The sequence below is a fragment of the Epinephelus lanceolatus genome, chromosome 16, assembly GCF_041903045.1.
Source record: "Epinephelus lanceolatus isolate andai-2023 chromosome 16, ASM4190304v1, whole genome shotgun sequence".
NCBI lineage: Eukaryota > Metazoa > Chordata > Actinopteri > Perciformes > Serranidae > Epinephelus > Epinephelus lanceolatus.
Window position 1 is genome coordinate 14,748,366 of NC_135749.1, and position 70,369 is coordinate 14,818,734.

The 70,369-nt window shown below is 40.9% G+C and overlaps 5 protein-coding genes and 1 long non-coding RNA gene across 11 annotated transcripts in view; 2 read left to right on the plus strand and 4 right to left on the minus strand.

The window, feature by feature from the left end:
- Window positions 1-7,920: 7,920 nt before the first annotated feature.
- pals2b (protein associated with LIN7 2, MAGUK p55 family member b) lies at window positions 7,921-32,304 on the minus strand. 3 transcript variants are annotated; one of them, XM_033637209.2, is made up of 14 exons: window positions 32,172-32,304; window positions 25,302-25,364; window positions 21,979-22,233; window positions 17,206-17,306; window positions 16,427-16,579; window positions 13,481-13,633; window positions 12,979-13,206; window positions 12,016-12,147; window positions 11,827-11,923; window positions 10,762-10,830; window positions 10,509-10,670; window positions 10,196-10,398; window positions 9,886-10,014; window positions 7,921-9,127 (listed from the first exon to the last, which is right to left on the minus strand). In XM_033637209.2, the coding sequence occupies exons 3-14, from the start codon at window positions 22,106-22,108 to the stop codon at window positions 8,951-8,953; spliced, it is 1,734 nt and encodes a 577-aa protein (XP_033493100.2). In that variant the 5' UTR covers window positions 22,109-22,233; window positions 25,302-25,364; window positions 32,172-32,304; the 3' UTR covers window positions 7,921-8,950. The 3 variants fall into 3 exon arrangements, with proteins under 3 accessions (XP_033493100.2, XP_078031693.1, XP_078031694.1); XM_078175567.1 differs by lacking the exon at window positions 21,979-22,233; XM_078175568.1 differs by lacking the exons at window positions 16,427-16,579; window positions 17,206-17,306; window positions 21,979-22,233; window positions 25,302-25,364; window positions 32,172-32,304 and adding an exon at window positions 14,509-14,595.
- Window positions 32,305-34,236: 1,932 nt separating this feature from the next.
- On the minus strand, window positions 34,237-36,514 carry npy (neuropeptide Y). The gene is made up of 4 exons (XM_033637210.2): window positions 36,355-36,514; window positions 35,872-36,059; window positions 34,666-34,755; window positions 34,237-34,576 (listed from the first exon to the last, which is right to left on the minus strand). Exons 2-4 carry the CDS (start codon window positions 36,057-36,059, stop codon window positions 34,555-34,557), a joined length of 300 nt encoding a protein of 99 aa, XP_033493101.1. The 5' UTR covers window positions 36,355-36,514; the 3' UTR covers window positions 34,237-34,554.
- Window positions 36,515-47,199: 10,685 nt separating this feature from the next.
- Window positions 47,200-51,207, minus strand: fam221a (family with sequence similarity 221 member A). The gene is made up of 7 exons (XM_033637566.2): window positions 51,007-51,207; window positions 49,807-49,980; window positions 49,505-49,695; window positions 49,321-49,394; window positions 49,054-49,186; window positions 47,916-48,002; window positions 47,200-47,748 (listed from the first exon to the last, which is right to left on the minus strand). Exons 1-7 carry the CDS (start codon window positions 51,069-51,071, stop codon window positions 47,720-47,722), a joined length of 753 nt encoding a protein of 250 aa, XP_033493457.2. The 5' UTR covers window positions 51,072-51,207; the 3' UTR covers window positions 47,200-47,719.
- Window positions 51,208-51,345: 138 nt separating this feature from the next.
- Window positions 51,346-56,432, plus strand: ccdc126 (coiled-coil domain containing 126). 2 transcript variants are annotated; one of them, XM_033637567.2, is made up of 3 exons: window positions 51,346-51,721; window positions 53,883-54,607; window positions 54,785-56,432. In XM_033637567.2, exons 2-3 carry the CDS (start codon window positions 54,370-54,372, stop codon window positions 55,039-55,041), a joined length of 495 nt encoding a protein of 164 aa, XP_033493458.1. In that variant the 5' UTR covers window positions 51,346-51,721; window positions 53,883-54,369; the 3' UTR covers window positions 55,042-56,432. The 2 variants fall into 2 exon arrangements, with proteins under 2 accessions (XP_033493458.1, XP_033493459.1); XM_033637568.2 differs by having other exon boundaries at window positions 51,347-51,696.
- A 3,198-nt stretch (window positions 56,433-59,630) lies between these two features.
- On the plus strand, window positions 59,631-67,083 carry tra2a (transformer 2 alpha homolog). 3 transcript variants are annotated; one of them, XM_033637171.2, is made up of 9 exons: window positions 59,631-59,789; window positions 61,295-61,428; window positions 61,625-61,790; window positions 62,904-62,957; window positions 64,008-64,196; window positions 65,667-65,782; window positions 66,066-66,176; window positions 66,261-66,331; window positions 66,445-67,083. In XM_033637171.2, exons 1-9 carry the CDS (start codon window positions 59,754-59,756, stop codon window positions 66,453-66,455), a joined length of 888 nt encoding a protein of 295 aa, XP_033493062.1. In that variant the 5' UTR covers window positions 59,631-59,753; the 3' UTR covers window positions 66,456-67,083. The 3 variants fall into 3 exon arrangements, with proteins under 3 accessions (XP_033493062.1, XP_033493063.1, XP_033493065.1); XM_033637172.2 differs by having other exon boundaries at window positions 66,066-66,170; XM_033637174.2 differs by having other exon boundaries at window positions 59,632-59,789; window positions 60,602-61,428.
- A 1,734-nt stretch (window positions 67,084-68,817) lies between these two features.
- The window catches only part of LOC117263612 (uncharacterized), a 2,266-nt gene continuing 714 nt past the window's right edge, over window positions 68,818-70,369 (minus strand). Inside the window, exon 2 of the long non-coding RNA XR_004502194.2 lies at window positions 68,818-70,369. This exon is cut by the window's right edge and continues 128 nt beyond it. This is a non-coding gene — a long non-coding RNA (uncharacterized LOC117263612).

The following is a 70,369-nucleotide window of genomic DNA, read 5'->3' on the forward strand; positions in this document are numbered from 1 at the left end:
ATACCTGGTGTTAACGTGTATTTCAGTGGTCCGAACACAAGGGGACAAGTGAGATCGGATTTCATCACTGCCTACATCACTTGCACTTTAAGTTCAAAAGGCCCTGCAGACAGTTATTGCATCCAAACTCTTGCTGGCGCGCTTTCTAGCATGCTCGCTAGCCACATTAGCAGTTGTGTTGGTACACGTTCAGATGCCAGTGTCAGCAGAATTCAACACGTCTCCTTCCATAGGGCAAAATGATGGGTGGTCACACAATAGTTGTGCAACTTGTTGTAAAATGGGCAAGTTATAGAGCATTAACACGCTGTCGCCAAAACAACAACAACCACGTCCTGCATTTATCATGTATACCTAGGATGCATTAGCATTTATGCCACAGGAGATAGGTGGTCTAGGCTTTGGCAATTTCTATTTTCTCATACCTTCCTGAAATTTCCCTGGGGTATACGGTACACGACGGTATTAGTGTACGGAAATACCCCCGTAACATTATCTTCACCACTGACTGTCAGCTCAGCTGCCTGTTGCACCAGATTGACCTCTGGTGGTGCATGATGTGGACTACATACAATACATCCTCATTACAGCCTCTCCAGTGTGAGGTCAATAGAAAGATGACCGATGTAGTCTGAATTTCTAGATAGCCTACTATGCCATCGTACTGCCTAAGCTTAGTTTGAGTTTGTGTAATCAGATCACAATGAGTCTTTACATCTTTAGCGCTGTCCTCTTATGATTGGATCACCTGAGACACACGTTAATACCAGGTATAAAACACTCAGACTATACATATCAAGATTCAGAAGAGGTGGTTTCTTTTTACGTAAATCTGCTTGATCATACTGAGCTAAATCAAGAATGTGTATGGATCAAACAAGTGAATACACCAGCCTGGATGAATGTGGCGCTAGTGTGCTTAGTTTGGCATTGAGTACCCCTGCAGTGGTAACCTTAATGACATCACTTCACCTCAGTTCGGCCATTTTTTTTTTTTTAAGCATTTTTTCGTGTGTCCAAAACTCGGACAAAGCAGGTTGTAGAAATGGCTGGTTTGTAAACTACATGGCATATCATAAGCTAATTTAATTGATCTGTTATATACCATTTTTTTTGTTTTGTAAGCATGTTTAAATGTAAGGTTTAAAGAGGCTGAGATAAAATTCCTCCACATGTAACGATCAGCCTGTTTACTTTTCAATGGTCTAAGCCCGACTTCCAGAGAAGCAACAGCCTATACATCAGTTTATTCCAAACCATGACCCTCTGTATAGCAACGTCTCTCCTCTCTGCCTCTCATCCGTCTCTTGTAGAGAAACTATTGCTGACATAAAGAAACCTCTTGTAGAGTAGAACCTATTTTCCTAACTCCAAATAATAACAATGAATGTACTTAGAGCCTGCGTGGTTTGTAATGTTGTATAGGCCATCCATCCAGTACATTTATACTCATGTTTGCTTCTTGTGTACAGCCTTTTCGTTTTTCTTTTTGGTGTTTTTTTCCTCTTATTTATAGGCTTTAATAATTGCAGAAAGTATTATTTTTTCTTTAATAGATTATTGGTTTAGATATCACCCGCATCACAGCTGATATCAATCTTTTCACTGATTAACAGACAAGTCTACAGTGGAGATGTCTTTCTCTGGATGTTTGCTACTGTAGTTTAGGAGACAAAACGTTTCACACTGTTGCAAAGAGTCTTTTCTGTTTCTCGCGTCATACTCGTGTGAGGTGCTGTAACATAAGAGCTGTGTGTGTGTGTTGGTTTGTGTGTGTATATATATGATGGTTGCTTTGGTGTGTGATCTTGTTTGCTGTTTGATTTTTTTTTTTATGGCTTCTACTTCAGCCCTCAGTCTGATATATTCCTGTCCTGTAAACTCCTAAAATCCTTCCCGTGTTCAGCTTACTAACTCATTAGCGCAGTGCCACTTGGAAGCAAAGAAGCTGAGGTTTTTGTTGGAGTGTTGCTTGTGTTCAGTGCTTTTGGTGATTGTATTACTACACGGCTGTTTTTCCAGATTTTGTAAAGTACAGTTTATGATTTATATGGCACTCCGTTAGCTTCAGCGTGCATAATTTTCCTCTTCCTGTACGTAGACAAACCTTTCTGAAGCATCACTTTGACAGTCAGTCTTTATCATGCCAATGTCCACCCAGTTACCTGCAGCCATGTGACACTGGTGTGGTGCCCACAAGGTCTTTGCAGTTAAAGTTTGCCTATATTATTGTTCTTAGCTACAAGTCTGAATTATTGAGCACAAATTCAAATGGGGTACCTGCAAGAGCCATTATACCTGATGTCCACTGGATGCAGCTACATTGCATTTTGCTAGTCATGTCTGGTTGTAGTCTTGGTTTCATTGTACCCTGGAGTCCTTCAGCTTCCATATTTTCATTGTTGTTTAAACGACATTCTTACCCATGCTAGCTCAGCTGTACCAATAACGTGGTCAGTTGAAACAAAAATCCTTGGCAGTCCTCCCAATAGCTGAGACATTCCCGGTCCCAGGAGAATGATCACTATTGACTTATGCCCTTACTTTTCCTCAAGCGTGGCTGCAGGTTTTTGTTCTGACCAAGCAGGAGCACACCTGATAACAACAAATCAACTGTGTTATAACAGGTCAGTTGATTGAATGAGTCGAGTCAGATGTGCTCCTGCTTGGCAGGAACAAACACCTGCAGCCACAGATCAGTTTGAGACCCCTGCTCTGGCAAATATCTCAACATCTGGTCGATGGAACGGGACAGAATCTTGTAAAAACAAGAACTGTTCCCAGACAATAAATCCTGATCATTTAGGGAGCCCTTAACTTTTCATCTGGTGCCACCATCGGGTCAAATTTGTCCAACACACAGCCTCAGCTGCACTTTGTACTAAGCGCAAAATAGCAAATGTTAGCATGTTAACATGCTACACTTGGATGATGACATTGGTGAACATTATGTCTGGTAAACACGAGCATGTTAGCTTTGTCATTTGAGTCTATTAGCATGCTAACATTAGCATTTAGCTACAGTAAGTACAACTGTGCTTGAGGCGTCTTCCGTGTTTATCAAATGTATTGAAATCATGTTTGCAGCTCATTCAGAGACACAAGCTTGATCCAAAAGTGGAAACAGACAACTTTTCCCCTCGTAGTGTTGTGTTCTGGCAGACAAAATTACATTGTAGGAGTAAGACTTGTAGGGAACCAGTCTAAACGCTGATGGTGGCATTATTTTATAACCATTATATTATGCAATTAGCATTTAGTTAATAATGATACTTTAAAGCAAAGAAATGGGACCGATAATCTCTGGCAGCCGTGACTGAGCCAGAATGCATTGTAACCGCGTCCAGTGGACACTCAGGGTTCAGCTCGGGGCTGTAGTAAATCTGACCTCGACTGAGTAGAGCTGTCAGCGAGCTTCACCAAACCAATACCATCCAGCTGTCCTACATGTATCCAGTCATGCAAGACTCACGTGGGTATTTTTGTATCTTGAAAGCATTTTTCTAGTCTTCAGAATGACTTGGCTTTTTATTTACCAACTTGGAAAAGAAACTACCTCAGAGCAGTGTCAGGTGCTAGCTAATATTAGCCCTCATTTTTAATAATGGTAACAAAATCAAAAAATCCTTGTGACCAAACCAATACAAGCCAATATCATGTGAGAGCACTGTTCTTTCCTTTAACCTTAATAAATGGAAAACCAAGTAATCATGTATGACTGGTTGGTTGCTTTAGTTGGTTACATTTTAGGGGACCAAATTTTTGTAATTGGGAGTCTCATTGTTTCATGCAAGTCCTTCATTTTTCAAAAAGATGGCGACAAAAACTACCCAGCACAACCTAGGACTCAGTCATGTGGTGACGTAAACTGTAATCTTGAGCATTTGTAGATGAATGTGCCATCATAAAGTAATTGCTATTCACTATCACAATGTGTTGATATTCCAGCAAAAATGTTGGCGATATTGAGGAATGTTTGTAGCGGCGGAAAAGGTTTGTTGGATAGATGTATGTACAGCAATAATGTGGGTGTGTGGGCTGTGGATCGTTGGTAATTAGTTTGTCTTTACACCAGTCTGTCCTCTTTACGCAGTTCAAATAAACGCTCAATAAACATTTTCGACTTTTAGTTAGCAGGACAATAGTTTGCAAATGGGTAGATTTGTTTGTCTCGACATTTGGAACCAGCTTTTTTTCTGTTTTTTGTTTTACCAGAATGTTTAAGGTTTCATACTGGATAGAGCCACTCCACGTGATCAAATGCCTACACCTCTCTGCCGTGTTAACCCAGTACTGCAATAAAATCAGGGTGGATGTCCCTGTCTCCTACTCAGTTCATTTCTCCTACGATTAGCCAGACTCGACGCCATTTTTGTCAAGGGTATAAAGGTGTAGTTTTTGCATGCGACAACTTACAAAGGGAATATACACATTTGAACATACTTTACAATGTAGCAGAACATTGTAAACTACAACGAAAGGTACATACGAGGCTGCACGGCAGCCAACTACAGTTTGTTGTAATTTAGTCTAAACTGAAAACATCCAGCGTGTTTGTAGTCGTTTTATGTGTGCCTTTTGTCGGATCTCTCTCTTCTCCATCTGCCCCAAACATTGGGTTTGTGAGTCCTTTCAACATAAAAGGTTTGACGAAATCTGCTGCGCCACATAAAAAAAAAAAAAACATAACCATTTTTAATTATCATGCACACTTGCGTGTAGATGCTGCATAGAACGATCAGTATTTGTGTTTTGCACTTTCAAAGCAGTCTCAAAATGAAATTGCCCACATGAGGTTGGGCAGAAAGTTAAAAGAAATAACTGACGAGGTATTTTATGCTATCAATAGGAATTATAAGGAATAATATGACTTTGAAGAGCTTTTCTAAAAAGGTTGATATATCTATATATATTCATGAAGTACCTCATAAGCCTGATATATGCTGCATTGACTTTTTTTTCTGTAGTGTACTTCATATTGTCCAATAAAATTTTTAATTTTCCCCTTTGTTGGGAGGTTTGAATGTCACTCCAGGCTGTGCACACGCCACAACCGGTAAATCTGATAGAGTTCTGTTGTAACAAGGGAGTACGTTACACCTTGTGGCCAAATGATAATGTGTCATTTATGCAATTTCTACGCAAATCTCATCAGAATATTTCTCACTTGTAGCCACATCGTATGTCTGTGCTGTCTTTTTTTTTTTTGCTCATTCTCTGTGTCTGTGTAGCCAAAAAATATTGGGTTTAGTTGGCAAAGAGTTGACGTGCACCACTCAACCTGTGAGGCTCTGTGGTGTAACACGACTGTTGACTCAGGTATTGTCGTGAAAGGGCTGTATCTGCTTACTGTGTCCCAAACCCTCCCCTTCCTTCCCCGGCTCCTGCACCTTTGTCTTAAAATAGCCTTAGATCTACACATGAGGTTCCTATTTGGCCTTAAAAGTTGAACAAATTATGCACTACAATTTCACAGACTTGACAGAGAGCTCGATTCCCGTTCAGACACATTTCTTGAAGAGTTCGTCGCGTCATTGCCGTGTTATCTACCTCCTATGAATGTAGGGGCTGTCCTGGAGTTGTAGTCGGCTGCAAAACTTTTAGTTGTCTCGCTCATTTAAGGAAAACAGACAATCATTTGTAGTTTCTTGAAAAATAAATATATTCCCCTATTCATTCATACATAGATTCCAGGACACTCCATTTTCTTGTTTTTTTTCCCCTCATTGGCCGATTCATTGTGCTTTTTTTTTTTTTTTTTTTTTTTCCCGTTGTAAGCCATGATGGAGAAGCAAAGTGACCAAAGTCTCTTGGCAAAGGCGGCCCTGCACAGCCGCGTGAATTCAAACCTCCCTTCATTTGTGTCATTTTGAGCTCAGTTTTTGAGTTGTTGTTTATTTCTCTTTCTCTTCTCCCTTATTTAAACCACGACATGCCAAAACTGAATTTGCTGTCATTCCTGTTCTGGTGAGGGTCTTTATGTTGCTGATTTTTAATTTGTTCACATCCACTGCTAAGCTCCTTGTTTCTTGTTGTTGTAAAGGTGTAAGCTTTGATTCTATTTTACATTTCCTTTTTTTTTTTTTTTTTGTTAACAAGTATGCTTACAGAACACAAGATATGCTGTAAACCCTGTTAGGACATAATGTGAATACGTATCACTTAATATAGTTCACTCTTTGGCTTGACTGTAAGTTGCATTAATTAATAAAAATGTTTAAAAAGTTTTCCTGCTGTGTCTTTTCTGTTTAATTTATTGTTTTCATGCTCTGATTTAATAGTTTCATGATTCATAATTGAAAGTGTTTGTACAATAGTCCTTTGCCACAGGAACAATATACAGTTCCTTGTTTTATCATTTGTAGTCAATAATTAATCGATTAGTTGTCCAAATTATCTGATTCCAGCTTCTGAAATGTGAATATTTTCTTGTTTCTTTACTCCTATCTGACAGCAAACTGATTATCTTTGGGATGTGGAAAAAAAGCAAGGCATTTGAGGACATCATCTTGGGGTTTTGGAAGTACTGATGGACTTTTTTTACAATTTTCTGACATTTTATGGACTGAACAACCGATTGATAAGTTGATTAATAGACAGATCCATCAACAACGAAAATAATGGTTAGTTGCAGCCCTATTATAGTCGAGAGATTAGATTTGCATCAGTCCAATACAAAGGTAAATCATACTAAAAATTCAAATAACTGTCACCTTACAATATTATTGTAATTATTATAATTAAAAATGCATTTGAGGAGGGGCTTGACTGCGTTAACGAATAGGCAGTGGTTCTGAACTGACCACCTCAGTCTATCAGATAATGCGTAACCCTCTTTCTAGCATCAGAAATAAATTTAGGCAAGATGTTATGCTTTTTAAATACAATCACACAATTGCGATTAAGCTCAAAGCAATTAAACAGTTCACCAAGAACACACATTTTCTCACTAACCTCTAGAGGTCTTTAGTCATGCAAATAGTTTTGGCTTCATTTGCTCAGGTGTTTGGTGTTGCTTGGATTCTTTGATTTCTCTAGGCAGATTGTGAGAGATTATACTGAGAAGAAAATTCATACAGTAATTTATTAAGGTTTAAAATGTATTTTCCTGAAGCTCACGACCAGTTTGAGAACTAATTTGAAATGGACACTAATCAAACAACCTCACCTTAATGGCTCTTTTATGCCTTATGCATCATGTTTTCAGTTTGCCCATTCGTAAATCCCATTTTTGTCAACGCAGATTTGACACACATGTCGACCTAACCATGAACTGATGAAATTTTTGAAGTTCAAAAGGTCAAGGTCACTGTGACCTTGTGTCTGTCTCATTCTGTGAATGCAGCATCTCAAGAATCTCCTCGAATTTGCCATAAACATTCACTTTGGATGAAGAATGAACTGATGAGGTGGCCAAAGGTCAAACTCACTGTGACCTCACAAACGTTTTTGGCCATAACTCAAGAATTCATATGCTAATTGTGATAAAACTGCACACAACTGTACAATAGGATAAAATTATGAAGTGATGCCATGTTATATCCAAAAGGTCAAAGGTCAACTTCACTATGACATCATAATGTTCTGCAAAAACTTTTCTGGCTATTTTTCAGCGCCATATCTTAGAAAGAGAAGTGGACATATTTGATTAGATGCTGAGTTAATGTGTGTGAAGCATTCAAGTATTCACAGACATGAATGTAAACTGTAACTGGTAAGTGGAGGCATATGACCTCGAGGCTGTAATTTCCTTTTGGATGTATTTTTTACTTAATTTGAGAAAGATTTAACAGGTTAAGACAAGCAGTAGTTTTAGTTTTACCCTTTGGCTTTGCTAGATGAACTTACCATCCAAAGCTATATGGCGACTTGTACCTTTACAAAGCCAGTTGTTGAAATACCAATCAAATTTAGTAACAGTGAATTTCAAACTTTATTTGGAGTATGAACAGGGCTTTGGCATACTGCAACACTTAAGAGAAGGACCATAAGGAGGGAGTGGTTTGTGCCACATTCACATATATAAAACACTTGAACAAATTGGCGTATGTAGACAGCAAAGATGACGGTCAACAATGTAGATGGTCACACTCCAGACAGACAGACAGACAGACAGGCTGATCACAGGGTAATTAAAAACAAATCAATGGACCAAATGTGACAAAACACTACACCCTACACGTATAAATCACCACACTGATGAAAAACTAGCATAAGAAAACAAAACTAAAAATTACCAGACACAGTGTTTGATCTTGAAAAAGTACATTATAAAGTTTTTCTTTTACATATCGAAGGAGTTGTGCGAAAACAGGCCTTTTTTTAACCTCTTTATTTCTGCCCAGTTGATCCCGCTGAGGACACTGATAAAAGAGTTTAGGGCCGGCTACATTAAAAACACTAAAGGATTAAGTTGGACGTGAAAATAAAACTGCTACAGGTTGCTCAGGCATGGCAATGATGTGCGACACTGACATGTTTCTTGGACAATGACCGCTCAAAGATCCTCTAATCCATCTCCCCCTCTTCGTCCTCATATTAGAGCTCAGATGGTGACCATAAATCCTTGATGTCCACAAAGACAGAAATGAAATCAAGGGAAACGACTACAAAGAAAGACGAGTAACTACAACAATAAATTAATGCAAAAATATGGCCCAAGTACGTGACCAGATTTTTTTGTTTCATTCTTCCACCTTGAATAGAAAGATCTTTTCATAAAAAGTTATAAAATAAATAAGCACTCTTTCCCTTTGAGTTTTGAGTAGAAAAAAAGTTGCACAGCGTGCAGGCCCAAGAGGAGAAAGAGCTATTTGATTTTTTGTTTTATTATTATTTATGTTATTTCGCAAAGTATCTCTGCCCTCTTCTCCTCTTCTTTGGCCTTTGTGGTCACAGACATTCTGGTGGGTCAGCGTGACCCGCTCAGACTGGTCACTGTAGCCGGTCCTCAGTACACCCAGTTCACTGGGACCCACTGGGGTTCACTGCACAGTTTGTCCACAGCGGCCTGTAACGTCTCGAAGGCCTTGTCCAGGTTGTCGTTGACGATGGTCAGGTCGAAGTAGTGGCTGTAAGCCCTCTGGATCCGGGCACTCTCATCCACCGTCTTCCTCAGGTCCACATCCTGCAAACACACAGAGGACATGTGAGACGTGGAAACATATGCAAGCGACATACCCTGCATGTGTCAGAGTTACTGCTCAGAGGAATGGCAGGTGAGCAAATAAATGGTGACTGAATAAATGATTGGTTGTTGAGGATATGATTTGTTAGTCTCCAGTGGTATTTTGCATCTCAAGAAGTATCAAAAAAAACAGCAGGGAACCGTCTCTTATTTTGTCTCAGGAGGTCAATGCGTAATGAGACATTCTGGATGTCTGATCATGACACTATTTATCTGTCTAGACTGAATTCCTGAGGGTTGTAGATATCGGCCACAGAGATGTCTGCCTTCTCTCAAATATAATGGAACTAGATGGCACTCAGCTTGTGGTGCTTATAGCGCCAAAAACTACATTTTAAAAATTCAACAGCAATGTCTCTTTCCAGAAATCATGACCGGGTTACTTAAGATAATCCACAGACCTTGTTGTGAGCAGTTTCATGTAGGAACTATTTTCTTTCTAATGAATTATACCCACCTACCTTATCACCACGCAGAAGGAAGAGCACTACTAATGCTAGTTTTACTTAAAAAAAAACTTTCACTAAATGTTAACAGTGTTGTATTGCTAACTTTAAAGTTCATTTGATTAGGCTGTATCTGTTGCCGTCCCATGAGGGTGTGTATACAGATGTGTGAATGTATTACTTCACAGGTCTGACTTGCTTATTTGAGCGTGTCCCATTGTGTGTATTGTAAATGATGATGTATTAACCTACCGTGAGTTGCTTAGTGGTGATGCCTGCGTCCACCACAGCTTTGTGCATGGCCTTGAGAGTATCAAAGTCTGGTGCCGCAATGAACACCACGTAAGGCATGAACTCTGCTGTTTTCAGTACCTTCAGAGCCTGAGGAGAGACACAGAAATAAATTTATATCTATAAAAATATTTCTCATTCTCCAATCAGTCTCTCGTGTTTGTAAAAAGTCCCTTCTTTATATTCCAGTGTTTATACCTGACAATGCTACCAGCTGTCTCTGAAAGGACACTTAACTCAACACAGTTTTTCTTTTTTTACTTCCTCTTACCTGTGGGTTGACATCCAGGATGCAGGTGCGTCCTGTACCCACCACCTCATGGATGGACTCGATCTTGGTGCCGTACAGATTCCCATCGTACTCGCCGTGCTCCAGGAAGCGGCCAGCCTTCACGTCCACTTCCATCTCTGTCCTTGTGGTGAAGTGGTAGGAGTTACCGTCCAGCTCATCATCACGGGGCCGCCGTGAAGTGTCTAAGGAAACACTCAGTTAAATGTTTGTATAGATCAAAACATTTTTTTTGTGTGTGTGTGTGTGTTGGGGTGTGGAGGCATTGAGAGACACAGACAAAAATATGATGTACATGGTATAGTGGTGCCGAAGCGTGTGGGTTGGAGGACCATCAGCCGGTTCTTCAGGCTGCGTCGGCCCACGCCCTGAGCACCGATCAGAACCAGGGTCTTTCTCTGGAAAGGCGGCACCTTTGCCACTTCCTCATAGATCTGCAGCTCATGTCTGTCAAACTCTGTTCAAACACATGCACAGTTATTAGTCAATGAGAGAAAAAGATACCAAAGATGTGAGATAAATATCAACAGCATGGAAAGTCTTCTGACCTGCATTCTTGGCTGTCAGGTACATCATCTTCTTCTTCTTTTTTCCAGCTATGGTTCCACAAAGAATTCCTGCAAAACAAGCAACATTTATGTCTGTGCTATTACAGCATTTGGCCAGATGGGGGCAGGCGTGGACCATTTTCTGTTTGAAACATTGGCTGGCCCTCTAAATCAGTTTTCAGTGATGGAGAAATGACACAGGTCTAATTGACAGACTTTAGACCAGTCCATCTTTTCAACCTTATGACTGCTACAGAGAGAAACAGGAAACTTTGGGACGTTTTAGCCTAATTACAGCACCAGTCACAGGGCTTATTCAAAGGTCAGATATCAACATCCCACACACACTAACGCAGGCTGTCTACAGGTATCAGACAGTTAAATATAAGGCTTTTTAAAACCTTTTCAAGATCATTTTTACACACATTTAAGATTTAGATGTTTTAGTTGAATCATCTTTTCCTTATTCAAGCATTATAGGTGAGTATAAAAGTAAGTAGTATATGCAGTATATGCTATATACTAAGACATTTTAATACTTTTTAAAGGTATTCTATGCAGGATTGTCTGTTACTGTTAAGAAACACGCTCGCCAGTGAAAATAAAAGGAAACGCCAACCCCAGATACACTGTTGTTTGGCATTTCACCTCATTATATTTGCATTTTTTTGGTGCTGTGTCTCTCGGATGCCTGCTGACTATGATCTGGCACCTGGTTACTACCTTTTTATAAAGCTCCACTCTCATTTGAGCACTATGGGGGCACACAACCATAAAGGTCTCAAGCACAAAAACGAAGACTAAAATATGAAAATACAGGCTGAGGGCAGAATCTCTGCAGATATATACCCTGCCAGACACGACAGATACCAAGTTCTGACTAGTTCTTGGGACCCTAAATTGCTTGTTTTACTCACGTTTGCTGTACCATGTTGTAATGTTAAACGATAAAATGCTTTCAACCAGGCTGCTGTATGCTATTTCAAGTATGTGTTTGATTGCTTCTGTATGAGCAAAATCCTGCACAGAATATCTTTAAGGACCTGCAGACACCCTGTAACATACCTGATCCATCAAAGTCTCGAGGGACGAAAGCTTTTCTCTTCTCCTCCAGGAACTGACTGGGTATCAATCCCGTAGCCCCGCCGACCACATGGCACGCCTAGCACAAATGACACATCAGTTCACAGTTCTTTATGAGCCTATCATTTTAAATGTTGCACACTCAAAGGAAATAAATGGAGGAAAGCTCACCTGCCACCAATTGGGATCCTCTCTGTTGACAATCTGAAGGATGTCGCCTTTCGCAAAGGCCATCCCCGCCTCCCGGCATGGAATCAGGTTGTCATTTGTGGGGTTGTAGTCAAAGTACGGTCGCACATACACCTGTGATGAACACAAGCACAGTTTTAATTCCTATTCACAGGCTCGCTTAAAATAAAAATATGATTTGATGACAATTTTGGATGAAGTACACACACATATATCAAAATAAACAAAAACAAAGAGACTCATGCTGAGCACACTGTCTCACACACTGACACAGTAACAGTGTCTCATTCACACCCATTACGTCCGACGTCCCACACTGCACCCGACACAGCTGTTCACGCTGCGCCAACAGTAGAGGGCTTTTGCCAGGAAGGGTAAGTGCTCTGGCTGATGTATTCGATTAAACAAGCAGCGAGAGGAAGCAATAAAACAAGCCAATAAAATATACTGTGCAGGCCGCCCTGAGCCGCGGAGCAGAATGTGATTTTGCATTACGTCTAATTCAGTTTTACTGCTCTTCATTCAATGTAGCCCTTCTATGCATTTCCAAGCCTATGTCTCATTTGTTCAGGATGCAAAATATCTTTTCTTTTTGTTACTCAGGAGCCTTGACAAAAAAATGTGTGGTGCACGCATGAGGGAAAATATCTAAAAATATCATATATTACTGTACTTTCCATGTGAGCGAGCATGAGATTACAGAGAGTATGTGTGTGTGTTTGGAGTGTGTGCAAGAGACAGAAACAACTAGTGTGACCTAGATAGCATGTGGAGTGTTATTAATAGGGCTCCCAGGGTTCACATTCCTGCGCAGGGGATTGTGGGAGGGCCGCAGGACACATCACCAGCCCTGTACCACTGCCCAACATCTGCCACTCATTACATAAGTGTGCGTGCTTATGTTTACATGATCATCTCACATGAGATTCCTGTGTGTGTGTTTACCTGCGGAGGTGCGGGAGCGTCTCGGTAGCTCGGGAGTATTTTCAGCGTGATCCCTCCGCTGCAGTCTTTGAGCATCTCCTGCAGCTCAGTGGGGTTGTTGCCCACGTCCTTCCCGTTCACTTCCTTGATGATGTCGCCCACATGGAGCAGACCCTGCCTGTCGATCATGCCACCGTGAAGGATTCTAGCGATGACGAGGTCATCCTTCTCCACACGAAATGTCACGCCCTGAAAGGGGGAGAAGAGAGCAGGGTGATGTTTATTTGCGGATATCTGATTGTAGCATGCACACACACACACACACACACACACACACACACTGATTCACTCACCTTCACCCATAACCCATCTACTCACACCCTTAGTGATTCACTTGGTCATATGTCTAGTCAACCACTCCCCTCCAGCAATAGCCACACACACACACACACACACACACACACACACACACACACACACACTCTAATATGCAGACACACTCAGGCTGTCCCTCTCTGCTCACCAGTGGCTCTCCGGCCTTCTTTCGGATGCCAATCATGCGCACAGCATCAGCCTGCATCAGAGCGCTGTTCACTGCCGCATCATTGGCAGTCTCAGTTGGGGGCGGGACCTCGTAGCACTTAGAGGCCACCATGTCGTGTGCCTCCAAAAGAGACTGAAAGGAGAGGAGGACAAATTAAGAGGGAGGGAGTAATGACGAAATAAAAAAAAAAGAAGCACATTCTTCCTCTTACAAATGAAACGTTGAATTCATGTGCAATAAAACACACACACGTTCAAGTCAATACACTCTGTGGTGTTGCTGTCAGAGCATGACTTGGTCTGGTATGACCTGTAGCTTATGGTGGTTAATGTTAGCAAGCTTTAGAGAGTAATTACTGTCTTAGTACAGAGTCAGTTTGCTGACTTTATGACTGTTGCACAGTGTTTTAGCATTTAGCGTTACCCTGCAATTGTAACCTGTGGCCATGGTGAATAGTGTTTAGCAAAAGTCACATGGGCTTGTTGTAAATGATGTAAACAAACATGCAACTTGATTTTACGAAGCAAAATTTTGATAACAGCTCTAAAAGGTAGAGTGTGAGGACAGATGGTAGAATGGTAGCGTAGGATAACTGCAGAGTCAACTCAAGGGCAGACGGCACAGCAGACGCTTTTACCAACACTTCGCTGTCTAATTTGCAATCCTGTGGCATCTGTTACAGTTTATTTATCATGTGTCTTCTGGGTTTGATTTGAAAAATAAATAAATAAATAAATAAAATGTGAACACCAAGCTGTTTAAACACCAAACTAGAAGTTGTGGATGTGCCTAAATTGTGGCAGAAACAAACAAACAAAAACTAATCATCTAATGGCTCAAATCCCAAATATGGATTAGCACCAAAATCTAATCAATTAATTCTTGGTTTGCAACTTTCATCCGAGCCTGTTTTTTCAGATGCCACTGGCACTACTTTCTAAAATATCTTCCCAACAATTAGACAAACAGACAAGTTTGTGTTTCAGAAAAAAACTCTGTAAACTCACACTCAATGTTTCAGCGCGATATCCGTTTCCCTCTCTCTTTTCTTCCAAACCCGCCACTCCCTCCCTCCACGTCTCTCTACTCTCAGTAGGTCAACAGGGTCTTATCCTTCAGCTTACAGCACAAAGGGCTCTGATTTGTTCAGAGGCCTCGCTGGGCTCAGAAGTCTAACTCCTATTGGTGGAGCCTGTGTAAAGCCCCTGGTAGGTCCAAGGATAAAGGTTAATGTTCTATTGATGCATGAGGACGGGATCCAAAACATCAGCTCTGTGCTACTGTAACTACAGTCAAAACATTACAACTGCAGTCTGAGCTTAACGTTTACTGTGCTATAAACTTTTGGACGAAAAAATATCAAGACTAATCTCATAAACATGCATATAGTGACGTATTACAGTATTCCTGCAATAATTTAGCTTGTTGAGGTTGCTAAACGTTAAAGTACAGCGAGCAGAAAAACATATTTATTTACAGTGTCAATCAGTGGTGTTAAAAAGTTGCAAAAATACTGAATAAAAAGCCGTCAAAAAATGTGTCACTTGCCACCTGTCCATTATTTCAATATTCAATCCAATAGCCAGGGCGTTAATGTAGAGGGGCTGGTTGCACACCTTAAGTTAAGATTTTCCTTTAGGTCCTAGTTAAAGTTTCCTCAAAACAAAACTGGTTACACAAAATACCTTTAAGTCTTCTCCTTAAGGTTAAAATTAAGCATTTATGGTTTTCGCCTCGTCTTGGTCTTATAATTAAGGAATCCCTAGACTGTTGCACAAAGGACCATAGCAACCAAAGCACAAAAAAAACCCTTGAGGTATCTCTGACTCTACCTTACCTCCAACATGACAGAGTTTAAGGTGATAAATAATAAAAAAAAACAATCACACCCCGAGGAGAGGAGAACCCAATAAATATGTTTTTGATTTCACACTGTAGATTTGACTGAATTCATTTCCGCTGCAATTTCTTCCTGTAATCACTTTCTGTTTTCTGGTATTTGGGGATCAAATGTACTTTGTAGTTTGTGCCTTCTATGATTGCATTCCTCCAGAAGTATAATCTTTTCCTCCTCTGACCAACATGGTTTTCTTGTCTTCTTTTCTTCTGTCATTTTTTCCCACTATCTAACCATAAACCAACTTTGTGAGACAATAACAGGCATCACAAGCGTGAGTTCAAGCAAACCATACGCTGTAAAATCTCTTTCAACGCAGTAAGTGAGTTAACATTTTTCCTTAACTAAGGACACCTTTTAAGGGATTCTATGCAACTGTGAAAATCCCTCAGCTAAGGAGAAATTGAGCTTTAGGTGTCATTCTTAAGGAGAAAACTTGTCTGTTTTACCTTTACCTGTGTGCAGTAGTGCCCCTAAGAAAGGGGCTGAAGGGGGAAAATAAGTGGAGGCCGACATTACTGAGGCCGCGGAGCGCTCATTTAAGATTGTGGTATCTTGTGAAACTGGACAACCTAAGGCATCCATTAATAACAACCATGTTGGCATAGATTGTCGAGGAAGGGGCTAAAAACCCTCCACAGTAAGGCTAACTTTTGGTAAGGGAACAACTAGCCACCCCTTGAACTCGACAAACCATGTAAATTTTTTCAAATTAAAGCTGTATATTTGACTTTTTAAGGAAAAGGACAACCAGTTTATTTGAAGAAAAATGAATCCCCTAACACATGTACGCACAGATACTTAACACACTAAAACAGGATTGTTGTGGAACTCTAAATGTTAACTGCACTAGTAATAGTCTGTGCACATCAGATAGTAATATGATCAGTAATATTGACTTTAAAATAGGAAACCAAAGTGTATCAGCCTATATGTTATGCTACAACAGCATAATCAAAAAATTCCTGAAATCCAGTTATGGCTTTTTGTTTTGGTGTGTATGCCACTGAGTGTTTGCTCCACCTCACCTGGAAATGCGGCTCCTGGAGAATCCTGGAGAGTTCGGCGGCGCTGTCGTCTTTCACCTTGAGATTGCTGATGTCTCCCAGGATATCCGTCACCAGCTCCACATTGTTGTCCTGCACCGCCTCCAGCTTCACTTCCTCCAGCTGCTCGTGGGCCTGGGGGAGACAGAGAGGCTCAGGGAGGGCAGATGTGGAGAGGTGGTAGTCGTGTTTTTTGCTCTGTTATAACTGTTTGTGTATGTTAGTATTCATTTGGATGTGTGAGTTTTGTAGTTTAGTTGTGATTGCTTGCATTAGATTGGATTCTAAATACAGGTGCCTTGTGTTAAAAGTTAAAAGTGTTTGTTTATGGTAAGTCATAAGTTGAATGGTGGAAAACGACAACAGCCTGTTTTAAAAGAACTGTAGCTGTCTTCTAAATGAACTCACTCAACACTAGATTTGCTACAGCAGTGAAGATGTGTGTGCGAGCAAACTGATTGTGTAGAGAGGTGTTGCTATGCATGCACTGTCTATAATAACAGGCACAGCAGTGTAAAGCTGCATCACTCGGTCACCGCCAGTTCGTTTGCATGTGTGTGAGTCATCTGTGTGCAGACGCAGTGACTGTCAGTCAAAGCCTTACTTCAGCACCTCAGCCACAGCGAGCAAAGCACTGCTGGGAGCAGACTAAGTGCGGCGTGGGGTGGGTGGGTGCTCGGAGGTGGCTAGCGGTTCGTTAGTCTGCTCACTGCCGCTCACCCCGAGCTATGTGTGTGTGCTACCTTAGCCAGGGAGCGTACAATTGGACTTTCCATGATGCCGCGCAGGAAGAGCAGGTCAATGTCTTTGGCGCCCGTGGAGGTGGGCAGGTCACCCAGATTATCTAACACCTGCTGCATGGCTGGATGGACGGGTCGAGATAGGAAAGACACAGACAAACACAGAGAGACAAAGATAAGGAGTGAGCAGGGCGTGAAAGTCATACAAAGCATAAACACACACCCAAGATCAGTTAAGATAATGCAGCAACTGAGAGATAGAGAAGGACAAACTGGCCTCTGAATGTCAGGATCAACCTCAAACTTTCATGGTACTCAATTACTGCAAAATTAGGCCTCGATTTAAGAGACATGTATAAATATTACATAATGATGCTGAGACCTTGAACAGCTGAGTCTGAAGCCCATATTACTCACTTAATACAGAGTTCTGTACAGCCACACATCCTGCCGCCAAAAATATCACATCAAAGCTACGTCTGTATATACAGCAAGTCCCCACATACGCATTTAACATGCCGGAGCAGAAGGAATCATAGAAAGAATCATAACAAATGAACTCTGTTGAGTCTTGTATTCTGTGCACACAAGCCGAGAGAGGGAGAGGTGTGGACCGTAGGTATCAGCCGACTAACACCCTAATGCTGGGGTCGCAAAGCCAACATAAGCCCATTTAAGACACTTAAAGCCATGGGAACGTGCGTGCGTATGTGTGCCTCTCTGTGTCATCACACCCGTATGTGGGGAGTAAATATGTCCAGTCAGCACGTGTGTACAGTTGATTCACTCTCTGATTATCGTCTTCAACCTTGACTCATGTCCCATGTCATGAAGTCAAGTTACACTCTCCTATTTAGAAAAATGGGGCACATGTCTGCTACCTTAACAAATACAAATTATGAAATTCCATATTTTAGAACCTTGTTTTAAATTCTGTTATGCACAAGAAGTGCAATAAACGCCACTTCAGTTTATCTATACCTTGACAGTGTCATTTTTTATCACTCATCATTCATTCATCATGCATACAAAAGTTGCACGGCCATATGATTAAGAAGGAAGAGAGGGAGATGGGAGAAGAAGACCTCACTATGGCTTGAAAACCATGGAGCACAGACAGGCTGCATAAACAGAAGGCTCCATGCAAAAACAAACCTTAAATATTTATGATCCTCTTAAAGAAGGACAGAGGAGGGAGGTTAAAAACTGCACTGCAGACTGTTAAACCTGTGTATCCGTAAAGCAATATCTCCGCTGCATGACGACACAGGAGCACAATCTAATTCAGATACATAATATGTGTGTGAAGGATACTCAGTTCCTGCAGGGACCCCACACTTTGTTTCGCAAGCTAGAGTAAATACAAAGTTTCAGAGCAGAGCTGTAACTGTAGTAAACACATCCACACACACTAACAAGCATTAAGCCACCACCTTGATTGCAACACAGTCACGGTTACAATAAGTCACGGAACCTCCTGAAATTACAAGAATACTGTGTTTACCAATTTTCCAATGACTCATCCGACTGACCTCACTAACATACTTGAACAAATCTGACTACAGAACCTCAAAAATACACCAACAAAAAACACAGCTGGACGCAGAGTTTTGTGCTCTGTGATGACCTTTACCCACTCGGTCAGCTCATTGTGTCACCGCGTCCTCGGCCACAGGAATGTTTGCTCATCCCAGCCCTTCCACAGCCCCCCTGCCACGTGTACTTGTGTGTACATTTCTCATCCTAACAAGCAACCCTGAGATGTTTTTCTATCCTGTGAGAGATTGGAGATGAACTAAAGCCTCCTACCTAAAGTCTCCATAATCCCATGAAATATGGCATGGAGATACAACCACCTACGAGCCTCTTGCTAAGCCTGGCCTGAAGAAGTTGTAAAAGCTACGAGATAACAGCAACTGGACAGCTACAGTAGAGTGGTTTTTATTCCCCCAGTTGGTTCATCATCCATACATAATGAATCATCCTGCTTACCTGCTCTTAATTCCTCCCTCTGTGCCACTGTGGTCTGCCTGCAGTCTCTCTAACCATCTAACCACCGCCTCTGTATGTAGGCTACACCTACCAGCACTGTGTGTGGTGAATGCCAATGTCGAACCTCCCCGCTTAAGGATTCCTATCTCTGTTTCTCAAGGAATGTGAGACAAGATGGAGATCAGAGGAGGACAACAGCATCAACACCCCAAACAAATTATATTCCCGTGTTTTTTCTCTCAGTGGTGCAGGTTTAGAACCGAACTGCCTCCAGGGAAAATAACCAACCAGGGGTACTTGTGCCCCAGGAGGTACTTCTACATATGCTAGGCGGTAAGTAAAAAGATTGTAGACTAGCTATAATAATATGAAAAAAGAATACATTATTAGTTAGAAAAAAAAAACTATATATTGAGTCAGGTGTAGCACCTGAACACCACCTGTTGCAGCTGAGAATGCATAAAACGTTCTGATTAGTCAGCTAGGGAGCAGAGAGATGTAACTGTGAGCTAAAAGTGGGTCTAATTTCAGCGCTCCTGGTTACTTCATTTCAAAGTCAATAGGTTTTTCGTTAGATGCCTGAAATAAGGGCTGTGGTTATGTTCTGTTGGTTTCAGAGATTTTCACATTTTGTTTTACAACATAAAATACATCAGTAAGTACCCCACCCGTGAACTTTGAAGACTTTATGCGTCTTAAAAAAGGCCATTGCTAACAAGAGGCTAAATAAGATTACACAACATCATCACACCGATCATTGTTGTGGCAACGTTACGTCATGCGTTCGTAGTTTAGTTCGTTTATAGCCTAACATTAGCTTTTTACTTTTGGTGATTGCATTTGGGCTTCAAAAATCATGAACGTAGTGTTCATTTGTGAAGATTATCTTGCTGAACAAAATATGTAAGTATCATAAACCTTTGTTTCACACTGAACTTATTTTCTGCAAAAATCCAAAATCCAATGGGAAAATCCCAAAGGCCTTTTGATGAGGGAACCAGGGCAATGTTAACTTTTGCGTCATCTTACAAAAAAAAGTGTCATCCCTGGAGCGCTCTGTAATTAATTTTTTTTTTTTTTAATTTTATATACTTTATTAATCCCCGAGGGGAAATGTAGATAAATAGTTGACTTTTCTGAGATAATGCATAAAGTGTTGGGTTGAAATACATAGCTTAGAGTAAGGGATCAACAGTTATAAAAACTACATTTAAAAAAACAAAAACAAGATAATGGATATATAGTTGAAATGTTCGCTCAAAATTTACAATAATGGATGAACAGTCAAAATAGCTAAAACTTGAAGACAATGGATAAACAGTCGAAATGTTAGCTCAAACTTTAAGATAATGGATGAACAATTGAAATGCTCAAACTTTACAATAATTGAGTAACAGTCAAAATATTGGCTCAAACTTTAAAATAATGGGTGAACAGTTGAAATGTTAGCTCAAACTTTAAGATAATGGATGAACAGTTGAAATGCTGGCTCAAACTTTTAGATAATGGACGAACAGTCAAAATAGATAAAACTTGAAGACAATGGATAAACTTTAAAATAATGGATGAACGGCTGAAATGTTGGCTCAAACTTTAAAATAATGGGTGAACAGTTGAAATGTTAGCTCAAACTTTAAGATAATGGATGAACAGTTGAAATGTTGGCTCCAACTTTAAAATAATGGATGAACAGTCGAAATGTTAGCTCAAACTTTAAGATAATGGATGAACAGTTGAAATGTTTGCTCAAACTTTAAAATAATGGGTGAACAGTTGAAATGTTAGCTCAAACTTTAAGATAATGGATGAACAGTTGAAATGTTAGCTCAAACTTTAAGATAATGGGTGAACAATTGAAATGTTTGCTATAACTTTAGAATAATGGATGAACAGTTGAAATGCTGGCTCAAACTTTTTGATAATGGACGAACAGTCTAAATAGCTAAAACTTGAAGACAATGGATAAACTTTAAAATAATGGATGAACGGCTGAAATGTTGGCTCAAACTTTAAAATAATGGGTGAACAGTTGAAATGTTAGCTCAAACTTTAAGATAATGGGTGAACAGTTGAAATGTTTGCTATAACTTTAGAATAATGGATGAAGAGCTGAAATGGTTAACTCAGCTAAAAGTAACGGATAAATACTTAAAATGTTATTAAACTTGAAGATAATCGATGGAGAGTTGAAATAGTTAGCTAAAGCTAATATTTAGCTACTAGATAAACACTTTGAATAGTTAATGGCTAAAAGTAATAGATAAATGGTTGAAATAAACAGCTAAATGTATGGATAAAATAGTTTAAAGTGATAGATAGATGTAAAGGGGAATGTTTGACATCATGGATAAAGAAGTGTCCAGCTTTTCCCACATGTGTGAGAGTCATCCAAATGCAAACATTACCAAACCACCTTCACACAGACAGTTCACTCATGAATATATTACTATTTTATATAATGTATATAGTGTCAAATAGCATCTAGTTCAAGATGAATTTCAATGAACAGCTTTAGAATGATGAAGGGGTATTTAAGTTCATCTGATGGTACTCTGGGGATACATCAGACAATAAAGGTTGGGCAACAGAGCTCTAAAGGATCATCAGATCATTTACATTTAAAGAAAAATTTGACAACCACTTTGTAGGAGGTACCTGATTAACTATACTGCCTTCAGGTTATTAATTTTTCATGACACACTTCTATCAATCCCTCCATCTCAAGTTTCAAAACAAAATCAAAAACTACAGTATCTCCCCCCTCCCAGGTGACACCCCACCTCTTCCTCCTCCTTTCCTCACCTCCAGACGCATCTGCTTCCTGGGTGGACTGCACTGCCGGCCCCTCCACGCCAGGCGGTCCTGGGAGCGTCACCTCCTCCTTCTCCTCCCGTACCCCATTGGGACAGGCATCCTCCATAGCTGTGACCATCGCCAAGCCCTCCTTCTTCCTCTCTGCTGCCACAAGTATTCTAAGGCTAACCACTAGTAAACCACCAGTAGTTCTGCAACTATGTCTTCTGTCCTCCAATCGTCTTGTCTGGCACTGCTGACCCGCTAAACTCCCGAAAACACAGAGACAGAGAGTATAGAGAGAGACGGGATTGGGGACAGAGAATGAGAGAAGCAAAGCAACACAAAGAGAGAGCGACAATAGAGTGGGATTAAGATCAGGGGATATTAAGAGACAAGGAGGGAAAGAGGAGTGGAGAGGAGGAGGAAAGATGAGGGGGAGAAATTTAAAAAGGGAAGAGGCTAATGTGAAGATAAGTTCAGAGAGACAGGCGTGAAAAGAGACAGAGAGAGGTAGAAAGCTGGATCGCATACACAGATGTGGACACATTCAATGCTTGTCAGTCCCCGCCCTCCACTCTGGCTTTAATACCTTTCCTTCCTAACCATCACCCCCCCACCCTCTGTTGATAACTGACACACACACACATAATCCCACAATCCTCTCCTGCTGTTGAGGGCTTGCTTGAGTACCCCTCCTCTTGTTTCCCCCGACCCCACCCAAAGTCGAGTTGCCCCACTTGTCTAGACAGAGACGCACACACACACACACGTGCACACAAACACACACGCATACACACCAGTTGAATGTGTCATTATGTAAGTAATCTTACATAAGTGTTACTGAAGGGGGCCTGACCCTACATTCCCATTCTTTTCCTCCATCTTTCTCTCATTCACACCGCTCATGGTTTTGGACGCCCCGCTGCAGCAATGTGCAGAAACTCTCAGCGTGTGCAGATTGTGCTCGTACGTATTCCCCCAGCGGTCGTCCACCTCCTTAAAGCAGCATGTGTCAGCCTAATGGGAGCTTATTTTCCTCTCTCATTTTTCCTTCGGTCTCTCTTTCTTCTTAAATTAATGTGCCCTCACGACCTTACTTCTTGCTAAGTCAGTTAACACGAGGTGCTGACTGGATTATGCACATTTTGGGGTTGAAATTTAAACTGCTGCATGCCTGAGCCAAAATGCTTTGGGGAAAGTGCATGGTGCAATACTGTCTTAGTGGGAGTATTGTTTTATTAGATAATAATTTTACAGAGATGTTCAAAATGAATCATCACGACACATAGAATAAACATTTTACAATAATGTTGTCTTTGAAATAAATGGCAATGACAGTCTACAGCCATGCTAGCATTTCTGTGAGGCTGTAGTTCGGCATAATGTTGCCGATGGTGGTGCTAGATGAAAAGTCACAGGATCATGAAAGTTATTATAATTGATCCGGGGCATGCATCAAATTTTGTGCCAATCTATCCCGTACATGTTGCGATATTTCACTGGATACCGGAGACCTTTGACCTTCTAGTGATGCTAGATAAGAAGTCAGGTGACCCAGAGCTGCGCCATGAGCAAGGCTAAGAAGAAGCCACTGCACACCTGAGTTTTCAAGCTAGTCCTACACAATATTATTTTTTTTATCATCATCACAATGCACAAAAAATACATCGTAAAAGAGCGCAGTGTTGCACTCAGGGATTTAATTAGTTAGATGAAAGATTAGATCAACAGAAAACCGCACTTTTAAAATGTAACTATGATTTTTTTTTTATTAGTGTCATTTGTTTTCCGTCGAGTGTTCAATTTGTTCAATAAAAGCCTTTAAGAAATAGTTCCCTTTCATCTTTTAAGAATTCAACAACCAATTTAGAAAAGCAGAACTGAGCACTCTTCAATATCTGTTTATTTATCCCAAGTAATCGTTATCATGATACTCAACAACATTATTGCATATTGCATATTTTCCTCATATCTCACAGCCCTAGTTCTAGCTATGGTATGACATAACACAACCCAGTTTCAAAAGCTTAGCAGAATTTTTTTTTGGTTGCCTTTCATGAATTTGAAATATCAAAGCTGTCAAGATACAGAGGGGAAGCAGAGGAGGCAGCTCATACTACATCCCACTGTTTAGAGTCATCATAAAAGGGACTCCTCCCACAGCGACACAGCTGTGCAAGGAGCAGATCTGTAGGCTTTAATCCACCCCACCCTACCTCTCCCTCCAACCCATCCTCAACATGACCAGTCAACCCCTCCCCCAACCCGGGACATGGGATTTTAATCTGGCCACGAAAGCACAGGATTACAGAATCTCTCTCTCTCTCTCCGTCTCTCACCATATCCTGCGCTTAAACATCTTTACACGGCTAACAGTGTGATTGGCGACGGCTTGTTGATGTACACCTTGCTGACATAGCCTGTTGTAACCATGTGTGACTGAGGATTTTCCCCTTTGGACAACAATACGGTGTTCTAAAACTAAATGTAGTTCACGGTTTGTTGATCACACATCTGACTTTTCTCCAAATTGTCAACCTAATTGTTCCTCTTTAGAAAATAAGAAGATGAGAGCTGAGTTCACGCAGGGTTTGACTGAGGCAGAACAGCTGTGTGAGGAGAAAACAAAGATAAGTGCTATGTTTCCTCCAAAACAAAGCATCGTGGGAGGTTAACACGGATTTTAAGAAAATAACTGAACACCAAGCTCCACGCCTACAACGACAAAATAACATTGTGCTGTTTTATTAACAAAATTGGGTAATTAATCAGCAATGTGCTGATGCTGTGTATGTGAGTTCTGTACATAGCACATAGGTATTTTTAAAGGCAGCAGAAATGTGTATGATTGGCTGAACCCTCGATCAGATTTATGAAGACAAAATCAAAGTCTGTAAATGTTATACACTACCCTGCTTTGATGAAAATATAATTGTACCCAACATGGCCAATAATAACATATGTGCTTTCTGCTAGTCATAGTTGGGTGAGATTCATAAGCAGCAAATGAATATATTCAGATCTTTGTTATATAAAACTGAAAATTCAATTTCACAGTTTTAGATTAACACTAGCATGGCCCTTTAAGTACAGAGAAAGTATTACCAACCGTGTAATCCACATGGACATATAAACACACGGGAAAACCAGCTGCCTCTCTACTTTCTTAAAAGTTTTTTTTTAAGAGCAGCGATGAGCACATCCCAGCTTCAAAGACTGGCAGTCCTCCCACTGAACTGACAAAATCATGTCAGCATGCAGAAAACATGTGCCTAAATATCTCCAGTGTGTCGGTGCCGAAGACGAGGCGAGGAGAAAGTTGTGTTTACCTGTGCCAGTCGGTGTAGCCCAACCCTGGTCCTACTGGCTGTTCATCAGTCAATTTTGAAGACCTGGAGAGAGGGACAGAAAGGGAAAAGTCTGTGAGACTCATCCTTGTGAGACACGAATATTCAGTCCTACTTACATTGCTGCTCACCAGTTTTCATCATTCCTCACACACACACACACATTTGCTTGAGAATTCAGATTCCTTCTCAAGCTTATCCCTCACACACACCCAATGACTCCGTCTTTTTTCCAGTGGATTATCTGTTTCATCTATCTATGTCATCCCCCGTCTTCTGCAAGACAGGAGTCTCGTCTGCAGACTGAGGCCGTTGTTCGTTTCAGAGCGATGCACAGAGTCATCTGGGACGATTCATTGTCCTCAGCTATTCAAGGATGCCTGCATCATCAGCTGGCACCGTGCCGTTAACGTAGTAAATGGCCACTATTCTCTCAGAGTAATGACAGAGCGGTTTGCATTCATTCCCACAAAGACACTGCTCTCACTTTCACTGGTGCATTCAGACATATGCATACACACCTTCATTATGCGCTTCATGTAGAACTAGATCTCTATAATGGAAGATCTGTATTATTAGCTGATATTACCTCAACAAAGATTTATCCATATCATTGTAGGTATTGGCTAATATGCAAAGCAGATGCTATGCCTACTGTGGGGCTTCACATGATCTTCGCCAGGAAAGTAATTGTCAACCTCAACTTCTAAGTCAAGAGGAGTCCTAAAGATGCTCGAAACCATGTTCAATTCTACTGTCAACAGTTTGGTGACATCAGCGCAAACTACCTCTGCCGACGCAGACTGTGAAATTGTTATGGTATTCCCAAGTTGAATGAACTGTCGAGCTCAAGTTACCAGAACAAATTCCCAAATATTGGCATCTGCATTAGCCCCAAAACCAGTTTTAAAGGTCATTTCCTCACTTCTTCCTCTATGGTTTCTGTTCATAAGTGACTCTGAATATGCAGGACCCACTCCCCTGCAACAACCCCAACCCTACTGTACAATGTTTAGAGCATCATCTGTCTCACAGAAACTGCAAAGTCTGGCACAGCTAAAACCATTTATGCTGCTCTGAATAGCCATTGTGAAATGGACCATTAGAAAATGCAAGCCAGCACAAAAAAACCCACAATGAAATTGAGTGATTACAAATAAGTGATGCCTGCAATCACCCACAAAACAATAGATTATCACTCTTTCACGCTTCATTTCTTTCAGCCTCTTTCTCCTTCCCTCTATCTTCCTGTTTCTCTTGCCCCAAGGAGAGGTGGGATAGAGTGGTGCCTGGAAAGATTGTCCTATAAAAATCACAGGTTCTATTTACTCACTCTGTAAAAACAGTGTGTAGAAGCATCAGTTAAACGTCCTATAAATCAGAATATTGGTATTTAAGTATATGTTCTTAAGAGGAGATTACACTGACACCTTAAACTTTGACCATAAAGGGATAGTTTGGATATTTTAAAGTGGGGATGTATGACGTACTTATGCATAGTCAGTGCAATATGTCATTGTAAGACAGCCCTTTCTAGGCTTTCTTCAAAGCCATCAGACTCATTTGACAAAGCAGCAATTTTTCCTTGCAGAGCGCAGGAGTTCTGGTTCTAACTAACCCTTAAAGTACCAAAGTCACACAATAACATAATCAAATTAACCAACTAACCGGCAACGATAGACTAACTCCTGTGTTCTGCAAGGTTTGGTCCACAACAGGACATTGCTTAGCTTCTGTGGTGGTGCTCCCGTCTGCTTCTCCAAACTGGGGGGCGTGCCAAGGGTCATCATCTATAGGTAATACACTGACTATGGATAAATACCTCATGCCCCACTTAAAAAAATACAAACTATGCCTTTAAGCTTGTTGCTGTTCTGGGTCATGCAAACCCAGTCTCTGCTGGAAATGATCACAACGCTTCCCAAGTGCCAAAACATTTACAAGGTGATTACAGCACACAAGGGACATCTACTCATCACTGATGTGCTATTTCCACTGTTGCTGTTCTGGGGTCTTTTATCCATCATACTGGAGCTAACTGGTTCTTTATTGCATGAGAAAAAGCAAGAGGAAGGGGGAGAGAGTGAGAGGTCGATTCATTACGCAACACAGATTACAATCAGACTCGGCACGTTCATTGGAAGTGAAAGATATCCCTTGGAAGAATGTTAATGGAGGCAAAGCCACCGGTGCAATTCCTCACCAAATCAACCGCACCGCGGGGCAGGAGCCAGGCCGGGCCAATCAAAGGTCTGAACAGGGGAGGGAGGAGAGAATAAAAGAGGAGAGGATCTGGGTAGGAAAAGATGGGAAGGGTCAGAACTTGATTTTAGAGGAGTGGATAAAAATGGGCAGGAGGAGTGGGAGAATTTTCGGAGGAGACGGAGACGAGATTCAGAGCAGGAGAATAAGAAAGAGATAAAAGGCACATTGGGAGTCATGAAAGAGAGGAGAGGAGACATAGAGGAGAATCCTTAAAGATTAAATAGCATTGTGGGAAAAGCCTCTCAAGTCTTGGGAGGATAAAATGAGAAAGAGAGAGAAAAGGGTGGTGGGAGTGGTCACTGAATACAAACACCTTCATAATCTGTTTCACTGTCTCCACAAACTGCAAGATGACCGTAGCTCCTGTTGTGATAGTTGCACTAAATGACTTTTTTAAAAATCTGAATGTCCATGAATGCTTTTCATAGAATAGACATGGATAGTTTGTGTGTGCACATGCATGCAAAAGCCAGGTCATCTCAAGGACTAGAAACTGGATTACAACACACGATTGAATGTTTCACCAGCCAGGTCGACCCTGCTCACTTTGATTTAAACTCAGAGCATGCACCGGACTCAGGACTCCCCTGATGTCCTTTAATCACCACCACCGTCTGCTCCTCTGTCCTCCTCTTGGGACAGAGGGAAAATCATAGGAAGTTGTCATTTGTGATCTTGGCTGCCACTGGCTGGTGCGTAGGCAGGGACGAGCCAACAAAACGCCCTCTGAGTGCCCCCTGGTTGCCAAGCACTCAGATGATGGACAGCTCATGGAAGCAGGATTATGGGAGGATCAGAGGGTTTGTTTTTTTACAAAACATCATTGCTGTCTCACACATGTAAACCTGTGTGCGTGTGTGTGTGCATGTGCGTGTATGTGTGTGTGTATGTGTGTGTGTGCATATGCACGTTATTAAAGCTCAGACAAACATCGGCAGGCTGTGTGGTTTTAATTCCTCCAGTTCTAGTCATGCTAGCAGGAAATCTCACTTTACCTCCGACTCGGTGTCTCAGTGAGCACATTTTGTGAATTTATCGTCTCAGACAGAGTACGACGCTACATCCCTAGGGGGTCATGAAACAAACACACACACACACAGTCAAGCCCATCGGGCATCCATCCTGCAGTATCCATTCAATCCCTGTCCATACATTCTCTCCACCTCTTTCTTCCGACTGACAAAAACTTTCCCCCCTGTGCACCGCAGAGCCGGGGGCACAGAGCTCTCAGAGCAGCCATCATTCTCGGTTCCTCTCAGTGACTTGAGAATCACAAAAGAAGCCAGTGAGCTCTGTCCTGCCTGAGAGCCCAGATGTCAATTCATTGGCTGACTCCAGGGGTAGCGAAGGGCAATTACCAAACTGTCCTGAGTGCTGAGCTGCAGTGCTCCCGCTGTATGAAACTAGTATGGTAGTGAGTGCTGGAGGGGCACAAGATATTCAAGGAAGCAGTGTGTATCTGTGGACCCACATGTGTGTGTGTGTGTGTGTGTGTGTGATGACTGACTATTCATATAACCAAGCCCCCATAACAAGCCCCATCCTGTCCTTCCTCACACCCATCACCCTCTGCCTCCAGACAAACCCTATGTAGGTCACTCCATGTGTTAACACAGCCGCCCAATATGAGGATTACACTGCTACCCCCAAGATGGCCATATGAGCAGAATATTTATCATAACCACGTTTTCTAACCAGCTGTCATCCTAATATTGCAGCTGTTGGTGAAAATTTCGTCGAATCACCTCAGGCTCTCCAACTCCTCGACAAAAGATGAGGATGCATCTTTATCCACCTTTCTGCTGATTCATGCTTACCTCTGCTCTTCACCTGACACTGCAATCTGAACTACCGCCATTTAACACAAAGACATCAATTGTTGCATCATTGCACTTTCCCAGCATCACCAAAAAATGACCTCATTCTGCTCCTCGGTGATGTTCCAGCTGGTGGGGTGCCTGCACTTTGCAACGCAGCTTGGGATGATATAATTACGCGGCTCGTCAAAACCTTTCGGCACCAAATGCACAGTGGTCTTAATAATGAGCACTTCATGACATAATCTAACCCGCCACATGGCTGTGCCTGCTTCCTCTCAGTCTTCTCTCCCCTCCTGGCCTCCTGTTACTGATCATTAGTATTAAGGAAGAGATAGGGAGGGGACGGGGGAGGGCGAAGTGATGCAACCTCACTTGACATGACTGCAAAGTTTAAAAATGGGAAAATTGATGTTGTGTGGTGTTGGATGGTAAGAGGAGAGCGGGAGGAGATGATAAGGAAAAGAAATTAGTCTCTAATGAGTTTACCCTGCGTATTTGCCTTTTTCTAAGCTCATCTTGTCTTGGTTTTTTTATACTGGCAAGAACTGCAAACACAGACGTCTCCTACATAGGGTTCTACTGTGTTTGTGTGTGTGTGTATTACACTGGTGCAGCTCCAGTTCAAGAGAATGTGACTTTCAGCTGGTATGCTCACAGGATGACCTTAAATCATGTCATCAGCAGATGACTTTTGAATCAGAAAATATGCTGGTTATTATCTCTCATACATCATCATATTATCATCCTTATCAGTCTGTTGTCTGTGGAGTTTTATCAGAGTGGTGCATCCCAGATTCAACATCTTTTTTAAGGTTATGAAAGTCATAAGGAGGTGATTAAAACCAAGCTATCTCATGCTACATGTATAATGTTATTGTTTATCTGCAGTGGCGTGCCCCTTTAAGGCTTTAGTGATGGACGAAATCTGGCGAATCAGCACTATAGGCTGCAGCAAGAAACTGCCGAAAACATTTGCCTTGAAGCAATTCTTTACATAAAGTTCCCTCCGAGCTAGCGTTCCTCTCTGTATAGGTTAGTCATTCAGTTGTGTACTTTCCCCACAGAGATGCAGTTAGCTCATGATTACCGTGACAGGGTCAGTTATGCGTTAAATGTAGGGAGGTGCAGCCTGGCGCAGAACAGGGATGGTTGATGAAAGGTGTGTCGATAACAATCCTCTGATACATGTGTTGTTCATAGCTGGGAAGTGTGAGTCACTCCAGTTCGTGTGTGTATGGGTGTGTGTGTGTATGTTTCTCTGTCTCTTTCAGGCTCTGCCCCTCCCATCCTTTTTCTGTACTATCTCTTCCATAGCTGTGTATTAATAATGGAAAAGTAGTAGTGTGTTCTGACATGGCAGCATTTGTTCCACTTGAAATTCATGTTCTTCTCCTTCCTGCTGACAGGAAGGGATATGCATATGAGGGCTGAGAAGTTTGTGCCTCATTCTACCTACTTCAGCAGAACAATAAAGGTCATCCTGGATTCTTGCTGGATATCCCTGCCCAGGGACTGCAGATTTACTCTAATGCACTAAACTGTCTCGGTCTCCTTCCCTTCCTCCTTTTGTTCCTCCTATTAGATTCAACAAATCTGATTAGGGCTTCTTACAGGACTCAAAGGAAGAGGGAAAGATCCATAAACTCTGGTTTAGATGCAACAAGATCCATGCAGCCCCTCTACAGTGGTCTGGTGGCCTGTATTGCCCCTCCCAGGAAGGATCCCCAAGGATGTTGCGTATGTGCATGGGCTTCCCCAATCACGTGCGCGAGGCTAAACAGCTTATAAACCTTGCCAAGTGACCCTGTGCTCCTCCGAGCAAAGGAAGTCCCAAGATTCATTGAGAGCTGTAGTCTACTGTAATATGGAAGTGGTGTCATGTTTCGATTAAGTGCTCACACAAAGTGGTTCTGACATCGTGTTAGAGCAATATTATTAGGTAGAGCACTCATAGATTTCAGTGGAGGACAAAAGTAAAAATCAATAGGAGCGTCTGGCTGCGTCAGGCTGTGCCAGATCACCGGTGCCCCCTCTAGGTTTTCATTCAGCATCAGCTCAAATCAAACTAAGCTTTGTTGATAGGCTATCTGTTGTGAAAGTTTTTCTAGACAACAAAACAAGAGGACATGTTCTACCCAGTGCACATGATACTGTGTATGACCTGCTGCTCTCTGTGTCTTCTCTCAAGCCCACCATCCTTTGCTGGTAGATGTTGCAGTCTATCATTTCGGGACGGTGGCGCGTTCCGACCTCATCCTGTCAGCACCAAAACCTGCTGCTCTTTCCTCATGTCTTCCCAGTCATGGATCGACGCCACGGTTCTGACGCACGGCCACATCCGTGCGCCAGATACCGTGCGCTCTGAACCGTGCGCCAGATCCGTGCCAGACGCTTGCGCCGTTTCTGGCTGACCAGACAACTGTACGTTCGCACCGATCTCACCACACGTGCGGCCATTTTTTGTTACCCATCCGAGCCATTGTAGCGTGCGCACACTTAGGACTACAACCCATCCGCTGTATCCTTCCTCATGATCTGCAGGAAAAGGGAAAGGACTCGTCCCACTCCACGATGGGCGCCCGACGCAGAGTGGTCTGTGTGTGAATAAAGCCTGTTCTCACAGCAGAGCGGGCTCTATGGGGGGCAAACCTCCCCTTTCTGTCAAACTCTAAACACGGCAAAGTGTCTTTGTCTCCTGTTTGGAAGCCAGAGGATGAATGAATCTAAAATCTTCGCATCACAAATACGATCACGAGCCGTGACTTACCTGTGAATCGTGCGTGTGAGTTCGCGGTAGTCCACCGACCGTCCCGGTTGGACATTCAGGCCCCCCCTCAGCTGTCTGTCCTGGTCCCGCAGCAGACTACCAGAGAACACGACGCCAATCAAACAGACACGCCCCGCCCCATTGCCTGACGTCATACAGCATCGACCAATGGCAGCTGAGGTACGGCCCTCGCTAAGTGAATGCATAGTAGCATGTAGTATTTTTCTATCACCATGTCACACACCCGTCCATTCACATAAACACATGTTTGCGTAATTCCAAATAGACCATGAACATTCATGTAGACCACCACAGAAGAGTATAAGCATAAGTAGGCTAAGTCTATGCAGCTACCATGATAAGGCACCATCATAAAACTTTAAGCATATTTTTAAAAATATAAGACAAGTATAGCTACACAAGCCACATGTATGCCAATACTAAGAGAGCTCTGAATTTTTACTCCAAATCCCCTCTTGAGTAACATAATAGTAAGTTATATAGGCTAAGACAATTTTAATATCCCATTAATGTGTTAACAAGGGCTAATACACATGCTAGACAATACCTTAAGTGAGGGTTGACTGCAGTTGTAATGGTTTCACAAACGTTATTGGACAGATTAAAGTCCACACTTCAGGATTACTTGAAAATTTTAGGATAAACACAGGGGTGTCACAGTAGGGGGAAAAAGTGGGTCTGATTACACAGGGCCCCAGTTGGATGAGGGCCTCGGATGAAACGTTTGGTTTTGTCTGCAATTCTCATCTCCAAGTAATTAGAGTCGTAACTAAATTAAATCAACTGTTAAAAGACTGGCACAAAATGGTTTAGTCCACCCCTGCACTAGGGTCTTTCACTAAATGCAGCTAGAGCTGAGTGAGTGACTGCTTCTGCTGCTGGAGAACCAACTAACACTGTCATGTTTCCCCCGAAAAAGGGAAATTGGGGTTTCAAAAAAGAAAAGTAAGACAGACACAAAAGGTGCGTGAAAGGGACATGGATCATGAGAGAAAGAGCAGGGGGCCCACAGATTCGGCTTACACATAGCGCCCAGAATTTGGTGCTACACCCCTGGATAAATGATCAGCTTTTAATGCAGCCTAAGTTTTACCAGACTCCATATAGTGTTTGCATTCATTTTTTTTAACTACCTTTATATTCTCCACAGAGAATCGAAGCCTGTAGCTTGTAGAGGCAGAACCATGAAGCGCTGTGTCAAGTCTTCAATTCATGGTTCAGTGTCAGGATTGACCAGGCGCTACTATTTTATCAATGATTCAATACTTGTTCCAGGCTTAGGGTAAGATGTTAAAGCACCACATGAATACCAAGAACTCATCGGGTCCCCCTGTGAATGCTTTTTTTCGTCCTGTGGGTTATCTAATTTCCATTGCAGACTGTGTGTCTGCATAACCTCTTAACTGCTTGATTTGTGCTCTATGGGCTGATTTGATGTCAGGCTGCGGTAGGCTAACCACTCGTGTAATTGCAATAATGCTCCTGGAAATGCCATTTCTCCCTTCATTTAGTTTCAGAGTAGGTACTTATCCTTCTGGCCACAAGAGAGCGCCATTAGATACCCAATTGGCAGCTTCAAATTGATGTTTTCTGACCATGTAAGCTTTTACTGGACCATCCGTGCTTGCTGGACCCAGTTTCACTGTACCCATGCCCCATTATCCAGTGTCATCGAGATACAATAGCTGCCACCATCATGGGTTTCAGCTGGAAGGCAAGGTGCAGCACAGTAAGTCCAAACTCGATCTCATCACGAGAGAAGACATCAAGCAAACAGTGTCTGAGATGTGTAAGGAGAGCAGCTGTAAAAAACATTTTCACATCAGGGGAGCATTCAGGACTGATGTTCTCTCTAATCTGACAGCTGGGTGGCAGGATGAATATATAATGTGATGTCAGCCATCAGTCAGTGCTCCATTTCACCCCTGCTCAGGCTATGTTCTGACATTTTGCAAACAAATATCAGACAGGTTTTTTTGTCACGGTTTAGTGAATTACCACCCTGGCTGCAGTTTGTTTAAAATGAAATCTACATTTCAACACATTTCTTCAAACAATTAATCTTTAATAGCACAATTATACAATACAATCAACATGCCCTCCTCCACTTTACTGTTATGTTTCACAGATGAGAACTCTGAATAAACTATTTACAATTTTATGGCACATACTTTAAGCAGTTGTGACTGTAGCTGTCGGGCAATGAGGAGGGGTCGAATATACGTGGCGGCTCATAGAGGTAAAGGGGGCAGAGGCAGGGTGGTCTTTTGGTGTAGGAAGGTGTGTAGTGACAGATGTGTAGAGGTCAGAATGTCAGCGGCGGCGGGGCGGCAGTGATGTGGAGCCAACACTGATGACAGCATCACCACAATGATGGGTCGTATCTATTGAGAGAGAAACACAGGACAAGGTCAGCTTCCTGTGAGAGTTACAACAATCTGGAGTTTATACACTCACAGCTTTACACACACACCTTGACTGTGGGAGCGTGTCTGTGCTTTCCTTCAACAGCAGCTCTGAGACCAGTGTGTCCAGAATCTCAGGACTGGACCTTTTTCCATACCTGAGACATAGACAGAGACACACAGGCAGGTAGTTAATTGGACAGATGGACATTTAAAGGACTTAGCACCCGCATGGACCTTTTGCTGACAAATGAAAAAACACCAGAGAGAAAAAGAGAGACCTCGGCTGAGTACAGGGAAATAAATAACTCAACCTAATATGCGGCATGTCGTTGTGTCATATGTCCAATTATAATCTCAGTGAAGACTAAGCACAGTCAGACTGAGACCCTGCAGGGCCAGACAGGAGTTGCATCACAGGTGGTCATATTTCCTTTTCTGTCCCTCAGATGATAAGCTGTGCCATCGCGCTCGTCCCCCTGGGTGGCTAAACGCCTGGAGCCAGCATGCAAGCCCCTGACATTCAGAAGAAAGCTGAAAACTGTGGGTGATTGGATACGCCATGCTGGCCGTGGCATTCATTTCTCCTCAGTTTCTTTTTTATTTCTTTTTTTTTTTTTTTTTTTTTACAGGTGGCAAATAGGCAGCGGGTGTTCCCTGCTTTGTAACATGGTGTGAGACGCTACAGCCAGACTTGCAAGACTTAAGCTGGCAGCTCCAACAGGCAAAACTTTACGTAGACTTTGTTTGATGTCAAAGGTTCACACGTTACTGTCAGATTATGTCAAGAACACAACAGGAAAATGCTAAATGTTAAGGAAAGTTTGCAGGAAGACAATTGTCAGCTAGTTAGATGATAGCAGAGATACTGGGAAAAAATGCATTAAACATATTATTTTTTGTGAACCTTCAGCCATGATCATAGACAATCCCTTAAAATTAAAATCCTGCTCAGCAGTAGTGAATTTAGGGCTATGGGAGAAAGTAGAAGAACATGTTGAAGCACCACTGAACTTACAAGTTTTATCCAAAAGCAGTCATCTCATTATAGGCTACTTAGTGGATACATATTTGTGAAACTGGACAGAATTAAATAGACTAGAATAATGTGTGGAAACAACCAGTCACTGGACAAATATCACCAATCCATTCATACAAGGAGAAAACAAATAGTGCCTTGTAAGTTCAAACCTAAAATCAAATTAGTTCCAGCTCTATTAATAGGCTTTCTGCTCTATTCTATTCCAGCAGAGAGGAGTCACTAGTCCACCTACCTCTGTCTTGTGATGAGGTTAATGTAGTGTCTCAGGGCTGAGTAGTACTTCGCCAGGTCCTCCGCCGGGGCGTCATCCCCCGGGTTCTCCGGTTTCACCGGGTATCCCTCCGTCAGGGCGCCCAGGCAGAGCAGCGCCCACAGCAGGAACCCCAGAGTCCCCAACCAGCTCACTAAGTTAGGATGCATCTGACCGAGCAAGGACAAGTGAAAACTGAGTCCATGCTGCATCACTGGACACTTGTTCCAATGCAACTTTTTAAACTAATTGTCAATATTTATTTAGCTAAGATTCATAACTGTTTACTGATGCCATTGCCTGTGGAATACATGTATACTTGGTTGAAGTAAAAAAGAAATCGAAATACTACTATAGATTTCCAATACTTTTGCAGCTGCATTACCAAAGTCATGTTGAGGGACCTTCAATAAGTTTAATAATTTAAAGTCAAGGTTCTTGTAAATCAAATATCAAGGTACTTACATTTCCCAGAGGATCAGAGGGAGATTTGCGCGCTGTCCCGAGGCGTCTCTTCTGCTCTTCTGGGCGCTTGGTGCGCGCTGGGTTTTATATCTGTGTGCGCCAGACAGCGCTGCAGAAACAACGCGTCAGAGCTGCGCTCCGTTTAGCGCAAGTCTCTGCCTTTCTCCGTGTGAACGTCACCGGTGATGCTGTCATTAGTGTGCTTTTTAGAAAAAGCTGTTTACATAAATTTAAAAGGCGTAGAATAACAATGCAAATTAAAAATAGAGTGAGCTAATAAGCTTTTTTTTCCAATGAGTCAAGAGGGATTAGGAAGAAGTGTTTTTCTTTTTCTTTTTTTAAAGAACATGGCCAATCCAGCTGCTATAATAAGACTACATTTTAGGATACCAACCAAATAAGAAAACTAATGTTACCATGGGCTACATTAAATGGATACTGCAATAATAACATTATAGAAAGTATGATAAATAAACTACAAAGTCACTGTGGAGCACCAGATACACAAGATTCCCTTTGAAAATGTTACTGATTATACCTCACAGTGTTGTTAATGTAACAAACATTATATTCTATGTCTCAGGTGCAGGTGTCTGTGCATAAACAGGCACATGTACACCCCGTCAAACAGATTGATACACACATGCTGAGTGTGATGTTTTGGGGTTTATCAGACTTCTCTATGAGGAAGAAGGTGATAAATTATTTCCCAATCAAGTTGTGATTGTTCTGCATAACGGGATCAGTAATCCCATCTGAAGTCACAAAAGGATAGCAGTGATGTGACACTGCAGGGCGAACTTCAAATGAATCCTTCCTACCAAAGAAGAAGCTCCAATGAAGACGCCTCGGGTGATCTGGAATAAAAAGACCTCAAACAGACTCACATGCACATGAGCCCTTTTTTGACACGCTGTTCGACTGAATCGGTCCACTAATTTCGGTTTGCAGTTCATTCCACCAGGAAAGAGAGACTGGGACACTCGACGCGAACAAAAGGCCTAAATGTGAATATCAAGATACGTCAGTCAAAGAAGAGCCCCATCTCCAAGAAACCCACTTAATAAGAAAACCCAAATAGCACTTCAAGTGAATCTGTATCACTAAGTGCTTCATTTACACCCTATTCATAATCCTTTTGTATACCGACTCGCAGCCATATAATCTATCAAAATCAGTATTCTTCAGCAGTGCTGCTTTTTAAGTTGCGCAGAGGATGCGTTAAGGGCTTTTTTGTATAACACAGGATGCTAAGAGGGAGATGAGGAATGAGACACGAGTGAGAGAACATGGAGCACAAAGTCATGACCGAAATATGATGATCACAGGCAGGAATTAGAACTTCTAGTCCTCTTCAGGGGATACACACACACACACACACACACACACACACACACACACACACACACACACAGTGGCTCACTTCAGTCGGTATAACATCTTTTTTAAGTGAACAGCTTGTGCCTATGTTAAGTGTCTGACATGTGAATGAAGCAGATGTATGAAGCACGCCAGCTAAGTTGAGAGGTCAGTTAATGTTTGCTTAAACATCAAACTGAGTATCATGAATCTAAAGTTAATATGAGCATGAGGGAAAAATGCACCGGCTTCAGAGTTTTAGACACAGGTGACGTCTTAAGATTTGACCAAATGTGCATCCTCTGAATGCACAACTCATCGATCCTTGAAGCAGACAGGTTAAAATAGAAGAGGCCGTGCTGGGTTACACTCACGTCAGCTATGTACAAACAACATCAGGAGTCTTCAGTAAATGTCTGTACATCATTTCATCGCAATCCAGGAAAACATTGTTCAGATATTTCAGTCTTGACCAAAGTGGAAGGCCAACTGTCAAAACTACACTGTCATCCATGGGTGTGTATTATAAGACAAAGGGCCCCTGGGCACAGATTTGCAAAGGGCCCCACCACCTCTGCTACAAAGATACACAGACTTTGTGGTGGTTTTGCATCCATATGTAGTCATTATGCATCCTTCTGTGTGTCTCTTTGTAGGTGTTTTGTAATGCATTTTATTTTTTGTGTCTCCTTGTGTCTCTTAAAGGTAATTTTGTGCATCTCTTTGTGGTCACTTTGAGTCTTTTCCTGATCATTTTGAGCACCTGGGCCTGTGCCAAGAAGGCCCATTCAGTAATCTATCCGTATTGTCCTCCCACGAGCCACGGTGCTAGCATGGCTAAGGAGTGAAAACTGTCTGACAAAATCTTGTTTCCAAGTCAAAGACAGGGTCAGAATTTGGCTTAAACAACATAAATCCAAGCATCAATCATGTCTGCTGTCAACTGCAGTTTTCTTGGGCTCCTGACCTAAATGCTGTTGTTGACCATGTGCATTCCTTCATGTTCAGTCTACCTTTTCCCTAATGTAACGAGGCAGCACTGTGGTGTGGTGGTTAGCACTGTCGCCTCACAGCAAGAGGGTTCCTTGTTCGATCCCAGGAGGGAGCCCTTCTCCGCAGAGTTTGCATGTTCTCCCTGTGTCAGTGTGGGTTTTCTCCGGGTACTCCGGCTTCCTCCCACAGTCCAAAGACATGCAGGTTAATTGGTGACTCTAAATTGCCCGTAGGTGTGAATATGAGTGTGAATGGTTGTCTGTCTCTATGTGTCAGCCCTGTGATAGTCTGGTGACCTGTCCAGGGTGTACCCTGCCTCTCGCCCAATGTCAGTTGGGATAGGCTCCATTTAGAACAGTGAACAGACAGTTTGACTGGAGCTACTTAGTAAGTGTCCATTATCAGGAATTAATAGACATCCTGCAGCCAATCAGAATCAAGTATTTATCCAGACCATGATATAATAAAAGGTAATGAATGAAATCAGCTCAGGACTATGCAGTTTAAAGATGATTTACCTAAGACATCTTCTTTGCTTGTTTGGAGCTTTATTATAAGCTAAGCTATCACTGCACATGCAGTGGATTAGTCCATGCTTGAGGTGGTATCAGTCTCAGCCAGTATTCTGTTCATTAAATATTTACAACACGTTCTATAATTAAAACGGGTCTGACAACCAGGTCAGGTTTTGGGAGAAATCTGCTGGATTTTTATGCAGCACAAAAAAGAGGGAGAGGGCGCCATTCTTGCAGCTCAAGGGGAGATAGATGGCCGATTTGACAGGGCGAACGGGGTTCAGGGGAAATGTGGTCATTCATTTCGACATCAGCACTAATAATATCAACGCTATTAAAAAGATAGCTACCACTCCTCTTCAACACATCCCGAGTTGTTTATGTTAATTAGACAAATGAAATTTGATGTCACAATGAAATATTGCTGCTCTAAATGTAGCACCTTTAGGTAAATGCTGTGTAAGTGAATTTCATGGAGCTTTGTCGCTATCAGAAATAATTTCTGTGGAGAACAGGTCCTTTACAGAGCAAGCTGTTTAAATGCAAATTTGTTTTTTCCCTCCTCCCATCAACCTCCTAGTTTGGACAATAAGTTCTCTCCCATGATTTGTTAAGATGAAAAGGCCTGTAATTTTCCCACACTGTGAATCACACTTTTCAAATTTACAGTGTGTACAACTGTAAAAAGAAATACTGACAAGCAGGCTGCGTGCACAGTCTCGTTCAGGCAGTTGCAAGCAAACGGACTGGGAAGACAAGTGAAAAGAGGAAAAAATCGCATACAGCTTTGGTGCGTTCTTGGCTATTACACCACTTTTACACAGACGTCTGACATCTAAATTGCTGCTTTTGACTGTGCTATTGTGCTTTGGTGACAATGTGTTACTTCTGGTAAGCCAGCACTACTATTACTTAGATAGAGCATCGGCAGCCCCCTGTTTGGCTATGTGGGCTGCAGCTTCAAACTGAAGGCGATTTGGGTAAAGAGTTCCCTGTACTAGGTTCATACTGGATGTTTTAGAGATGTCTGCTGTTGATTAAATCAACTGGAATAATGACATTACCAAACTGTATTAATTAAGTCTTTTGTGTGTTGAGCCACGTTGGTGTTAAATCAAACATAAAAAAAAAAGATTTAAACATTTATTACTGATTCAATGTAATATACAGCAATAGCTGTCTTGTTTTAACAGAACTGGTCCACCACCCAAGATGTATCAGTTCTGCTATCCACTCCTCTGTGCCATCAGCTATGAACAAGTCTAAAGAGCAAGCCCCCAAATTGTCCTTTTTTTTTTGGCTTTGACTTTAATTGACAGGCGTCGCAGGCAATTACTGAACCATGCAACATCTCGGAGAACACAAGCCTGTCTCCGCTCTCAGTTCAGAGTAAGTACAATACTGACAGCTGCTAAATAAGGAAATAACAAGAAATTATGTCCTCTGTCGTTTTCTCATTTGTTCTTCTATCACTCTAATTAAGCCCCCACTGCTATAAGAGCCACCCTATCTAGTCTCAGTGTGTACCTGTCTTTCCCTCCTCACTGTTTTCTGTGATCTCTGTGTGTGTATAATGTGTCTCTGGCACATCTGCTCCTGGGGTGAATGCAGCCCCAACAACACGTCAGCAGCAACATCATATAAGGTCTTTTGAGTGACAGATGAACAGGAGGTCAGGCCACCACGCAGCGACAGCTTGGTTTGGCTCAGGTGTGCAGGTCAGAGTCCTGAGACTTGATATGTGGGAACCTGATGAAAGTTGTGACCACATTAAAGAGCACTAAACTTTAGTTCAATAACTGTTGTGACCCATGTGAGACCACATGGATGTGTCATGGTTACATTGGAGTGTCTGCGTGTTTGTTGAGCCTCAAAGACATTAAACATTAACAGCACATTAATTATTGCTTATGAATATTATAACACGTGCTCTGTATTCATATTCAATAGAGTTATACCTGTTTAACGTCAATGTTTCTCCAGTGGATGCATTATTTTTTCCATTTATTTTGAGTGAATCTAATGAGGATGGAAAAAATTGAAAAAATGTAAACTGATGACCTCCTCCAGTTAACAATAACCAATTACTGTAAATTATTAAATTACTGTTAAATTGCTGACACTCCTTAGAGGTTATGGCGGATGTGGTTTCTAAATATGGCAGTTCTGATTTAAATAACAGACCTTAATCTAAAATATGCAATACAGAGTAAAAAAAACCCAAACTCAAACACCTGATAAAAATCTTAATCCTTTAACATGCTTTAATATTTATGGGGAAATTAATGTTTTTAAACACAAAAAAATGGAAGACATTACGTAACCCAAATCACATCACTGTTGTGGTTTAACATTTCAATATGTCTGCTGAATACACTCTTGACAGCCCTTTTTCAGCCATTTTCATACGTCGGTCTGAAGAGTTAATGTGAAAATCACATTAATATATAATCAGCACGTCAGACGGCATGGCGCAGGCGATGAGGGGCCCGATAATGGAGGATAAATACATGATTTAAGCAGTACAGCTAATGCATTGGAAAGCGGTTGAAAGAATATTCATGAAAGAACAACATTTTTTTTACATAGCTGTCAATCACCCACTGAGTGTGTCCAAATACTTATTCTGCAAATTAAGGCATTTTTCCAGATTTAATGTTATTATTCAGGTGCATAATGCTGAATGTCTGCGAGCACAAGCAGTTACACACAAGGACGTACTCACGAGGAGCACGCTACGCTCTCACACCGAAGCAGCAGCCACAGATGCACTCTAATACCAAGTGCAAGATTGTAGGCTAATTAGGAATAGCTCTAATGGGGTTCAAATTGGAAGTGATGTATTAATGCTTAATTGCTGATCAGCATGCTTGAGATCCTTTAAATTAAGAGCGGGTCTTGTGACAAGGAGGATGTTAACAATAAGCTGGATTCATGACCGTGATTTTTGGCTTGACGTAACAGCCAGGGGACGACGTGATTTAAAGGAGTAGTTGTGGCAAATATTCTTGGTTAATTTCCTGCCAAAAACTTAATGAAAATATCAACAATACTCTCACGTTTGTCTGCTAATAGTTAAGTCTACCGCTAACTAGCCGGTTGGCTCAGCTTAGCATAAAGACTGAACTAGTCTGGCTCCAATATTGTCCCAGCCAACATTCAAATATGCTCAAAATGTTTATTTATCCAATATATTAATAAAAAATGTTTTAAAAAATGAGAAAATGCAATCATGAATAAATGTAAGAAATTGCCATTATCACTATTACTACTGGTGCCAGTATTATGGTGCACTGCAGTTCTGTGTGTCTGGTTTGTCCAAGTGGTGCTGCTATTTCTTTACATTCAAATGTATTAAACAGGGGAAACAGGCAATGCAATATGTGTGTCAACGTAATGTCACTGTCCATTGTTATAAATGTTGTTAAATGTAAGTGTCATAAAAAAGTCATAATAAAAGTCAGAAAAATAATGTCACAAGAAAGTCACCATGTGTACTTTTCTTGTGTGGCCCTCAATCATATGCTGGCTCCCTAAAAAATGGCACTCAGTCTTTAAAATGGTGAGAACCGCTGATCTAAGATTTTCATTTCAAAATGCTCTAAATGATCAGTTTAGCTGTTAAGTTTCAAAAGATTTTTCCAGGGGGGAATATCCCCCATACCTCCTTGGGGAGTAGGGTCAAAGAAGGTGTCGACTGAAAATGCCCCCCAATATTACATAGGTGATTGCAGCCCTGCTACCAGCACCACTAAACTCTAAAGCTTGAAGTTACTTTAAAACATTAAGGTGGATTAAAACTAATAACGGTATTAAAGGGTTCATTTTGGGGCTACTCTTAAATCAAAGGTATACTATGCAGGAATTGTGGGTTACTGTTTATGATCAACATCGCCAAAGAAAGTGAAATACAAGTCTGGATTCACGCTTTGTTTGCTAAATTTGCTTTTTTTTTGGCAGTGTCCGCAATTTTCATAGCTTCCTCTTGGATACATGATGTTTACAGTCTTGCCTGGGTCGCCCGTTTTTTGTCTTTTAGGATGGAAAGCTAGTACCCACCCTTCTCTGCCTCTGATTGGCTTACCCTGACATTCTTACCCTAGTCTCACTCGTCTTGCCTAAACCTATACCAACCCAATCAACAAAGGCAATGAGTACCTGCCAATCAGAGGGAGGGTAGGGCGGGTTATGCCTTCACCATCCTAGGAAAGAAAATGTGACTATCTGGTCACTACCTTTTTATAAAGTAACCACACACTTCTCGTACGTGATGATCAAGAGGAATCTATACATTATTTTTTGGAAAATCGTGCACATATTTATAAGTACACAGAAACTTATCTATGAATGATTTGAATGTCCTCTGAAAAACGTAATGACAACTTGAATTATAACAGCAGACATGATGGCTCACAGTAACACAGAAACCCTATATGACCCTGTGTTATTGACTTGGTCCCTTTAAAGGATGACCACTTTTAAACCCTTTACAAGTGCGCTATTGTTAAGTGACCCTGACAACACTTCTCTATACAAACAAGAATCTTTACCACTAATTCCTCTCTGTCAAATGTACGGTATGCCATGTGTATGTTTCTGGTCATATGCACTCCATTATATGTATGTATATGTGTGAGTGTGGCTACATGTGTTTAAACACACTTCTGTTCGTCAAACATTACTATTGATTTAACCCAGCCATACAACATCCCTTTGTGTTTGTTATCTCTGTGCTTTGTGGAAAAGCAAAATCCATTTCTCACGACTCGCTCTCCACCCCCCCCCCCCCGGAGTCTGTCGACACCAGAGGGGATCGAAGCAGAGTCTCTATGAAGTCGCTGCACTGTCAATTCCCCACTGTTTCTACTACAAAAGAGACGCAACACACACACACGTCCAATGTGTCCAATGTGTCAAAGTCATACGTAGGATTGTGCTTCGCTTTTAGGAGATTGTGATGGGTTTTTTGTTCTTAGAAAAAAACACAAGCTGTATTTTTTTCGAGTACGATCTGTTCTAAATAGAACGCGGGCTGATTCTTCTGATAATCAGAAGAGGGTAGGACAGAGAATATTATGGAAAAGTGAAAATCTGAGTTGATGATGTTTAACATGGAGGGACATTTTTTAGTTTGGCTACCACAGAAAGCTGTTGGGATGGTAGATCTCTCCATATACAGTAATATACAGTATGTGTGGGCAATATTTATTAAATTAAAAACGTATGTATATTCACATTAGAAAACAGTATTGTGTTACTATGGGCTAAATAATACTGCATGTCCTCCGGTGCATCTGTTTCTGTTAATATTTTATTGTAAATTAGATTATAAGACACAACCCACAGTCTTTATTTTGCTGCTTGTAGCTGTAAACGCAACATCACCTTATAAAGTTGATAGGGCAAACGTGCCAGGAAGTTGGTGCCTATTTAAAAATTCCTGCAGACAGAGTTAAGTATTTGTGTCCACCTGTTGGTCCATCCTTTAAATCTCTTTCAGCTCTGTTTTAGGTGGGATAGATCTTGCTGTTTGGGACTCCCTAAAAACTTATTTCACCCGGATGGGCGTGGTTTTGCAGGGTGCAGCAGTGCAGCTGTGCAGGCTTCAGTGAGATCTGTGGCTGTTTCCCGTGCTCTTAGTACACATTCATAATCGAGCCAATGTGCTATATGATAAACTGTGTGCACCTTTGTCAGAATGCAGAACAACAAATCCTGAATTATTTTGCTTTGATAAAAGTGAGAAGTTGGACTGAGTGGCAAAGTGTGGGCTAGTTTTATTTTCAAAGCTTGGAAAATAAAGCAAACTACAATGAATGATATATGTTAAAAGTATGAAGGCATACAGAATTATACTCTTTATGTTTTAAAGGCTATGTACATGCAAACTGTAATCTGTAAGCCCATTTGTGCATCTATTGTACAAGATACTACACCGATATCAGAATACAGACCAGAGCCACCATCTGACTAGATTTTTGCTGCTGGAAACAATTTTCATTTTCTAAGTGTCAATATATTTTAGCATGTTCTCCAGTATAACATTATGATAATCAATTTGAGACTTCAATAGCAGTTTTGTAAAAGTCACTTAAAACTCAGAACCGTTGTGTTTCCATTACCTTAGAATGAGCCGTTTTTATCTACAAACGCAGCAGGTCCTCTTCTGCGGAGTACGCCATGTTGCTCTACAGTAGCTCGAGATGGGGCCATTTTGTTTTTTTGTGTCAGCCACTGTAGTTCTACTACATGCTTAGCACACGGCACAAGTTTTAGTTCTGCAACCTCACTGTTAGATGCACTCTGAACCTGGGTGGCAAACATTAGGTCAACAAACAGGTTACAGTTTTGCTAGCTTGTCGAAAAAGTAACAAGACGACCCAGTGCAAGCTGTCATGAACGCACATCAGGCACACAACTCTGGGTGATATATCAAGTTTTTAGGGAGTCCCCTGGCTCTTTAACTGTTGAATGCTCCACTACAATCACCAGTTAGCCGCTCACATCTACTGCCTTTTTTTGGTGCAGGGCAGGTAGTACACAGTGGGTTAATCTAAGCTTTATCCTAAAACTGCATCAGAATAAGAAGTGGTGAAAACCAAATCAGTTAGCTAAAAGATGCTAAAATGCTCCGTAGAGCTGCGGAGTTGGGTAATAATGATCACTACAAAGGCATAAAAGCAAAGGGTTAGATGCCCAACAGATTTCATGGACTCCCATACTATATGTTTTCGCTTTTCATACACATTTTGGAAATTATACTTCAAGGTGTATTATCCCTCTGAGTAGTATCTGGCTGACAGTTTGAAGTGATTTGTCAGCACCTGTCAGTCTGCTGTGTCTCTCTGTGCCCCTGAGTTTTTGTTACCTCTCTCTCTGTCTGTGGGGAAATCAGGAGAGTGTATTCTTTGTCTCAGTGTGTGCTTACCGTAACTGTCACTTGGGTAATTAAGTGTTTCCTTGTGCAGTAATTGCCAATTTAATCTTCTGTGTTCGCATCCTGATTTGTTGTGTTTGATCTGTCAGTCAAGCTGGGCGTGGTTTCCATGGGGATAAGGGAAGTGTGGTAGTCATTCCCTTCAACCAGTTGCCATAGTTAATTACCTGTAGTCTCCAAAACATGGTTGCTACGGAGAGGCAATTACTGCAGTTTCTAATTGGGTCAGACAAAGGTGTTAGGCCTTTACCTCTTAAATTAATTGGGTTTTTCTCCTTAAGAAAAACTGTCCATGAGTAAGCAGTACAAACAGGTCAAGTGTGTCTTCAAAGGATGCTCGACTCTGGCAGTCAACAAAGCTTTTTTGGGTAGCGAAGGGGACATATGATTGGTTTAAAGCATGTGTGCGTCTGTGAATGTGTGTGCACATACTTAATCTTGTGGCAACGTGATACCATGGTCATCGTAGATACACACTGAACCTGAAGTGTCAGCTTTCAGATGGGATCCCTTCCATTTGCTTCCTCCTCAGCACCTGGCTGCATGCGGAGACCCAGGTGCATCCGTGCTGTCCTTCAGACGTGACCCTACTTCCTTTCCCTCGAGAGCACCTGTTCAGCTCACAAACACACAAAGTTCCCTCACGTAATACTTACATTAACGTCATAGGTGACTTGAGATTCACTGGCCAGCACTGGTGTAGATGCTGATCCAGTTTGACTTGCCTTCCTCAGAGTGGAAATATTTGAGTGGGAGTGAATTCTTTTTCAGATCCCTGTTAATTTTATTTTCCCAGTTAAAGACGTTAGAAAGTAGAGAAAGCATGACCTGCTTTAATATCCACTCACTGGATTAAATCAGCTCTCATCGCTGCTGATCTGCCGTGAGAAATGGGATTAATCAATCCGAGACAGTACATCTATCTGCAAATTAAAACCGGTGCTCATCACTGAACACATAGCTCCATGGTTTTGGTGTTATTTTGGTGACATGGTGAGTGGGCGGCTTTCTTTCAGTAAGAGAACATCAATCATACAAACCTCAGATGTGTAAACTGACCAGTTTATGGAGCTTGTATTAAGAGACAAATTCAAAGCATTGCTAGAAAACAGCAATAAATAAAATCTGGGTTAGTGAGGGTATAAAATATGACTGTGAGGAAATTGTAGCGATGACCACGTGTTCCCATGCTGAACTGTGTATGAACCAGTAATTCAATATATTTACCCTGAAAAATTAAAAAGCTAAAAATATCTAATTGTAAAATGCTTTGGATTTTACATTCTTAATCTCATGTGAGTTTATGCATGGCATTTCTGCAGCTCACATGGCAGCCAGATCATAGAAAATAACATAGATAAGATCTCCTAATCATGCTTTACTTTCAAATGAGATAAATCCACCATTAAAATTAACAAACAACTGTGTCAAACTTTGAAATCTGGATCATCATACGAATGCTCCCCACGCTCTGATCGGATCAATACATTGTCAGTTAATTGTTTAGTTGTGAGAAGACATTTAATCACCGCTGTTGCTGACAGTTGATTATCCCCGCATGTCACGACAGTGACAAAGACAGACACTTCACTGAAAGAGAAAATAAATAGCTGTAAACAATCAAAGGTTCTTAAAATTTGGACAAGACTGAATGTCACAGATCAGAAGATGTGCAGGATTTATCTGAAATCTTGTCCAGTATTTAATGGACGGTTTGACAGATGTTACATTTCACTGTTTGTTGGTTCCTCTCTTACAGCGAGCGGAGCTGGATGCTTTAGCAGATGTTTCTTTGATCCTTGATGCAGAGCATCTCTGCTGGCAGCCATCTTCTCTGTCTTGATCTGAAAAACATGCAGCAGAGATTATGAAAATCATGTTATGGGTACCAGCGGTGCATGATGTGCACCTTACAGGTATAAAACCTTTTTAAAATCAATGTTTTGAGCATTAACTATACCAAAATCTGAAGCTCAGATGCTATTAAAAGTATAAAGGCTAACAGTTTTAAGAAAGCATGTATCTGCAGTCACTGATGAACATGAGATTTATTTATCATAAATAAGCTCATACATTGAGTGGTAACTTTAAATTAGAAGTTACGGTGACTACAACATGTGTGTGACATCTGAATGTGAGATTTCAAATTCTTAACTCTGTGTGTGCAAAGCAAACACTGAATTGTTGAGTAATCAGTCAAAACATATTAAATCATACATAATTAATGACATATAAATGGGTAAAAAGTCATTCACTGATGTGGCACATTCAATCATTAATTATATTTCCATGGTTTTCAGAAGAGGTGAAAATGACAAAAGCAGACGTCCAGTCTTATTCAATTTTCAAACTTAATATAGCATGCTGAGCATCTATTTTTCACACATTACAACTAAATGTTCTCCTGACATGTGCATGCTCCATGTACGCCAGTTATGTACCTCTGTGCAATCATCCCATACACTGGAGATACATATATGTTAAAAGTAAATCTCCCAACACTATGAAATGTGTGGATGTTTGCATCACCCACAGCTCTACCACAAATGTAGTCTGGGTGAGAAATCAATGTGGTACACTTTACACTTTTGACCCGAACAAGTCCCTACTCTGCAGACTTGCTTGTTCAACACTGATGCTGTGCTGCTCTTTGCTGCCCTCACATGCCTCTTAAAGGAACTTTCTTCACCTTTAGTGCAATGTGTGCTCTCACACCTCCACAATGTTCCAACAGGCTGGATCGACAAAACATGTTACTCCGTGGGATTACAAGTGCATTGAATGTTCCAGGAATAGAGCACCTCTTACCACATGTATACATGTTTAAAATCCCTCTGCTGCAGCTTTCTATCGCAGATGAAATCATCACACATATGCCACACATCTGGTGCTCACCTGAGCTGCTGGCTTCCAAAGCGAGGTAACCATCGATCAAGGAGCTGAACCCTGTCAGTCCCCCCATGGCAGCATATGGGACATCCCTGCCGATGGGCCGACTGCGTGCCTCCCTCTCTAGCTTTGTCTCAACCTACCAAAAAATAGTATGACACAAGTTAAATAGAGTTAAGGTGTGCGACTTCATGATAGCAATGTTTTAAGTCTACATCTAACATTTTTTGTTTCTACAACAAGGACCTGTGTTTGATGTTTGACTCTACTCACCAGGGTCTGATGGGCAGAGCTGGGCTGGCCGCACCCGCAGGTGAAGGAGCTCTGGAACCCAGAACAGGAACTGCCTGAAAAATTAGTTGTTAGGAAAAAGTACACGAAAATCATGAGCATAAACTGTGTAACTAGGTGAGATGCTAGGGTTTATTTAGGCTAATTGTAGTGATATCTGACTCACACTTTTTGCACAAATGGCCAGTAGCTTCACTGTGATCCTGAGGTAAGTGTTTACACCTGCAGCGGACAGGGTTTGGCCCAATTTTGGGAAAATACTGGTAGGCAGGACAGTGACATCCATTGACCTGGCAGGGTAGGGCCAGGGGTCGCTCAGAGGGAACCACTTTAAAGTCGGTCTTATGCTGCTTGTACCTAGACAAAATGGCAGAACTTGCTAATGTGTTTACTTGCGTATGTTTATGCATGTGGTGGCGTGTAGGGGAGAGAGATATCTGATTTCATGTGTGGTGAGTAGCGCACTACCTATGTGTGCAGAAACACTGTGTCTCAGGACCAATGAGTTTGCAGTCAATTCCTCCTGGGACCCCAAAGCTCACATACAGCCTGTTTTTTATTCGTTGGGGGAGCACCTTCCTCTTATACTCCTCATATTCCTCTGGAGTGAACAGTTTTCCTCCATCATCATCGCCCACAATCCTTGAAAAGACAAAAAACAACAATAAAAATAGCAATGAGTTGACCTCACCATAACAAAGGCTTATTGTTTTTTTTCCCAAACTTTATTGAAAGGTATAGAAATTTAAAAAAAAAAAAAACAGCAGACGTGTACTCCTTAGTACAGATTCAAATAAATAAGCAACAAAAGGTATTGTGGACATCATGAAAACATGATAACTTCATTAAGTGCAAAATAAAAATGAAAAAACAAACAGACAGAAAAAAAACAGAAACATACATATTATTCCTCCTTAAAGAAATTATTATATAATTCTAGAGTTTTAATACTTTTTTCAAATTAATATGTTAGAGGGTCTACATTTGTGTATGAAATTTACCACACATGATCGGCAAGTTCACAACCAAGTCAAAGTCTCTTTTCCATATTATTATTAGTGTTACACAATATAAAGTTTTTTAGACGAGACCAAAAGACCAAAAGAGATTCTGGGTCTGTGTTACAAAGATTACGGTTGTTCTGTGCTCTGTGTCTAAGAATTTAGAAAAGTATAAATTAGTTAAATATATATTGTGTAAAATTTCAATATGTATTTCTTTAATCTTATTACTAATACAGAACATGTATGGTAAAAGCCATGCCTTCTGCCAAACAATACCATCACAAAGGTTGTCCCAAAAAGCTTTTTCTCTTGGTGTAATCCTTCTTTTTTATTGTTACATTTAGATTTCAAAATGTCGACACCATTTATCATTAGAATGGGCTCTATTCTCAGAACTTCTTGAATGGGTGGGAATGGCCTTCATTACATAGTTAAAGTCTCTGCTTGTGACAGGAAAAGCCTTAATAACATAACAACAACAAAGGCTTATTGTGTTTGTATTGTACTTTAGCTGTTGCATCACTTCCTGTGTAGTTAGCATTAACTAACTTAGCTATGTCAACGTTAGCTGTCACATGCTAGCTTGATCACGGGTGTATAAAGCACCTCTAGGTATTAACTAAAGTCAGGAAGTTAAATCATACAGTCTAACGTTGAGACAAACCTTTTGTACTCCCAGTAGTCATCCACTGCTTGTAAAGCCGATATATCGAGAGATACTACCTCCATTGTCAAAAGTCCAAAACTGATAGCTGCACAGCAAACAACTTATGTTGTTCTACAGCAGTTGCCATGGAAATGTTGTAGTCGTCCCTCTAGCGGACGCTGTTAGCACTTTAGGAATTGGTTTTATTGTTTTAATTCAAACTGTATAAATCTTTGTCTTAACGGTTAACCATTAAAATGCATATAATATTACCTTTCCTTCAAATTATTGCTTTCTTCATTGCGTTAATTCGAGAGAACGGGCCGTAGGACTACATTTCCCACAATGCCGCAGTAATGACGCAGTTAGTAGACGTTCAGGGGAACCATGACAGTCTGCACAGTTGCATGCTTGGAATTCTAGCTACCGACTTTTGCTTGCCAGGAGCTCATTGTTTAGGAAACCGCGGACTTAGAAGTCGAGATGGCTGTCAGAATGAACCGACAGCTCAACGTGAATACCAGCAAATAATCTTTTTTTAACGGAGACAGCGGGCCGCTCGACATATTTCCCCCAGCGACAGCAACGACAGCCCAGGGTTGCCAAACAACAAGCATCATTCAGTGTCAGCCAGAGGTAGCTGCTGGAGCTCTCAGGCGCCTCGTCCCTGCTCCTCTGGAGCCCGTCAACGTCTGCTTCAGTCTCAAGGTAGCTTCTCGGACAACCCGCTGAGGTGAAGTATCTGTGTTTGTTAAGATTTGCAGTTAATATTTTGCCTTTTTGTTGGCAGGCAAGTTTGAGCTTCACGACCCAACACGTCGAGCTTGCGTTAACATGAAATGTTAGTAGAGTTGTAGCTCCTTCAACTGAGCTTGAGCGGCTGCTAACAATTACTTTAAATATATATTTGCGGTGAAAATGTCTTGAAATTAAGTATCTGAGATCGTGCATCTGTAATTTGTAAGCTTTCGTGGTCTGTGTGCTGGTTAACGTTACTTTACTTTTTATGAACACATCTAACTTGCCTCTGTGTAATCATTTCACAAGTCATGTGTGCTAAATCATCAGTCTGTTTTGGACTCTGTGTGTTTAGTCACAGTTGCAGTGTCATACCATACATCTAAGTATTCATATCTTTTATCTCCTCCACCCTGACTGTAATGACATGGTAGTATTCTCCACAGTGCAGTCTATTGCTCAGCCTGCCAGCTGTTGAAACACATGTGACAGCTGCTGTGGTGAATATTTAACCTCCTAGATTAGGTATTTTAGATGACAGTATGTGCCTTATCATTGTCAATCCCCCCGTTAGGTACACTGTGTCTAAACAGTCCTCCATACAAGTGGAACATTCATTGTCTGAAGCCATGGTCTAAATAGTGTGTCTTTCCATGGAACAAAGATCAGGCCCGGTGAATAGCCTGACATGACAGTAAGGACAAGGACAGTGTCTGAATACCAGAAATCTTCTGATTGTCAGTACCACGATTAAGCAAAATGGATGTAATCTGTTGCGTGACACATGGGAGTCACAGAGAATCATCCTTAAGGTTTATTAGTTTCTGCCCTGGAGCTGGATTATGTTATTTGTTAGGAACTTCCACAGAAAGTTTAAATTCCAGCCTGAAATATTATCTATACTCGATTGTGCATAAGGTCCCTTTGTAACAAGCATCGTGCGTTTCGTTTTTAAGTGCACAGTGTTTTGGTGAACGGTTAAAATTGGCATTATAAATACTATATGAATAAGGCTGCTATACATTTATTTTAAAATAGGAAAATGATTAATGTTCAGGATGTGATGCTTAAATAGTTTCCAGCTGCTTTTTTAGACAAGAAACTAAGACATGCCTGAAGTGGGTGGCAGAGTTGTCTCGCTCCGTCTGGCAATGGCAGTTGCATATTTGTGTTTTGCTTCCTCTTCAGTTTCAGCTGTTACTCTCATCAAGTCTTTACACCTTGCTTTATCTTTCCTCCCAAGCTCTTGGCCTGCTGCTCATCAGTAGCGTCCAGGTCACAGGAAGGACATGTTTGTGTGTGGATAGGGACTGGGAAGCATCACTAATCGGATTCTGTTACCTTTCTTTTCATAATTTATTCCCTCTGTCACTGTCCCCTCTCTAACCTCAATAGGAAGTGACACTCCCACACCCAAGAGAGAGAGAGCGGAGAATGAACTCGGTGACAAAAGTAGCGAAAACTGAGAAATGATCACCTAATTTCCCCCTGCGTGTGTGCCGTGCACTCATGGGCTATTTGTCAGTCAAATAACCATTGTTAAGGTGGGATTAGAGGATGAATGCCCTCTATGCTTCTGCTGTGCCTCCTGTCTGAAGCTGCAGAACGGGTCCCATGAAATCTAAACTGGTAATCAGGTTTCTCGTAGAAGAGGGCCGAAAAACATTTGTGGGTGAGTGGGCTATTGTGCACCCTGACCCAAAAGAGCAAAGAAATCTGCCTTTAATAATAGCTAAATAGTTTAGGAAGCCACTTTGATGTAGCCACCAGTGCCTTGCCAATAATGATGAGGCGCATTTTGTTCCTCATCCAGCACATGCAGTGGTGTTTGTGTGTCTGGTGGAAAATCTTAGTGCATCCACCCAGAAATCCGCACAGCCATTATGAATAAAAACCACAATGCTCAACAGGGCTCTGAAGAAGCTACAGAAGGGCTGCAGAAAGGACCCTGTGAGTGTTTTGTTGTACAGTAGAATGAGTTTGTGTTGCAGGCTTGCAGCATTGCACAATGAACATGTAGGAATCATGAAAAAAAGGAGAGCAGAACAATCTCTGTTAAAATAATTTCTAAAAGATGGTAATAACAAATGTCTCTCTGTGTTTCTCTCATCTTATTAATTATGTATTTTCTGTCTATATTTGTATACCTCTCCAAGGTAGCCAACAATGCCTGCGGACCCCCTGCCTGAATGCCCAGCCTACATTTATGATTTGGTGTTAGACGTCTTGCAACCAAAGCACCTCTCCAAAAAGCTCTGACTGCCGGTGTCTGTGGGCGGCAGCTTCCTTCTGTTTCCACTTCCTGGCCTCGGCTGTTGCTCAACACTTTTTCATCTCCTCTTAGGAGGGGCAGGATGCCTTGAGCAGTTAGAGAAATGTCTTCAGCTGTATGGGTATAATGCATGCATGTGTTCTGCTGGAGTTCACTTGAGAAAGGCACTGAATCCATACCAGCTCTAGGAATGCTTTGCAGGGGGCTTTGATCTCTCTGTAGAAGACAGTAGAAAAACGAATCTCCCCGCAGGAATCAACTAATAATTATCATTCTACTTATAATTTTATTGGTATATCTGCACCCAAGAAAAGACCCTCAGCCTCAGACCGGGTCTCTTCAGCTCCTCTTTCCTTTGCCGCCCCTGTACCATGCTGGGTACACTCATGCGGAGGAACATGTCCCAAAAGCTGAGTGTGCTGCTGCTGGTGTTTGGCCTGGCGTGGGGACTTATGCTGCTGCGTTACACCGTGCAGCAGCCTCGCCATCAAAGCAGTGCCGAGCTACGTGAGCAGATCCTGGAGCTCAGCCGGCGATACGTCAAGGTCCTGACAGAGGAGAACCAGAACTCACCAGGTGGGCCACAGGGAACCTCCATGGCAGGTTATGGTAAGCATTTCAGAAGAATATGCAATGAATGTGTTAACTTCTCTCTTTCCTGCACATGCAATTACTTGCTTACTCCTACGTGAACATTGTGTGTTTCATAGTTTTGATAGTTCACACTCAAGCATTGATTTTTTGTTTTTCCCTCCCCTTCTCCTCCCCTCTCACATGCACATGCAGCTGATCTGAAGAGGACTATCGCTGTGCTACTGGATGACATTCTGACGCGGCTGGTCAAACTGGAGGGGAAAATCGAGTTGGTGGTCAATGCCTCCTCCACTAACACCTCCCACACAGCAGGGGGCGTCCTCGCCTCTGCTTCCGTCGCCCTACAAAAATCCTTAAAGCATGAGATAGCTGGCAGCCACACAGGGACGTCACGCCTTCACCCGCACATCCGTAAACGGTCTCGGCCGCATCAAGGAGTGTATGTTTGATAGATGGATTGATTCTTTATTTTCTTGTTTAGCACATTACACTTTCTCAGCATTTATCACTGATGTAACAACATCAGACAAATGAAAAGCAATAGGGAGACATATGGACATCCAGAAACTTCAAATTCGGGATGCTTCTCAGAAATTTTCAGCCGACTCAGAGGGAAGAAAGACTTCTTTATGCTCTGTCCTATCATATGCTGATATTTATTTATTTTTACCAAGACTATCCAGCACATTTTTTTATATTTGCATTGCTGATTTTATTTGGCTTAGATTTTAGCATTTGTTTTATAAAGCCACATTTGAATCTTACGACTGTTTGAGCAAATGCAGAGACCTATAAATACTCTTGGAACCGAACCAGATTCTCACATGCTTTATCATAAAAAGCCTTGAAATGCTCCCCTATCAACATTATAAACCACCTTACAATACTGCTTCAATATATCAAAATGCTGATCTAAACAGTACAACTCATGATAGTTAGGAATAGCTGTTTGTCAGGTTTTAGCTGGTGCAGTTGCTAATTACTGTATGAGACTCTACTTTCAGCTTACACATAGTTTTAACAATAAGAATAATTAAACTGTATAGCTCGCCTGTAAGAGATAATCCAAAGAATGTTATTTGCACTCCATCTGCAGGCAGTATAATTGTGTATTTACAATTGCTGCAAGACAGTTTGAGGTTTATGCAGAATTTGATGAGATGATGCCGAATTGCCACTGTAAACAGGAGTGTGTGTGTGTGTGCTTTGTCTCAGTTTAAATCCAACGATTCCCTTGCCCAGTGTTGAGAAATGTTGTAACTTACGTGTGTAGCAGATTGATTGTACTGTGTAGTCACTCTTAAGCCCTTTCGTGCTGTTAAGATGGCTGACCTACTGCTTACACATGTTCAGGGTTCATGTTGCACTGTGACTCTATAGAGATTTTCTAAAAATACTGGGCTCATCCAACTTTGACTTAAGGGATATTTTAAGAGGGTGGACGTCAGGCTCTGGAATATCCATTCTTCCAGCCTTCCTGCTGAGATACTCTGGCTCCCGTCCAGGGGAAGAAGATCTTTAATTTGCACAACATAATGCTCATTAACTTGTTGACTTTGTGCAGCAGGGGCAATACTTTTACCAATACTACTTGGGGATTGTATGAAACAAAGTCAATGTGGGTGGCATACTAAAATATGAGGAAGAAAATGCTTCATGCTGTTGCTCACACTTAAATATATGAGAGGGCCTCCGGACTGAATGATTGAACTGGTTTAACTATGTCTACCATGAGTAATGCCATAAATGTACTTTGCTTCAAATTGCTTAAGTAGAAAAGATGGTGACCCAGTCAGCTGCTGTGAGATAGCTTTACTAATAAATCCACCTTATGGAAAAACATATACTCTTATTCAAATCAGTTTTATTGCTATGTATTAAATGTGATTGGAAATTGTGGCTAATGTCATTCAGGAGATTGTAGTTGTGACATTGTGTACCTCAAGACTATAATTAATTTACAGTTGTGGAACGTAACATCTACTGAAGGACTGTACTCAATTACAATTTTGAGGCTGTTAAACTTAACTGAGGGTTTCTAATAATGCCATTTTCTACCCCCTCTCCATTACATTTACTTGAGAGTTGTCAAATAAAGTAACTATAGTTACTTATTAGCAGTGATGGCCCCCCTTATACAGCTGCTGACCACCCCACTGGTCCTCCCGGCAAAAATAATTGGAGGCCGATGTAGCTGTCTCTAAGAGGCTGTGGTGCACACATTTTCTAAGCTAAGCTAAGGTGAGCTAAGCACAGAGTTAGTGGTATTTTGTGAAACAAGACAGCCCAAGGCATCCATTGGTACCAGTCATGTCAGCACAGCTTGTTGGAAAAGGAGCTAAATAAAGTCCAAAGTCTATATATAAGTAGATATGCGAATGAAAATGAGTCCTCTGGGTACCCATGGGTCAGCCCCAAACTTGTGAAGGCTTGTTCCCAGAATATGTTTTGGTCCTTACGACCAACGTACACCTTCAAATTAAAGCTCTATATTTGTGTTTTTAAATATTTTGGGGGCTTTTTTTGGCCTTTATTTGAGAGGACAGATGTAGCATGGAGGGGGGGATGACATGCAGCTGAGGGCAGTGGGTTGGACTTAAACCCGTGGCCACTGTTGCAAAGACACAACCTTTGTACATGGGGTGCCTTTTCTACCAAGTGAGCTAGTAGACGCCCTTATTTGTGTTTTTAAATAACAACCAGTCTGTTTGAAGGACAATGAATCCCCTAACATTTATGGATACACAACATGGTTGTGGTGAAATAAAAATCAGAATCAGAATCAGAAATACAGTACAGGCCAAAAGTTTGGACACACCTTCTCATTCAATGCGTTTTCTTTATTTTCATGACTATTTACATTGTAGATTCTCACTGAAGGCATCAAAACTATGAATGAACACATGTGGAGTTATGTACTTAACAAAAAAAGGTGAAATAACTGAAAACATGTTTTATATTCTAGTTTCTTCAAAATAGCCACCCTTTGCTCTGATTACTGCTTTGCACACTCTTGGCATTCTCTCCATGAGCTTCAAGAGGTAGTCACCTGAAATGGTTTCCACTTCACAGGTGTGCCTTATCAGGGTTAATTAGTGGAATTTCTTGCTTTATCAATGGGGTTGGGACCATCAGTTGTGTGCAGAAGTCAGGTTAATACACAGCCGACAGCCCTATTGGACAACTGTTAAAATTCATATTATGGCAAGAACCGCGAATCAGCTAACTAAAGAAAAACGAGTGGCCATCATTACTTTAAGAAATGAAGGTCAGTCAGTCCAGAAAATTGCAAAAACTTTAAATGTGTCCCCAAGTGGAGTCGCAAAAACCATCAAGCGCTACAATGAAACTGGCACACATGAGGACCGACCCAGAAAAGGAAGACCAAGAGTCACCTCTGCTTCTGAGGATAAGTTCATCCGAGTCACCAGCCTCAGAAATGGCAAGTTAACAGCAGCTCAGATCAGAGACCAGATGAATGCCACACAGAGTTCTAGCAGCAGACCCATCTCTAGAACAACTGTTAAGAGGAGACTGCGCCAATCAGGCCTTCATGGTCAAATAGCTGCTAGGAAACCACTGCTAAGGAGAGGCAACAAGCAGAAGAGATTTGTTTGGGCCAAGAAACACAAGGAATGGACATTAGACCAGTGGAAATCTGTGCTTTGGTCTGATGAGTCCAAATTTGAGATCTTTGGTTCCAACCGCCGTGTCTTTGTGAGACGCAGAAAAGGTGAACGGATGGATTCCACATGCCTGGTTCCCACTGTGAAGCATGGAGGAGGAGGTGTGATGGTGTGGGAGTGTTTTGCTGGTGACACTGTTGGGGATTTATTCAAAATTGAAGGCACACTGAACCAGCATGGCTACCACAGCATCCTGCAGCGACATGCCATCCCATCCGGTTTGCGTTTAGTTGGACGATCATTTATTTTTCAACAGGACAATGACCCCAAACACACCTCCAGGCTGTGTAAGGGCTATTTGACCAAGAAGGAGAGTGATGGAGTGCTGCGGCAGATGACCTGGCCTCCACAGTCACCGGACCTGAACCCAATCGAGATGGTTTGGGGTGAGCTGGACCGCAGAGTGAAGGCAAAGGGGCCAACAAGTGCTAAACACCTCTGGGAACTCCTTCAAGACTGTTGGAAAACCATTTCAGGTGACTACCTCTTGAAGCTCATGGAGAGAATGCCAAGAGTGTGCAAAGCAGTAATCAGAGCAAAGGGTGGCTATTTTGAAGAAACTAGAATATAAAACATGTTTTCAGTTATTTCACCTTTTTTTGTTAAGTACATAACTCCACATGTGTTCATTCATAGTTTTGATGCCTTCAGTGAGAATCTACAATGTAAATAGTCATGAAAATAAAGAAAACACATTGAATGAGAAGGTGTGTCCAAACTTTTGGCCTGTACTGTACTTTATTGATCCCCGAGGTGTTAAATAAATGTTAACTGTATCAGTGTTAGTCTATGCACACCAGATAATTAATTATAATGACTGTAAAATCAGAAACCAAATTATATCAGTATGCAATTCCTTAACGCTCCACATTGACATAGTTTACAACTAGCAAAGTAACCCCAAAACTTTAGTGGCCCCATCTGCCACCCCTGTGAAAGATTTCTTGGGGCACCACTGCTTTGCAGATAAGGTTTTTACATATAAGAAAACAATCATCTCATACAATATGATTTATTATTACAGATTAGCTTTACAACAGTATAGCTTGGTTTTGACTAGCTCCATTTCAACCTAATTCAATATGTAAATACTGCATACTGACTTAATGTTTCATTAATATTCTTTCAATAACATATAAAGTACAAGCCACATTTAACATTAAAAGGGGGTGTTCTTTACAATGCACAGTTTTACTTGTTAAAATTTTAAATGCAGGTGATTTTTGATGCTGTATCTCTGCTTCCACAGCTGATCATCAGGGACCATTGAGAAGTTTTCAATGAGACGTTCAAGTACACTAACTTTGTGGGAGACCACACCGGACGTGACGTAGGATTCTGCAGCACATAAACATACCACCCACTTCACGCGCGCCATCTTCTAGCTAATAACCGGGCAGAATTAAACATTGTGTAAAACCCTCAGTGCTGTTTGTTTCCACCAAAATACTCGGTTGTATTAGCTATACTGAACAATGAGTGATATTGAGGATGGAAACTATGGAGGACGGGTAAGTAGTTACATCGAAAGATATTAAATAAATCTCTTTCTTCCTTTTTTTCTTCCGTGTGTCTGTCGGTTAAGAACACTGTAGGCGAATTGACCACTAATGTAGCTAATATATTAGCTAACTTTGTGCCAACGCTAAATTAATAGCTCACCCTTGGCTTTGGCGTTACATGTTTTGTTGGCTAACGTTACTTCAGAGGCGGAACGTGTTCTGGTTTTGTATTAAATCAACAATGTCCTCGAAAGTACCGTTAATTTTACACGAACGGTGCCCAACTGCTCCAACCAGCTTCCTACAACGGTAGCTAACTAGCATGCTAATTATTGTTAGCTAAAGAATCACCCTGGTTACACCTTAGTATTTACACATGTCCCCTATCTTTGTCAGTTAATTGTATTGCACCTGACTCATTTGCAAATTAAATGAAATACAAGCTATCCAGGACGTTTTTATATCGTCCTTTTGTGCGGATATTACTGCTTCAGTCATTCTTGCACCTTGGCAGCCTGGGTGTTTGTATTTCCTGATCTAGATTTACGTTATATCAAAAGTAACTTTAGTCCCAAGCATCTCTTCCTTTCCTGCTTTCAGGCTCAAACATTGCTACAACATGTATCTAAGCTCTTCACTTGTAACAATGAAGCTTAAACTGTTGTAACTTTGCTAATTTTAATAATTTCTGAATTATAAAACGTAATGTGGCATCAATGTAATTGTACTGCATTCAGTGTTCCTTTTTCATTTCATTTAAAATATTCTCCTTCTCTTAAACCTATGATCTTAATTTTATTGAATGTTCTTTTTTCATTAAGGTTATTGATCGTGAAGGATTTGAAGAGTTTTATCCAAGAATGATGAAGAAAATTTTCAAGATAAAAGAAGGCTAATGAAAACATGTACAGAGCAGAACATAGAAGTGGAAAGGGAGGAAGTGTGACGGAAGAATGGTGTCAGATAGAAGCGCTTGCAGTGTAATGGCTAAAATGAAACTGGTGTCAATTTGGGTGAAGAGAGGAAAACAGACCTGGAATCAGAAAATGAGAAAACTGAAAAAAGAAGAATGAAGAAGGATAGAAAACCTGAGAGAAGGGAGTAGCGTGTAAAGAATCTGGAAGAATGAATGTGTCCCTAGGTTAAGTAAATATACTGTTTGTGTCACAAATGTCTTTTCTTTACTATGCTCTCATACTGTAACATGAAAATGCATGTTTTACTTTTCCCTTGATGACCCAGGTGGACTTGGATATAGGCCTGTCATGTATATTTGATATATGTATATATATGTTTATTAATAGGCCACATTGTAAACAAACACTTATCTACTGGAATTATAAGATTACTAACCCTTTCCTCCACAGTACTTAAGATGTACATTTTAGACAGGTGTACTGTATGTGTCCAACATACTCTGCCACATCTTACTACTAGGCTTGATAGTTTTGTTGTGTGTAGAAATACATGTATTTGTCCATGAGAATGTTGTTAACATGCTGCTGTGGCAACAGGGGTCACGCTCCCCATCTAAATCGGATCGTGGGAGTCCAGCTCGGGTTAAGTCGGAGAGCAGGTCCGGCTCCCCGAGCCCAGCCCGGGCCTCCAAACGCTCTGAGTCCAGATCCCACTCTCGGTCAAAATCTAGGTATGGTTTTTGTCGTTTAATGATCACGTCATTTTACAAACAAAAAAATGCTCATAGGAGGCTGAAATATGTCAGTCAGTTCCAGGGTGCTTTAACTTTTCCTTTCCTTTTCTATCAGTGATTAAATTCCATAACATTGTCAAGCCTTGTGTGCCATTAAATTAATGCCAATCCTCCTCTGCCCAATTCTTTTCAGGTCTCGTTCTAGGCGGCACTCTAACCGCCGTTATAGCCGTTCACGCTCTCGGTCCTACTCCCGCCGGAGGAAGTCCCGCTCTCGTTCCTACAGTCCAGAGTACCGCCGCAAGAGGAGCCAGAGCACTTCCCCTATGTCGAACAGGCGCCGTCACACTGGCAGCAGGGTGAGTTTGATGAGATCTAAAGATAGGGCAAAGTACAGTAGGCTGTTGAAAGAGAACCAGAGGATACTTTGTGTATGCTTACACACATTTATAGGGTGTTATTACTGACATTTTGAACACATTCAGATTTTTTTTTTTTTTTTTTTTTTGGACAAGAAAGTGCCTGTAAGTGTAAAAACATATAAGTGAATTGTACATGCACAAACCTCTATTTAAAGCTGTTACATTCTTTGACAATCACTCGGCTTATCTCCCAAAAACGCGCTTCTGTTTTCAGTTTCTCATTGTTTCAATACTTTATCATCTTTACTTTGACAGGTCACAGTGGCTATAGCAGGCAAAATGACTTAAATGTGTTAAACACAATGTGTTTAAAATGTTTTGTGCATTGATTCAAGCTGAATTTTTAAACATATTTTACAAGGATTATATGATTGGAAGGAATACTTCACCCACAAACTGAAAATTCATATATCAAATACTCATGCTGTGTTAGCTTGAATTTGCAAAGAAAACTTTCATTCTTCCAGGGAATGAAGAATTCAAAAAGGGCAAGCATTGTTGATAATTGAAGTAGATAGGGACCACTTTTAACTAAATCAAAACTATATCAAAATATCTGTGTGCACAACTGTCAACACAACTCGTACCGAATAATCAAGTCTCATGTATCCAGTTGTAATGCTTTGTGTTCCAAAAACATATTGCAATTTCCGAATGGACTAAAAGTGAAAGCGTAGCTAAGTTTCACTTTTGGTCCTTTTAGTCAATGCAATATATTTATATGGTTTTGTTAAGCCTGGTCCTTGTGTACTGAAATTAATTAACAATGTTTGCCATTTTTGGATTCGTCATTCACCATAGACATGTGAGAAAAAACGTTTTCTTCAGGAATTCAAGGTAACACAAATGTGAATATTTGATATGTAAATAGTCATTTTGTTGGTGACGTATACACTTGTCAAGGGCAACTGAATTTCACATTCATTTACTTGTATGGAAGTGTAATTTTTTTTGTCTTCCCTTTTTTTGACACTTGTGGTTAATGCTGTGGGAAACCACACCTTTAATAACCCCTTTCATTAACCCCCATTCCTTTCATTATATCAACAGAGCAATGACTTCACAAAAGAAGCATACAGTCATGGCGGAGATGCTGATGTTAGGGTATGTGGACCTTCGGACATATGTTTGTGTGTAGATCAAAGGTGCTGCTCCCAGTGTAGTACTGGATGAGGGATTAAGATATAAATATAACCTACCGGAGATCAAATATAACTTTGATTCTTTGGTTTCATCATTGAAATTACTGTGTTCATTTTATTGCATGGTTTTAGTATGTAGATGATTTCAAACAGTGTGTATATGATGTTTACATGTGTTTTAGTTATGTGCTGTATGGGTTTCATCGTGACAATATTAAGTATAATTTTTAAGTTAATGCATTCTAAAACTTTAAATATGTTTGATAAATTACGTTTTACACATGGAAATGCTAATGTTTAGGAATAAGGGCAGTTAGTATTGAATAAAACGATGCTCTTCTTGCAGCACTGCTGCTTTAAGAGGTCCATGTGATAATGAAAAGCAGGAATTAAGTAAGATTTTCAAAGTAAGCAGAAAGCAAATTAAATGATTTTGGACGGGTGTAATTCTCACAGGATCATCTTTTTTTAAAAAGCTGTTTAAGGGGTTATTAAAGCTGTCACAGTTTACCCACTGAGCATTTACTGTGGGTACTGCTGGAGATTCTTGGAGGGAGGTTTTGGTACCCCGTTGTGAAAATGTGTGTGTGTGTGTGTGTGTGTTTTTTTATTTATATATATATATATATATATATATATATATATATATCCTAAATTTTGAACTCTTAATCCGTAACAGAAAATATCCAATGTAGTTAAAGTTGTATCTCCTAAAACAATGAAAGAAAAGAGATGAAGCCCCCAATATACACATGAGGAGGGTTTTTTATGTTCTATATAAATAAATGTGTGTATAATATTTTCTTGGTGCTGTATTTTCTGTGCTTACGTGGAGAGACAGCCCTCCATAGTCTCTGTGTTCAGTGCGTTAAACATGTAAAATGCTGCTGTGTGCATGAGGAAGCATGTTCTGCATACTAAGTCCACTAAATGGATTTTGTATGCAAATCATGCAACGGGTAGATGTGGTAAACCACACCACCAACTCTAACCCTTATGTTGAACCTTCCAGGCGAACCCTGACCCCAGCACATGTTTGGGGGTGTTTGGCTTGAGCCTGTACACCACAGAGCGTGACCTGAGGGAGGTGTTTTCGCGCTACGGTCCTTTGGCGGGGGTCAATGTGGTGTACGACCAGCGCACGGGTCGCTCCCGTGGCTTCGCCTTTGTTTACTTTGAGAGACTGGAGGATTCCAAAGAGGTATGGTTTGTCGTTTTGTTCACTGGTTAGATGTCTAATGATCTTCAGTCCTGGTCCCAGGGAATCAGTTGTTTTCTGAATCGCATTAATTGGGTGTTTAAATAGGACCTATTATGCTCATTTTCAGGGTCATGCGTGTATGAAAGGTTTCTACTTAAACATGCTTCACATGTTTAATGATCAAAAAACACTTTATTGTCTTCATGCTGCTGGAACACCAGTATTCACCCTCTCTCTGAGAAGGCTTTGTTTTGCACCTGTTCCTTTAAGCCTCCTCCCACAAAATGTAGTCTGCTCTGATTGGTCTGCGTTTCCAGGTCTTCCCTCTCTTGATGTCTCTGCATGGCAGCCAAGAAATGGCTGTAACAGAGAATAGTGGCACTTAATTGATTTTGGAAAATCCCCAATAAATACTTAAGCAGGAATATGATTAAATTCAAGGAGGAATTTACAACATTGTTTCCTTGTAGCTTTGCATACCAGTGTAGGCTACGTAATGTGAACGCTTGCATTACTGTTTTTAGAACAGATGATCATATAAAATATATGGCACCCTATAGCGTCATATTGTTGCTAGAGAAGAAAGAACTGTTGCAAAGGAGTTTCAGAACAGTCTGAAACCTGACATTTTGCTCACAAGGATTACTTAAACATACAGTTAAGTCATTATTTGAAACATTGGCCACGTTTAATATAAACATCCGACACTGTAACACTACAAGTAAGACTAAATTTGTAAAAGCATTATCGGTCTCTTTCTGAAGTGTATAAAAAAAAAATTCCCTGATTGAGATGACTGATAGGGTTTATTATTTATCATTTGTCACATGAAATCATACAAATACGTTTTCAGAGAAATGCCGTCTTTCAGTGTCATGGCTGTAGGGCCTGAGAACCAGGAGTGAAGAGTATGGATGTTAAGCTACATGCAAGGGATAACGTACAGTGAGCAGGTCATCATTGCAAAAATAACCTTGGCAGGGTGATGCAGAACTTCAGTCATTCCTGACTTTACAATGATCCACTGGCTGTACATTATCCTGCTTATTACAGATTATCAGACTCAAGTATTCAACAAAGCTGTATAATAAAGTCTTAAGTCTAATCCAAGTATAGATTTTTGCCCTTTACCACTTGTTTTACTATTTGACTTAAAAAACTGTGACTTCTTCATTTATATACGGCCAGCTACAGATTGTTGGGCACTTTGTTTTCATAGTATTAGTACATGCCGGTTCAAAGGTCCCCCACTACAGATAACGCCTTTTTTAAAATTTAGTTGTGATAACATAAAAGCGCCACTAGGTGTCTGCATTGCCACAAATTCCCTCCCTTTGCAGTCATGCATCTTGAAGCAAGGGGGTTACAATGTGTAATGTAGGTGGGCTTTTGTGAAATAAATGATTTGCACCTAAAAGCCTACAATAGTTGATAACATCTTTGTCTTCTCCTCCCTCCTGTGTGCTTCAGGCAATGGAGCGAGCCAATGGCATGGAGCTGGACGGGAGGCGCATCAGAGTGGATTATTCCATCACTAAACGTGCTCATACCCCCACACCAGGAATCTACATGGGCCGACCAACGCAGTAAGACCAACACTATTATCAAGTGTTGCTCATCCGTTTCCTGTACCTCTTGTGAATATTGATCACATGGTTGAAGTCTCGAAGAAACATAAATGTACACTTAAGCCATCAGGGGTGAAACAAAAACTGGGTTGGTGTAATGTTGAGGTGGCAGAGCTCACTTGTGCATCATCTCCTCAAACACAACCCTGATTTGTAACAATTTATATCAGCTGTGAGACTGTGTTGTGTTTCTCAAGAGATAAGATGCCTGCATGTCATGGCCTTGTTCTTGTTTCAACAGCAATGGCGGCGGAAGCAGCAGCAGCAGCAGCAGCAGGAGGGGGAGAGACTCATATTATGATCGCGGCTATGACCGCTACGACAGATGCGACGAGTATGACTATAGGTACAGGTGAGTTATAATTTGAGAGTCCACAGTCAATGTTACATCTATACGTGGGAGTAAATTAATTAAATTTGCCTTGTCGCTCTGCAGTCGCAGGCGTTCTCCATCACCCTACTACAGTCGATACAGGTCACGCTCACGGTCTCGCTCCTACAGCCCACGTAAGTATGAAGAGAAATGCATACAATAGAAAGCCTAACTGCGTCTGTGTACCTTGATGTCTGTTGAAAGCAGATTGATTTTTTTTAGTAATGTTCATGTTTTCTTTTTGCAGGGCGATACTAAGTTCCTTCTCTCAGCGTTCAGCTTCCCTCCGATAATTGACGGTGTGCGATTCATCATGGTGTTTCTGAGGGGAACATTTTGAATTAGCATGTCTATATCAACAGAACTCTTAAGTTTGAGATAGTTCTTGTTCACATGCAATAGATGTCTTAATTTTTAGACGTTTTGATGCATCCATGTTGAGTGTGAGCAAAGAACTCTGCAACTGTTGCTTCATTCTGTGACTTGCATCCTTCCTTCCCTCTTCATTTTCTGCAGCAGCGATAACCTGTTTTTCCTGTTGAGTGATGGTTGAAGGGGAAAGTAAACTGGGTTTTATTACATAATGGTGACACTTAATTTTACACCCTTTTTTTTAAGTAAGTTTAAGAATCAGCTCAGTGTATGTGCAGTAAAGATTACAGATTAATCCCAATGTTACCTAGCACTAACTGAATTACTGGTAAGTAGCAGGAAAATCAGGCTGTAAAATGGAGTGTTACCAGCAATCAGTGGTCGGTTCTCTGCTCACATTCATTTTTAGTCAAGAAAGTCATTGTTTGAGTTTCTCCAGAGAGTTTTATTGTCATTTATTACATTTTTTTTATTGTTTCTTTGTATGTAAATACAAATATATGAAAACTTTAAAGTTTGTAATGCGTTTTTCTGACTTAATGTGCATGAAATTGAAGTTGAGCTTTGGTTGTAAAGGTGGGAGTAAATGCTTTAAATTGAGTGGGTGAGGTGGGAAAACGAGCTGGGAGAGTTTCACAGAACAAGACCAGCGCCAAGACATGATAAGTGAATGTTGACGCAAATTCCAAGTTGTTGATCTGGAGCCACTATTGAAAAACCCCAATAGACTCCAAAAGTTTGAGTTTTTTTTTCTCATTCAGGTTTCACTACTGAAAACATGCAAAGAAGGACTTTTACAAGGCCTTTACTGAGTGGCTTTTATTGCATGAGATACAAAGTTCACATGTAAGAAAACACTGTTATTCAGAGTGTTCTGTGCCAGTATGTTTGAGTTCTCGGTAAATATTCAAACAACTAAACCGCTTGTGCTTTCCTCAAAATTCTTCCCATGGGGCACACTAAAATTAAGTAACTTTACTGTGACTGTGATGTACCTCACCTTAACTATGAGCTTAATAGAACATATACTTGTCTAAAATAGCCAATTACATGCTTTGCATTATGAAAACATGACTAAATGCTTCCAAGTTTGGTCTACATGACACAGTGTTACCTGTCACATGTTCCTGCACAGAACAAGTCCTTGTAGATTGCATCAACATATCAGTTTTTGTCTAAAAGAGATACAAGATCTTGACACAAGTTAAGTGGATAATCACAAAAGTAAACCTGGAGGAATGGAGGGCTCTTTATCTGTAGACCTTAGCCTCAATAATAAGGCACCTCATTCTAATCAGGTTAATAATCACTGCTGACATGACAAGGGGCCCCTCAGAGTTACGCGTTCATTCACACCGACTTAGATAATTCTTAAGGTTCCAAGGTAACGCTCGCTAGAAGGTTACAAGGGTCAAAGTATGAGGTCTTTCTCAATAAAGGTTCAACACTCCAAGCCATGGTTGGATGTCTGTTGTCTACATTTGTGCTCATTTTCACCTTGGAACATTATGTCAAGTGAATTTTAATCACTGGTGATCCTTCAGATACATTTTTCCTGTATAGGTTTGTGTAATAAAATAATTCAACCCCCCAAACCCCCAAAACAATAACAGCTCAAAGTCTAATGCAGCCTCTCCTTGACAGTTTTCTTTAAAGAGAACAGGTGCAGATGGAAGAAAATGCACTTGGTTTTACAGCTACATGAGAGGTTGTGAATTTCTTTTTCCTCACTGAATTTGCACCAGGAGCTATTACTTATAGGTCGACTAGTTGGGGCCAGAATGGACACAATTTCATTTTACTGGGACTGCATGTAGCAACATCTTTCTAATAGGAACTTTCAGAAAGAAAGATACAATTAGATTATTTTCTATTTCACAGAAAGTCAAATATTAAAAGTAATGTCAGCTATTTGGGTGGAGGAAGCACCTACTACTCAAAAAACAAAAGATGAGCTAAAACACTGCAGCAATCAAACCAGACACACACAGTGTATTCAGATTCTACATAAAATACACCGCCTCCATCTTTTCTCTGTTCTCTGTCAACTTTATCACATGTAGAGGTATACGTTTTATAACACAACCAAAGGTCCACACCAGGGGCAACCTGTGGCTTTAACATGCATTACTGAGACTAAAACTGGGAGGGTGCACTCCTAAAGTACAGGACAATGTCTAAAGGTTAGTAACAGGCAACGCCATGTTCATGTTTTCAACATGGTTTGAACACAGGATGGCTGGTGGGGGGTGGAGGCTTAAATCCTCCGCCTCTGAGTTGTTAACGTCTGAGGCTCCACTTAAAATAAGAAACATTAACAGCACATTATCTTACGTATCAGTCAGAGGTTGTGATGGTGCAGATATCCTGAGTGATTTATCATTTTACTTTGGGATGATTTAAAGTTCTTGATATTAGTCAGTGGAAGATGTTTTCTGGAGGATTTATCTATTTATATCATACAGAAATATGACCAAATTCAACTCAAACAGTTAATTAATGTGCCAGGAATGTGTTTTTATTGTTTTCTTTGACTGTAGGCAAGTCTGTGTTCACACAATAAAATATTGCATTATTAATTTAAAAACTGTTTGAAACTTGTGACTAGTGTCTTGCAGATATGTGGTTCTCTGATTTTAAAAGAAGTGAGAATTTACAGACAGCGGAAAAGAGAATTACTCTGCCATAACTGTTTAAATCCACAGCAAATAATGTGTATTTCTGTGCTGAAATTAATTACCAAAATCATCAGGTTGATAAATGATTGGTTGAACACTTTTACGTCAATTCAGTATTCACATACAGTAAATTAAAGCTATATTTTAGGGGAGAATTTGCTTGAACTTTTCCACATTAGAGAAAACACAATGTAGTCCATTACAAATTCAACAAATCACACACTTTATTTTGCAGTGAACATAATCTAATGTAAAATTACAAGTGTGAAAACTTGAAGCACAGCAAATCATGTTTCTCTCCTCTTTCAGAAAACAGGACATTGAGGAAATTGGCTGCTTTTGAGTTGTTTCAAGAGCAATTTTCTCAACCCAAATCATTGTGTAACTAATCAATCAAGGTGCTGAAAACAGCAAACAGCAGCAGCCAGAGGGGAAAATATTCACATGAGAGAGACAAAGAAACATGCACACACACAGTGCAGATGCAATGTGTGACCAAGTCTGCAAATATTCATGTGACTGTGCGTGAAAACACCCACTTTCATCAGACTTTTTGTTCAGCCTGAACATGTGGTGTTAATCTGAACAAATCCTCAGCAACCATTAAAAAAGCAATCATCTCAAGATCACAACATAAAAATACAAAAATCAACAGATGTTTATTACAAAAAATAAACTAGAATTCTGGTGAAATTATGAGAAATGAAAACACAAAATAATTTCAAGCTATTTCTCTCACACACTGCAGTGTGTGGCTCAAATTACTTGCAATTAAACAGATATTTCATTTAAAAATATACAGTTGTTTCCACTTGTGAGGCGAAACGATAGTACGACGGTGGCTGTGTTTTTGGTGTTATTTATAGCTTTTTAGTTTTTTTTTAAACAAAACAAATCATCAATTATTTCTATTAAAATATCCACACATTTAAACAATCTTTTCAGCACCTCCTGACCCAGATTAAGTCAACTTTCCCCCACTAATTTCCAGAATTGGGCTTTCGTTTGAGGACAAAAAAAGTGTGCGTGGCGAGAAAACGAGAAAACACAACCCTTTCTTTCTTATATTATTCTTTAAAAAAAATAACAAATGTATTATATTGAATATATGCACCATTTTAA

Bases quoted from the DNA above. Each gene is read 5' to 3' on its own strand.
- pals2b (XM_033637209.2), bottom strand. From the start codon at position 22,108: ATGGTCACAGCTATGGAGGATGCCTGTCCCAATGGGGTACGGGAGGAG. The intron at 17,307-21,978 runs GTGAGGAAAGGA...CCGTCCATCCAG, and splicing joins GGAAGCAGATGCGTCTGGAG to CCATGCAGCAGGTGTTAGAT. The intron at 10,399-10,508 runs GTACATCATATT...GTGTTTCCTTAG, and splicing joins CTTCGGCACCACTATACCAT to ACACTTCACGGCGGCCCCGT.
- npy (XM_033637210.2), bottom strand. From the start codon at position 36,059: ATGCATCCTAACTTAGTGAGCTGGTTGGGGACTCTGGGGTTCCTGCTG. The intron at 34,756-35,871 runs GTAGGTGGACTA...TCTATGTCTCAG, and splicing joins AACCTCATCACAAGACAGAG to GTATGGAAAAAGGTCCAGTC. The intron at 34,577-34,665 runs GTGTGTGTGTAA...CTCTCTCAATAG, and splicing joins GACACGCTCCCACAGTCAAG to ATACGACCCATCATTGTGGT.
- fam221a (XM_033637566.2), bottom strand. From the start codon at position 51,071: ATGGAGGTAGTATCTCTCGATATATCGGCTTTACAAGCAGTGGATGAC. The intron at 49,395-49,504 runs GTGAGTCAGATA...CTAATTTTTCAG, and splicing joins TGGCCATTTGTGCAAAAAGT to GCAGTTCCTGTTCTGGGTTC. The intron at 47,749-47,915 runs GTAAGAGAGGAA...TTTCTCTTTCAG, and splicing joins AGCATCCAGCTCCGCTCGCT to TGAAGTGTCTGTCTTTGTCA.
- ccdc126 (XM_033637567.2), top strand. From the start codon at position 54,370: ATGCTGGGTACACTCATGCGGAGGAACATGTCCCAAAAGCTGAGTGTG. The intron at 54,608-54,784 runs GTAAGCATTTCA...ATGCACATGCAG, and splicing joins AACCTCCATGGCAGGTTATG to CTGATCTGAAGAGGACTATC.
- tra2a (XM_033637171.2), top strand. From the start codon at position 59,754: ATGAGTGATATTGAGGATGGAAACTATGGAGGACGG. The intron at 59,790-61,294 runs GTAAGTAGTTAC...CTGTGGCAACAG, and splicing joins ATGGAAACTATGGAGGACGG to GGGTCACGCTCCCCATCTAA. The intron at 62,958-64,007 runs GTATGTGGACCT...TGAACCTTCCAG, and splicing joins GCGGAGATGCTGATGTTAGG to GCGAACCCTGACCCCAGCAC.